Genomic DNA, 72,089 nt, shown 5'->3' on the forward strand with positions numbered 1-72,089 from the left:
CTTTGTATGCTTTGATACTGTGACTTGAGCAATTATCTCTAAGATGATAATGTGTAATCTATTAATTAGTGATTTGTTTTTTTTTTTTGTAGTTCTGTATTATTTGTACCCTTACACTGCTTTGTTTTGTTTTGTTTTTTCTCTTTTTCCTTTTAAATAAAATTTTAAAAAAAGAAAAAAGAAAACAACTTCTAACCCAGATTGATGTACCCTGCAGAACTATCTTTCAAATTTGATGGAAAAATAAGATACTTCCATGATAAAGGACAATGACCACCAAACCAAACCTACAGAGAATGCTAAAGTATATTCTAGAGAGAGATAAAGATGATCACAGTTCCAGGAACAGCAGCAGAGGAGGACTGCCAAACAAGACAGGAAACTGAATGAAAAGGAAAAATGGAGGGCCAACTAGCTTGTAACCATTAATACAGATGGCCTCAATTCAGCAATAAAAAGAAATACAGGGAGAGTAGATCAGGAAACAAGATCCCCTGATATACTATATACAAGAAACACATTTTACTGGAAAAGAAATTCATAGATGAAAATCAATGGAGAAAAAACAATTGTTTCATGTGACAGGAGACCAGAAAAAAACAAGAGTAACTTTTCCATCAACCACAGAATGGTTAGGAAACATATGGTATTTTTCATACAATGGAAGCCACAAAGTAGCTTTTTTCATACAATGGGAAGCTATAAAGTAGAATAATCTCCAGGCTCTTTTAAGTAAATGGAGGCAATTGGAGGGCATGTTCATGGGTTAAACAGTTTGAATTCATATGGATGAACCCTAGCATAAAAAACAAAACAAACGAACAAACAAAACAAAACAAAACAAAACAAAACACAGGAGGAGTTAACGGGATCCAAACAGAAAAATAGTTATTGTAAAAGTGATAGGGGAGGAAACACCTAGAACAGAAAGATGGTAACTAATGTTAATATCTTATTGTCTTGTCTGGAACTCTTATATTGTTTTCATAATTTTGTTAGGTTTGGCTTTGTTCTGTCTTTTTGTTAGATTTTATTTTGTCTGATGGCATGGACAGGTATTTTGAAGAAAACAAGACATTATGATAGCCATTTCTGATTTGCTATCATCTTGTTTTGAAGTCTTATCATGCTTTTATTCTTTTGTTTAGATTTGGTTCTATTCTGTTGCATTTTATCTGATTTTGTTATATATGATAGTATGGACAACTTTTTTGAGAAAAATGAGATATTATATAACCATTGCTCATTTCCTATTATCTGGTTTTGAAGTCCTGTAATGCTTTCATTCTTCTGATTGGTTTTATACTATTTTATTATGTTGAACGTTATCGTATGAAAAGGTATGGTCAGCTATTTCGAAGAAAACAAGACATGGTAGCCACTATTGATATCCTATTATCTGGTTTTGAAGTCCTATGTTGCTTACATTGTTCTGTTCTGATTTGCTTTGTTGTGTTCTGTTTTGTTCTGTTCTATTCCCTTTAAAATAAAAAAAATTTAAAAAAATACAGCAGAATATGAGTCACAAAATTAGGATGTTCGCTAAGACCACTTGTCTTGGTTACTTTTTTCTCATTGCTGGGACAAAATATCTGAGACCCAAAATGAAGGAAAGAAAGGTTTATTCAGCTCACTGTTGTGGAGGTTTCAGTCCATAATCAGCTGGCTTCAAAGCAGGTGGCATGGCACTGGGGCAACACTTCCAGGCAGCAGCCAGAGCAAAAAGAAAGAAAACAAGCCTCTTCTCCTGGCTTTATTATACACAGCCCTCCCCCATCCCACCCGAACCCCTGGGCAGGTGTATCACTCAAAAAATCTCCTTGCCCTCCTTTGGACCGGATGAGGATATTTTAAAGTAAGAACCCTGGTTCCCTGCTGAGTCTCTCAGTTAAATTTCTCAATCTGACACAATGTATCAACCATAATAACACTCAATTCAGAGGAGTGTCATTCTGCAGCTCAGGCTGCAGTCTGAGTCCCCCAAGCTTTAAGCACATGAAGAAAGGTAGAAATGTATTCTTCCTACCTCTGTTTCTGCTTTTAAAGGATTCTGTCTGTGGACATCTACCCACACGTTTTCCAGTTTGGTCTGCTACAAGGGTGTACATCCTGAAAAGCTGCTAAAATAGCACAACTGATGATATCACAGGGAAAACACTCATTGCCACAGGAAACCCATCAGTGTTGAGACAACTCCTTTCTTTTTTGGAAACTTGTTATTGTTACTTTTAGACAAATTAAAAAGACCTATTTCATACGTCATACAAATAAGTGTACATTCATATCTGGTTGAATTTAATGTGCAACCACAGAAAATGTCCATGTTCGGAGTCTATTAGTCTTTTTCTGGTATGGAAAACAGACTTAACATCTCCATCTCCAGTGGATGCATGCTGCCTCCTGTGATGATCAAGGAATGCAGTGGTCCTCCCAAATCCACAGTACTCATCTGCTGTAGGGTGCCTGCTGCAATTTTCTGGTCCTCAGCGCCTACCCTGGCTAAGCCAGCACAGAGTGTCTCTTCAGTAATTGCTATTAAAAAAAAAAGAAGAGGAAGAAGAAAAAGAGGAAAAAGAAAAGGAGGAAGAAAAGGAAGAAGGCGAAGAAGGAGGAGGAAGAGGAGAACATACAGCCATTCAGTTCAGCAAATGCAGTATCTGTTTGACATTCAAAAACATTACTATGACAAATTTATTTTTTAAAACCTCACATTTTTTTTTTTTTCATTTTTGAGATAGGATCTCGTTATGTAGTTCAGGCTGGTCTTAAATTCACTCTGAAGCCCCAACTTGCCATGAACTCACGGTGGTCCTCCTGCCTCAGCTTCCTGAATGCTAGAATTAGAGATGTGTGCCACCACATCTGGCAAAAGTCCCAAATATCTTTAGCCAATCACTACAGACCAATTACTTTACCTCTTGAAAATTTCAAAGGCTTACATGAATCCAGGTTATTAAGAACCTGATAAACAATAACTATATTCATACTCCCTATAATTGCACAGTATATGTCTTAAATTCTGAGTGAACATATTTATGACATATGTATATTTTTAATAAATTCTTGAAGCCTGACATGGTGATACATGTGTGTAATCCCAGCAATCCCAGGCTGAGGCAGGAGGAAACTCCATGAGTTCAAAGCTACCCTGAACTACATAGCGAGACCCTGCCTGAAAATTCAAAAATAAAATAAAATAAAATAATTCTAGAGATACATTCATATTGAGAAAGAAAAACCAGGGGACTATGAAATAAATACATGGATTTGAGTTTCTGCTTGCCTACATAATTACCTATGTGTCATATCTCAGTTTTCTAAATGTAATACTATCTCTCTGAAGTGTTAATTATGAGGACTAAGATAATGGCTACAAGACTATTTAGTAAACTGTAGAACCCTTAACAAAAATAGGCATTTTGGCAATACTTATACTTTTAATTTTAGAATTTTAGTACAATCTACTCTGGTTCTACAGCTGAAAGGCTGATCTTTTAAATGGTTTCTTTCTTTTCAAAAGTTTATTTGAAAAAGTAAAGAGTATGAGGAAAAACTGGCTCTGCAAAGTGAGCTTGGATCAAGTGAAAGAAAAAAAAGCAAGATAAAAGAACAGCCTGGAAAAAGCAGGATGGACTGTCATGAGCTATGATAGCCAGTTTCACTGTTTAGTTGGGAAAACTGTCTTGATTGAATAGTGATCAGAATGAAGCAGTAAGCTACCTGGTATAAGGCAGGAGAAACCAGGCAGATGGAAGCCCAGCCTGGTCACCTGGTGAGTCCTTGTCACAAAATAAAAAATAAAAAGGACTGGAGATTCAGTTCAGTGGTACAGCAATGCTGGATTCAGTCCCCAGGACTGTCCCCAACAATGGGGACACAAGGAACACAAGGAAAAGTAGATATGCAAGGAATTCTTCACCAAGTCATAAATACAGAAAATCCTTGACAACTATGTGTTTTACAAATGTAGTAAGGTGTATTAATGAAAATAAAATATGCAACAATTACTCACAAATCTCTTAATGATTTTGCTATCAGAGGATAAGTACTCAAAAGCAGTTAACACCTTGTAACAGAATATGATAGGTTTAAAAACTTCTTAATAAATTTACTGAAATTACACATTTTAGAATGTGTGCAAAATCTATGTCTATTAGGAATGCAAGAATAAACTGTCTTGTTTTTACCCTAAAGAAAAAGTAGGAAAAAAAATATTTTTGCAAGATAGATTTCACCACTAATTAGGGCTAAAATGGAAGCTCTCTATTTTATCAAAATATTTACATATTAATATCAAATGTGATTATACATAATTAGTAAAAAAAAACCGCTTTATTTCCTAGAATGTTCTTAATTTTATTGTAAAGAACTCCATTTTTTTTTTGTACAACTGGAAACTTGTGGGATTAAAGTTAAAATCATAAAAAAATGAGAAATAGTACAAAAGCAAAAGCACTGACTCTTGTTCCAATGGTAGCATAAATATGTCTGTAACAGATATTAAATCACACAACCTTCTCAGGATAATGATTAGGGAACAATATGAGGGCCTTCAGGAGGTCGGGAGTACCTGGTTCTTCTCCTCCTACTCTTCGATTTTGGACAATTTCCAGAAGCTGCTGGGCTGCTTGGTTTACACTCATATACCGAGGTGGTTCATAGATCTTCCTTCCCCTATAAATATAAAAGTAGACGCCATCATTTTTGGACATGTAATTACACAGCACACTCATGAAGCAACTGTTCCATCATGTAGAATCAAGAAATACAGCCCATATTGTTAGAAGTTTTCACATGATGCTACCCATACATCAAAACATGACTCCAGTGATAGGTAAGTTTCTTAAACCTTATTAGCATTATTCTACTTTAATATCACAGAGATGATGGCAGAAATAAAAATCCAATAATTGATAGATGTCTATATCAAAGTTAATGTTTATTTAAAATAACGCCTTACGCAAAAATAACTATTAAGTATCAAGTTGTTTAGGATAGTTAGGTTCTAGAGTGTTAGTATTTGTTTTTAATTTTTATATTTTGTGATAATTGAGATCAAACACAAGATCATATATATGCCAGGCATCTTTTATTAACATGTCTAAATTACTTAGGCCTTTTTTTCACTTCTGCTCTAAGCAAGGGCAAGCAGTAAAGACCTGAAAAGTATTGGTAGTGATTATGTTACTTCTGAATGCCACAAAAGCCTACCAATTTCACCCAATGATCATAACAATAAAAATGTAAACTTGCAAGTTATAAAACAGTTCACACTGATTACCTCAGAGACCCACACAACATTCTGTGAGTCAGTGCTATCTAATGAAATGTCCTATTTATTGGAAATTTTAAAGGTCACAACACAATTTCAAATTTTCTAGCACCACATTAAAAGCTTTCAAAACACAAAATTAATTTTACTAATATATTTTGTTTAACCCAATAGATCCAATACATTACATTTTAATATTCACTCACATAAAAATTAATAAAGGCAGCATGGCAGAGGACTCTGTCACGCTCCTCCATCATGCCAGCTGACTATGGATAGAAAGTTCTATAACTGTGAGCTAAAATAAACTTTTCCTTTCACTTGTGGGTATCAAGGATTTTGTTTCAACAAGACAGTTAAATACACAACACTGTTGTCAGTGTTGAATTTATGAAATCCACTCTATTTCCATTTTATCACATTGCTCATCATTTTAGAATGTATTTAATGTTAGCTGTTAATAAAAGCTAATTTTCAACAATCTTTAGAACGCATGTCATTTAAGTAGTATTTATTGCTTTGCTTGAAGAATTAAAATACATAGAAGCATTCTTAGAACATGAACTTACTTGATTAGATTTTCCACAGATTGCTCCTTTACTTTGATGTCTGTAAGGAATTAAAAAATAGTTCTTTGAATTTAACTAATCCCTTAAATTTCAGTTAAGAGTAAGCTAAATTTTTGGAAAACATTCTTCCCAGATTCCCAAAATGCTGATCTGAGAGTTTGCACAGTCTATGTACACTTACTACATCTAGCCATTCTGTTATGGAAATTAGAGAGGAATAGAAGCTGGTGGTTGTGTAATGGACACTAGTTAAAAGCCAACGTGAACTGGCTCTGAGATCACCCTGAAGGGATCTAACTTTCTGCTAGAAAAGAAAAGAAAAAAATTACAGAAATATTGATATATATACTACCCAACAGCTAATCATATTTGTTTTTATTACTACTAGATTGTAACTACACAAAGTCAACTAAAATCTTGCTATTAGTGGAACTTTGACTTATAAACTCGATTTATTCCCAAACGTTCGTTATAACTCAAGCTGTCAATTGCAGGCGCAGGCTCCCCTACACAGCCTCTCCCCCGTATACAGGCAGACCTCGGTGTCCTTGGAGAGACGTTGGCCCTTTTCTCTTATTAGCCTCATATAGGAAAGAATGTTGTCATTTTCCTTCCAAAACTCTTTAAGATTTAAATCTGTATCTGAGATTATCTGGAAACACAAGGCCTTATTCAGGTCATAACTCAAAACTTCAATCGTAAGTTAAAACTAAAATTCCGGTCATAAACCAAATTATTTGTGTGTCAGGCTGGTCATAACTTGAGGGTCCAGTGTAGTCCTGTTTTTATACACTTTCAGGCATCAGAATGTAAAAGCTTCAGAGGATATGTTGCATTTTGGAAAAAAAAATGCTTTCTTCTAGAAGGTAAGTTATGCCATAATTATGAATAAATATTTTGCTTATACTTTTAACAGGGGTTTCAGACCACTGACTGTATGAGACACTGTGTTGGGAACTGGACTACCATAAGGACCACCTCAGACATACCCTCTGCTCTTGTGGAGCTTACTGGTCCGTGTATTGCATATACTTGATTCTTTACACTTTTAGTCACTGATGCCCAGCTGAATAACTTTGAAAAATGTAAAAAAGCAGAATCACTGTACGTCCTCACAGGAACTCTGTATACAACAGTAAGAGTAACAGCTGCTTCCTGTTGGACATGCCAAAACAAACGATTCAGCCAAAGTTTGTTTTTTGCAAAAATAAATACAGTACAACTGAGGAGTTTCTGATAGACTTCTATAACTTTCTTAAGTGATTAAAGTTCGTCTTATAAAGGATACTAAAGTGTTATGTAGCATATATGCACACGTATATAGTTTTAAGTGTTCCTAGAACCAGTGCTGAAATATTTTTCAGTTTTCCAATATTATTGATAACTGAAACATTTCTGCTTGCTGGCACACATGGGAAAATGAAAAATGAATACCTGTTCTACCCTCCAATATAATTAATGGTGTATGTCAACTGTTAGATTTCCTTTTAATGATATTTCTAAGATATTTAAAAGTTCAATATATTAGTTCATTCACAATGAGTTCTAAAATATTATTTTGATAGTAAGATCTTTCATATTTTCAATTTTTTTTTTTACTTTTTTAATGATATTGTTTATAGAATGTGATTTTTTTCCCCCAGTAGTGGGGATTGAACCAGAGACTTTCACATGCTCGGGCATTTTTTTTTTTTTTGAGACAGATTGTCACAGAGTTGAGCAGGCTGGTCTCAAACTTTGAATCCTCTTGCCTTAACCTCCCAGAGCGCCAATATTACAGGTATGTACCATCACACATAACTAGGACTCTGATCTTTAAAATGAAAGGAGTTGGGAGAATTTTTCCAGCCAAGTACTTTTAGTTGAATGTAAGACTGCATTCGTGAACTAGTCTTAAACTAGAAAAGTTTTAGTACTTTGTCCTTGAATTTCCACAGGCCATAATTTTTCTCTATGCCCACCTGCGAGACAGCAAGTTTCTACTCATCTTAGTACCAGGTCATAGCATAACATAAAGTATCCAGTAGACACCTCGTATCCCTGAATAAAGTTATCACATGACTTTCCTACCACCCACTTACCAGCTCATCTCAAACGATCTACCCTTTAAGTGACATTAAATTGCGATTCCTTCATAAAGTCTTTTGTTGACTTACCTGCTTTTTATTGATGGAAAGTTATACAACTAATGATATCTTTTACTATGAATCTCTAGATACATTACATATATTGGTCTTATCTCTCAAACAAAGCTTGGGTTCTCTGTGGTTTCCTACCATGATTTACAGTTTACTCTCAACTCATCCACAGGGGGTTTGGCCCACAGCAAGCATTCAATAAATATTTACTAATTTAAATGATGAGAAATCCAGATGATTAAGTGAGGACATCTATGGTTGGAAGGCTTGGAATCACGACATCCTATACTTTATACCTTGTTCCTGCTTTTGTTAATGGAGCAAGGTTATTGTTTAACCTTGTTTGTCTCTTCTCAGGAAAGCTAAGTAAAAAGAGACAGCTCTTAGAGAACTCAAAAGCTGAAGCTCTGATTTGTTCTTCCTGTCTCTCTATACAACAAAACTTAATTGTTCCTTAAGCTTCCATGTGCATAATGCATTAGTTCAAAACTAGATTTCAAAACTTCCTTGGTATTTCAAAAGAACATATTTCCACATTGGGCATTGAGTAGCCACTCCATAAATATCTGAAAACTGATTTCTGCTTGCCTTTTCAAAGCTTTCCAAAAGATAAATACTGCTTGCTCTGCATCTTGTTTTAATAGATACATAAGAGGTTATCAAATAACCCACTTTTTCTACTCTTCTTTCCTTGTTCTGTTTTAAAAACTCTCACTCAGCCTTGTTATAAAATACATCTATTCTACTAAATGAGCTCCAATAGGTTTCTATACTTCTGCCATTAACACAGTCCCTTTAACAGCTGACCCTCCCACATCACTCTACTTTGAGCTTCAATCTACTGTTGGCTTTAATTGGATCTAAGCTTGTACTAACAAAATAGATGTAACTGACGGCATGGGCCACCCCAATTAATGAGCGCTTTATAGTGTTCTTGTTAGTAAGGGCTATAAAAAGACCAGACTCTCTTCACAGGGAAAATCCAAGGACAAAACTATAAAACTAATTAATTAATTACTAGTGAGACAGTAAACTCCACAATAAATTAACAAAACATGTGCTAGCTAATTGTGTTATATAGGAATAAACCAAAAATGAAGAAAATGTTAAAAAACTTCATAGTCTGAACCAGATCTAGAATTAATTTTCAACATGAACAGACTAAAAGGAATGTATTATTCTTTCTATAATTAAATAAACTAGCAACTAGCAAGTGTTAAAGATTTTTTTTGTGTCAATGTATAACAAGACCAAGTATGAGAAAATTTTAAAAACTTTAACCAATGAATGTTCATGTTTATGGAAGAGCTATACTACCAGACTTACAGACTCCTGGAAGAAAGAAATCACAAGCAAAGTCCCTGCTCAGATGAAGTGAGAAGTCAACCAGGCTAATAAAAATGTGGCAGTTTATCTTGACTGTCAACTGAAAGACACAAGGAGATCAGTGAAGCACACTAATTTCCTGGGTGGCATCTAAGTGTTATCTGGAGAATATAGCTGGTCCCTGGCCCTTTCCTCTTCGGCTCTGTCTAATCTGCTCTACTTCTTGCCTGGCATGCCCTGCTGTGGAGCTTATCATGAACTAAACCTCTGAAATAATTATCCAAAATAAAACTCTTTTTTTTCTTTAAGTTGCGGATATCAGGTGTTTTATCCCAGTGTAGGAAAACTGACCAATATACAAGTTAACTCAGGTGAATGCTAAGACTACGAAACAAAAAATAGGGTAATGGGAAAGAGAGTCACTGAGGTAATAGGGGCTTTGGTATGTAAGATTAGATAAATTTTCACACTAGATAAGTTGGAAAACTTATGCAAAGGAACAGATAATGGGTATTTTAGGTTCTGAGCACCATAAAGTCTCTGTTACAAATATTCTTCACTGCCACAGACAATACATGAATGAATGTGGCCATGTTCCAACAAAATCTTCTTTACAAAACAAAGAGCAGGCCAGAACTGACACACGGGCATTAGATGGCTGAATTGTGTGTTGGATGATAATTTCTAATTTCTATCCAATGAGAAATGTCAAACATTAGTAAAGTCTGTTCATCAACCAATTGGAGGTTAAATTTCTGACACTAGTATTTCCTTCTAAAACATATGCTATTAGAATAGGGACCAAAAATGTGAATCAGTACAATTTCAAGGCCTCTGCTGGAGGGCATTGCCTTTGTCTTTTTGATTCAGAACCATTATCTTGCTATACAGAGACAGCTCTTTCCACATTAAGTAGGAAATAGGATTTGGAGGATAAGATGCAGTGAAAAGAGCTGCAAATAACATGTTATCTATATTCTATCAGTTCTGTCACCAATTAGGGGGGAATTACTTGGCACTTTCCCATTTCCAAATTCATTGGTTTCACAGAAGAAAAGGATTTCTAGAGTTTCTTTCAGCTGTATCATTCTATAATTCTGACACCATTAATAGTGCAATATTAGAAAAACATCCTAGAACAGTGATAGTGATCCGTTTAGAGCTCTCAGTGATAACAAACAGCCCAATGCAGCATGTATGTCATACCTTTGGCACCACAGTCCTAGAAAATGTAACATGGAGGAAAGTGAGAATAAGTGCTCAGTACAAGTCTGCTAAATTGCAGGAAAGCACAGATGAGTAACACAGAATGTTGGTGAGAATCTACAGGTCACAAAGGGAAGCAGCATGATCTATGGTATGAGTATAGAAATAGACATGTCGTACTTAGAGCAAGCCTCCCCCTGAATAAGGAAAGATGTGACATGCAAATCCTATCTTAATGTGAAATTAAAGAACAGAAAATGTCTGACAATTCCAATGCAACTTTCAGGAAACTCCAAAATTCTTACCTAATAAGCATAAAGTATGCAGGCCATTTTGTCTGTTCTTTTCAATTTTGTCAAAGAAACTCTCTGGTCTCCAACTGTCTGTCCAAAAAACAATAGAAACTGTCTCTCCAAAATTATACAGCTAGAAAAAAATGAAAACATTAATGACAAACAATTTATTACTATTTCTTAGATACAGAATTTAAACTCGTATTTACAACTGTAAAGTCACTTGAAAAGGCCACAGATCCAGTCTGCCACAGAAAAAACAACTTCACAGGAGCGGGTGTCTTTATGATACCCCTTCTAGTAGTTAAGTTTATAGTGGTTCTGCATTCAGTATGGGAATACAGAACCAGTATAGGAATACAGAACCAATTTATAATAACCAATTTATAATTTAGCTTCACAGGACTAAAATTATTGGGATACATAGTATGGAGAAGAAAAAATATTACACTCAGATGTTTCACAAGATTAATGTTACTATTCTCATTTTATAGATAAGTTCACCATGGAAAAATCAGCTGACTATCTAATGTCACACAGCTAATGAGAAATAAAAAAAGAAACAATTATCTTAGGTTTGAGAGAATGTTCTTTTCCATTATATTATCTCAATAAATTTCACAAATTACAAACTCCAACCACTGCTCAAAATCTATACCTTCTTAATTTACAAGACTCTAGTAATTCTCACATGCTAAAGGTCAAGGTAAAGTGTTGGGTAGGGACCGGGCTATGTGAGAGTTCAGTAGGTGACCACAGTGCTCTGATGACAAGGTAACGGGGCCAAGTGCATGGGGTCTCACTCCCTATTTTAGGACAATAACTATGAACCTTAGAGATAAGACAGTTCGCTTAACTGGCAAAATATACTGTTGGAAGTATTTTTATTCTAACTTCTCAAAATCCTGCTCATTTTCCCACCCTTACCTTGGTGTTTCCTTTCATTTTTCTTCACAACCCCCTCTCCCTCTGCCCCAATATGCCCGAAACTCAGTAAATACCAGCTGTGCAGAGAAGTCTTTGTCTTAGCCCAAGAGAGTCCTGATCTTCCTGCCCCCCCCCCACCACATTACTTTCTTCTTTTATTTAAGCCTTGACTCTGTACTCCTTTTAGGAGATCAGGGCCTCTGGCCAAGTCCTCAGTAGATAAGGGGATTTTCCCAAATCTTTTCCTTTCTGCCCCCAGGGCCACCTTACTTCACCATCACCATAATCAAGAAGGTTGCTTCTCTGCTCTAGGCTGGCTGCACCAGGTCACTTAAATGAGTTCAACTCTAAATCTAATGTGGACAATCATGTTTTTCTTTCTTTAAATTCTGGCTTTGCAACTTGTTTGTTGTGTGACATTAGTCCTAGTCTATAAGAGCTGATCTAAAAATATACTGTGCTTAATAAAATGATTGAAGACATGTTGCCATTAATCTCAAGACATTCCCCCTCCTTTAGAACACAATTATCCTATCATTTTTGACACTTTTTGAAGCAGTTCTAGAAGTCCTCTTTCATATCTGTATGAAACATGATAAAAAATGCAGTGAATGTTGCTGCCATGTGCTGCAGATGAAAAAGCAGGCTTGTAAAAATATTACAGCATGTCTTCATTAAGCTCATTCAGTGGCTCTGGCAGTGTGTGACTTCTGCACTTCCCTAAGATCAAACTGACTAGGGAACAGTTTGAACAGTTCAGAACATTAAGGCAGCCACGAAGAGCACAACTAAAGACACCCACAAAAGATTTCCAGAACTGCTTCACAATGTGACAAAAATGATGGGCCAAGTATGTTCGAAGCAAGAAGAACTATTTTGAGGGGTATTAATGGCAATGTGTCTTTTACTGTATAAATGTTTAAAGTTCAAACAATCAGTGCATTTTATGATCACATCTTATATGTCCCTAAAGTAGAAACAGTCGATAAAATACTGTTCTTCTGATACCTAAAGGTTGTAAGAATCAAATTACATTGAAAAGTCAAATGTGATATGAAATCCTAATTGTAGTTCACATCTAAGCAATGTGCAAGGCAGACTTATTTTCAAAAACAAGGTACAAATAATATTAGACTTTAATGCTTGGGTTAGGGATGTGCTCAGTAGAACAGTGTCTACCTTGCATAGGTGAGCCTCTGGGTTTCACCCCCCAGTGCCACAAAATGAATGAATGAATAAATAAACAAAATTTTTAATTCAATTTAAGCAATATTTGAAAGAGTTTATAATACACCTGGGAAATACTAGACAATGAAAAACAAACATAGTCCTCTGTCACAAATTAAACATGTGCCTGAAATAGCTATAAGACTTTAGGAAGTCACTCAGCTTTTTAAGCTTTATGCTCTTAATTTGCTTTTTTTTTTTTTTGTCTTTTTCCTTTTTATCGGTACCAGGGATCGAACTCACGACTGCCTGCTTGCAAGGCAGGCGCTTATGCCACTGAGCTAAATCCCCAGCCCCTATGCTCTTAATTTGAAAATGAAGAAACTGGTCAGAGGCAGAGACAAGACATCCTTCGTTTCTAGTAAGCAGCCTAAGTAAGATTAGTTTCAGAGTCTGCTGCAAGAGGTGATGGGGAAGCAGATAGAAGGAAACAAGAGAAGGTGTGGCATGCAGTACTCTTCCTCCCACATCCCCTGAGAAACCTGACATGCCTCAGGTTTTGTGCCTTGAAGTCTTGAAAACTACAATGATACTTCTAATGGTATCTCTGAATTCAAAGAGAAGGTTCATTGCTTTCCACACAGGCTACAGCCTCCACCTCACCTATCAATTGGGTTTATTCCCATATCTGTAAAGCTATCCTAAATACAGTATTCACCTAGAAAAGCTGTGTATTCAGTAGCCATTCTGTTCACAGAGCAGTGGACAAGATCCATGTAACTCCGGGTACTCAAAATTATGTATCTTCTTGCCACATGTAACAAGACTTTTTTATGAAAAATGTTATTTTGCATTACAGTATGGAATCATCTACTAGCAGGTTCCATGCTAGACATCAGTTTAAAGTAGCAAGTCAGAGCTCTAACCCTTACCCCGGACATCTTAACCAGCAGGCAAAGGGCCTGGAATTGTAGCACTGGTTCTTACCAGCTGGCTGATCATAGATAGGTCAATAACGTCCCAAATCTTGGGAAGAATTCACCTGCAAAATGAATACAATAACTATAAACCTAACAACATTGATTTTTAAGGGTTACATAACAAAAACTATGTAGAGTGCTTCTTAGTGCTTTACATATTGTAAAGCCTCAGTAAATGACAGCTATTTGATGATATAATAGTGATTTTAATAATGATGATATAAAGATGTTCTAAAATGCTGTGCCCTGATATAACTCAACTGCTTCCTTTACTAGAGCTAAAAATATCACCACATCAGAAATGATTTAATTCTGATGTGCCTAACTACATAGATGCTTTAAAAAAAAGGGGTGGCCAGAGATTTAGCTCAGTGGTGCAAGTGCTTGCCCACCAAGTGCAAGGTCGTGAGTACCATCCCTGTCACCAAAAACACATAAAAAAAAAAAAATAAAAAAGCATTTTTATCCTCTCTGATTAAATTCTGAAATATTACATTATTTTAAAAACACTATTAGAAAACAGGCTGGTCCAGGGGGCTGGGGATTTAGCTCAGTGGCATAAGCACCTGCCTTGCAAGGTTCAATCCTGGTACCAATAAAAAGGAAAAAGACAAAACAAAAAAAAAAAAAAAAAAAAAAGAAAAGAAAAGAAAACAGGCTGGTCCAATGGCAGTGGGTTTTCAGGACTTATTAACATTAGTGTCACTAAAGTTGGTATACCACCCCCCCCCACTGCTAAATTTGACTGGCTTTAAAAAAAAAAACTATTAAAATTATATATGCAATTACACATAAACACTTTAAATTGTGATGTAAGTCACATGGAAGCACTAACTGAAGCACTCTGTGAAAAAGCACCTTTTGAATTATTTAATTTAGGAAATTAAGGAAAATCTCACATAAGCACTGCTTTCTAGGGCTCTGACTTATAAACTGTAACCACTTCTGTGAGTATGGTACGAACTGCTTCAATGAGTTCTAGAACATTATGCCAACAGTTTCATCCTTTACATGTCAGTGCAGAACTTCAAGGAACAGAAGGACCAGTTCCTTGTGTTTCACAATCAAAATGCTTACCAGTAATCTATAAAAAGAAACTAGAGGAAAACTGTACAGTAATGAGAATTGAGATTGCAGAAGCCTAAATATTGAGGTGTCCTCTAATGTAAGCCTTTCTGATACAACTATTTCTCTAAAACATTATTGTTGGAAATTTAAAGACCATAAAATCAGCTGTTTCCCAAGAAACAATAGGTAGAGACAGGCCTTTTTAAATTTTAACTTGAAGTAACTTATAAAGTAGTTTATCTAACTTCACATTTAGCTTAAGTATTATCTAGTAAAGAAAAAAAACCAATAAAGCAAAAAACTCCCAACTCAAAATCATACATTCATTACAAATAAAGACATTAACCAGTTAGAGTGAGAAAGTACACAAGAAAAACTAATACTAATTGTAAATAATAATTATTAAATTATGAGAGTCAGCATTGCCTTCACTAAAGGACCATCTTACGGTGACTTCTGAAAAGACAACATTATGACCTTGATCTTAATTAAAGGACAGTTAAGATTTACAAAGAAGTTGTGCATAGGGGAAGAATAAGAAAATATAAACTAAGTAAGAGAATGGCACTAAGCAATTATCTAGAAATAGCAAATACACCTGACTTGCCGCTCATGTGCGCTTCTAACTCCTGACACTTTTCTCAGTGCCAGTCCCTGCTAACCGCAGGTATAACAGAAGCTGACAACGCATTTCATCCCTGCTATCTTGCTTGCCTCCTTGATAGACCTTGATAGCTTAATAGTCTCCTAACATCTCCCTCCACTAATATTTCCTTTCTTTCAGATGCTTTCTAAGTCTCTATTTTATAATTAGGCTTTAACGCTTTTGTTATTTGTGTTACAAATAAAAATATTTTCTATGGTTTTTAAACTTAAAATCTGTTAAATTAAGATATACGTGGAAAAATTAGAAAACTTTAACTTTTAAAGAAATCTAGTAGGTTTACATATATTTCACACACACACATTTTTTTTCATTTTGAGACAAGGTTTTATTATGCAGTTCAGGCTGGCCTTGAACTCACTTTGTAGCCCAGGCCAGTCTCCAAGTCCCAGAGATCCTCCTGCCTCAGCCTCCCAGCTGCTGGGATTACAGGTGTGCACCACCATGCTTGGCAATATGTATATTTTAAATCAATTACATCCCTGAGGGATGAGGAAAAACCAAGCCAGCAGAATTGGCAAAACATGCACCACAAAACCAAACAACTGAGAGTAACTAATTTTCTCCTCTATATAGAATATGGGTCTTTGTTTTATTGTTGCTTTTATCCCCACATAAATTCTGCTTAATACAAATGTAACACTGACTTTTGGTGACACAAAGAAAAGACTATGAGTATGGCTATACACGAAGAATCTAGGCTTAAAGTTGAGTATCACTGTGTACCTAGAACAACTACAAAACTTAGTTCTTATATATAAATGAGTGAATTATATGAAAAAATTATAATTTGAAACATAATTCCAAAGAAAGGTCTGATGAGGAGGAGGATGAAAATAAACAATTCAACTTAGGACACATATGTTACATGGTGACTATATGCCCAGCACTGTGATAAGTGCAAGGGATGATATAAAAATGCATAAACCAAACAGTTTCTATAAACATAAAAGCACACATGAAACTATACATTATATACAGGCAGGCACTTACCACAGTTGTCTGAGTAGAAAAATGGTACAATCAGATATATAATTTAAAAAGAAAACTATGACCTGGAAAAGGATGTTGCTACCAGTGCTGTTAAAATAATGATCTGAGCAGTAGTAAGTGGAAATGGAAAGAAAGGAAAAACATTTTCAGTATGCCAATAACTTAGCAGGTAGTCAAAGACAGTTCTTACAAGAAAACAGTTTAACAGAAAACAGCTTAGGTACAGTCTTCTAAGAATATAGAACCATATAGATCTGTGATGTCTTTATTGCCAGGTTAGTATTCTTTGTATTAACCCAGGATAACAAAGAAACCAAGTGATGCTTTTGGAAACTAACAGTAAGAACCACTTTATGGTTTGTGTCTAGATGCCCCCTCAAAGCCTCATGTGGTCCCTGATGCGGCCTTTCAGAGGTTGCTGGATATCAAGTGTGTGATGTTGGGATTGACTCACGGTGCAATGCTCACATTGAAGGTGTCCCACATTAGGTGTGACTGCAGCCGGCCCTCAGGGTTGGGCCCCTGGATAGGCCATAAGGAACAGAAAGAGGTTCACTGTTTGTTGCTTGCTGCTTTTGCCCGCTTCTTCCTGCCATGAACTGTTTCTCCTATGTGATGCTCTTTGCCATGCCACTCTGCCTTTGAGCCAGCAGACTGTGGATTGAAACCTCTCCAAACTGTGAGGCAAAATACAGCTTTTCTCCTTTAACTTTGGATGGCAGGTATTTTGTCTCAGAAACAAGAAAACTAAGACAAACCACCATAAGGTCAAAATTGATGATTGTTACAAAGAGTGCTATGTTATGAGAAAAAAAAAGGAAATGAGTTGCTAGTTTTTGAAAGTAATATACATTTTCCAAAAGCAGATGTGCACTATATAAACCAAAGAACATATGGCAATACTCAAGGTCACTCGTACAATTGCCAGAGAAAGTGGAAGTATTTCATAATGACGATAAAGTTAAAAAAAAAAAAGAAAGAAAAAGTTATACAACCTTTAGCACAGAAGGCAACCACAACTGCTAAAAAGTTTTTATCCAGAAATCACTGCTACCCAGTTTAACAGACTAATTTATCTGTCCTCTAAAATACCTCAAAACCACTTCAGTTAGTACATGTTTGCGAAGAATCAGTATACTCTATCACACAAATGATTAATAAAAATAATAAATGTAGAGGGGTGGTATGCAGCCCAGTGGTAGAGCATCTGCCTACTGTGTGGGGCTCTAAATTCAATCCCCCCATGGGCTCGGGGGGATAGAGGAAAAGGAAGAAGGGAGAGAGAGGAAGGAAGACTTGAAAACAGATAATACTGTACAAAGCAATTACTTCAAAATCTGCAATTTTCCACAAGTCCAAGTTATTGACTTGAATAAAAAGACTGAAAGAAAATATACCAAAACACTGAAGGCAGGTTCTAGGACAGTGGTGGTGACCCTATGGCATGCGTGTCACAGCAGGCTGTTTGTAACACTGAATGCTCTAAAGTAGTCACCATCATGGCTCTAGGTCATGGACTGGCTGCTTTTTATTTTCTTCGTACTACTTTTTCTAGTTTTGATGTGTATGTAAGTTATTTTTAGTGAGAAAAAATTGTCATTTTTAAAGTTTCCTCCTTCTTCCCTCCCTCCCTCCCCTCTCTCTCTCATTTCTTTTTTTCTTTCCTTCCTTCTTCCTTCTTTCTGAGTACTGAGAATTAAACCTAGGGCCTTCACACTGAGCCACAACTCCAAGAGGTTTTTTTCCTTTCAATTTTGATTTTGAGCGAGGGTCTTGGGAAGACCCTAAATTGCCCATGCTGGGCTTGAACTTGTAATTCCCCTGCCTCAGCCTCCCAGTATGTGCCAGAATATCCAGCTTAAAACACTTTCCAAATCCAGAACAATGCTAAATGGAAGTAATTCCAATTCTGCATGAGTGAGTTGCTAAGTGCTTCTACAAAATGTTAGTCAAAGATTCAATAAAAGGACTTTATTCTTCCTTTGTTTGCATATTGAGAAAAATCCATGATATATTAAGATAGATTATTGATTTACTCAGCAATTTATTTTTTAAGACAGGGTCATGCTGTGCAATACAGATGGTTTTAAACTCACTACATAACCCAGGCTAGCCTCAAATGCATAGCAATCCTCTCTGGTCAGTCTCCCAAGTGTTGGGATTACAGGCATGTGCCATCATGGCCAACTCACTAATTTTCATGATATGAATATCTAAACACAACAAACTTCCTTGGCTTTCAGTAAGTAAATCCTTTCATTAGGCTAATATTCAAAATACAGAACACTGATGCTATAAATACTGCTACTGAGGAATTTTGTATCAGCTGATTTTATAATATATATGCTTACAAGTAATGTATGAGTTCAGGCTTACACAACTGCAGCCATCTTGAGTAGCCACTGCCATGACTGCTGCTGAGTAACCTGGTTGGTTTTTCCTATATAGGTTTTCAAGATACTACAGACAAACAAAACCATGAGTGGCATATGAAACTTTACCACCAGACTCTGGTGCCAAGAATGTAGCTGATTCTTTAATATTAACTTTACCCAAACCAGTTGTATTACAGTTTGGATAAAGTCCTTTTTATCATGACCACCATATAAGCATCTATCTTCTGACCCAAATCATAGGGATCCACCTGGTTTTGCCAGTGCCCAAGATCACACATTTGCCATTAATTCAGCCAATAAATTATACTTTGTGCTATCCTGTAACTTTCTGCCTCTTTTTCTTTATCTCTTGGCACCCTGGTGCGTGTCTTCACCATTTTTCCATTGCTACAATAAAATACCCAACATCTACAATTTAAAAGAGAAGTTTATTTTGGCTTATGGTTTTGGCCGATGGGCTGTTGGCTCCAAGACAGAAAGAGGCAAAGGGCACAGCAGCCGAAAGGATGTTCAATCCACAGTGGCCTTCTAACAGGAAGCAGAGAAGGGAGGAGCTGGAAAGGAAGATACACCCTTTAGATTATGCCCCCAGTAACCTACCACTAACACGGCCCCACCTACTAACACAAGTCAGCTATGAACTTATCAGTGAACTAATCCAGTGATGTGTGCAGCAACCTCGATCCAAGCACCTTCCAGGCTTCAGATCAAAACCATAACAGGGTAAGTTCTTATACACCAGGACCAGACTGTTCTGGAGTAAACAATGTTAATTGTGGAAAATCATAAATTTACCAATGAAAATTTGAATGCCTCACTTATCTTTGTCAAGTTAACTTTTGCCAAAAGCTGGGCAATAGGTGAGCATTTTGGATTTCAAATTTATAGGATATTTGAACTTACACAGTTTAGTAATTTTCATGCTTTTTACTGTCAAATCTCTTTTCTCAATGGACTTAAGTAAAATATCATTTCAACAGAATTAAGGATAATGATGGGTTCTTCAAGGACTCACAACTTCAGTGTTATGTAACTGCATATCTGCATATGTAACTGATTATCTGCATCATCATATATCATGGCACAGTTAGAAAACCAGAGATCTTAGCTAATCTCCCTCCCTATCTACACTCCACTCCCTCATAACTAACACATTCATGATGGGGCTGTAATCCATGTCTTGCTGTTGGGAGGCTTGAACCAACAGTGGTACATACATGACTCTTATACTGTGTGGTTTTAATTAATTTTGTTAGTAAAAAGACTGATAAAAATGATCAAATCCACTTGTACCACTAGTGGTACAGGGCCTGATGGGACCATCATGCCCGTATCACTGGGGATTCATGCTGGTATTAAGGAACCTATTAACCAGAGAAATTAGATGACTCTCAAGGTATTGCTTGGTCAAAAATAAAACCTTTAATTCTGTAGTGAAATTCTAAACCTCTTTCATTGTAATTTTTCCCTGACCATTGTACTCAATTTGTAGTCACTGTTTATCCAACATATATATGAGTTACATAGGTCTTATGTTAATTAGTATAGCTACTCAAGGTTTCTTTTTTTTGTCTTTTTCCTTTTTATTGGTACCGGAGATCGAACTCATGACTGCCTGCTTGCAAGGCAGGAGCTTATGCCACTAAGCTAAATCCCCAGCTCCCGATACTCAAGGTTTCTGTGATTTGTATCCATGGGTATTCATGTATGTGTATATGTACGCACATGTGTATGTGCATGTATAACAGTTTTCAGATTCCCCAAGTGTTTCTATGACTCATTCCATTACGGTGCCTTTCTCTCTGTTGGAAACACTATGGTCTTTTGCACGTGTTGAAAATTTCTCATAACTCATTTTTAAACACTTTATTAAGTTAAACATCATATTGTTCACCTGTTTCAAGTGTATAAGCTTCATCTTTATAACTTTACTAAGCTGTGTCAACAATCACCGTACTTAGTTATAAAAAAACATTTGCATCACTCCAAGTCCACTGGCACTTAACATTTCTGATGTACAGCACTAGGTAACCATTTATTATGTTCTGTCTGTATAGATTTGCTAACTTTTCACAAGAAAAAGGAGAGATTCAGGGAAACATCCATGTACTTCAGACTGTAGTTATAAAATAAACCTAATCAAACTCTTCTATATAATCACATCTATGATTAATCACAGTCCTGTAAGAACAAGAAGACTGGGTTCTCGGTGACCGAAGACAACTATGATGAACATCAAGTTAATAAACCAACCAAAATGAGAATGCAACTGAACAATTGAAACACAATAGTTCAGACCCACAGAAAAGTCTTTAGAGGAAAAATCCATAACTGTGATAGTAGAGATTTCAGGTAAAGGCCTAATAGTATTCAGAGTCCATCTGTTTTTCTAGGATTACCAGGAAGACAAAAATGGCTGTCTGCATCTCTCCAAATCTCAATCCACTTAAAAGAAACTCCTCTTACAGGTCCACGTCTTTGATTTTTTTACAATATAATCTCTCTGCTGGGGATTTTAGCTTAGTGGTGTAAGAGCCTGCCTGGCAAGCTCAGGTTATGAGTTCAATCCCTGGTACCAAAAAGAAAACATACAATATAATCTCTCTATGCAAAAAAGCCACCATTTTCTCTCCTCAAAATGACTGCAATAGCTTCCTGTTTATTTCCTCAGTTTCAGTCTTGCTTGGCAGCAATTCAACTTACATACACCAGTCACAAAATCTTTTAAAAACAGTTACCAAGACAAATATTTCTACTGCTTAAAACTCTGCAATGGCAATCTATGTCACTTAGAATAAAAGCTGAACTCCTAATATTAGAGTAAATACTCTATTTATCCAGTTGACACTGACCTATCCAACTTCTTCCCTTCACTCTTTGGTCTCGTTAGCAAGTCCAGTTCATCTCCACCACAGGCCTTTGTACTATTCCCTCTGACTGGAATATGCAAGTTCCTTCTCAGTACTTACATAACCTTAGACATCACCTTCTTAAAGTATCTTCACCCCTGATTGTGACAGTGATTTAAGTCACTTTATTAGCCTTCTATCACGAAGACAAAAACACCTGACAAAAATATCTTAAAAGAAGAAAGGCTCATTTTGGCTGTCAGTTTCAGTGGGTTCGGTCTGTGGTCTACAGGCTCGAAGGCCAAAGTGGATATGGTGAAAGGGTGTGGAGGGAGGAAACCTGCTCAGGTCATGGTGGTCAGGAAGCACAGGGGAAGAAGGAAAGACTTCAAGACAAGGATGAAACATTGCAGATCATACTCTCAGTGACCCATCTCCAAACAGGCTCTACTTCCTAAAAGCACATTTACTATTAAACCCATCCATGAATCTACTGATGAGCAAGTACTTAATGATCCAATCACCATTTAAACGTGAGATTTCTGGGGGGACATTATAGGTCTCAACCATGATAATCTCTAGTGTATCAGACTACTTGAATTTCTTATGCCTTTGGGTTTTGTTTTTGTTTTTGGTTGCTGATATTGCCTCTTCCTCTGATCAAATACAAGCTCCTTAAGAATATGGTTCTTATTGGTTGAATTTATCAAACATCCAAATGTACTTAATAAGCAAACAAGAAGTAGGTACTTCTTGTACATCCAAATGTACTTAATAAGCAAACAAATAGTATTCACTGGATGAATCAATCACCATTTTCCTTAAAGATATCTAATTTGGAAGCCTCTAATAATACTTTACATTTCACAAGGAATTTTTTCATTAGGAATATTGGGTTTGTGGTAGGGAATTTTATTTTATGGCATGCTTATGAATGGAATATATAAACTGTACCAACTCTATGTATCTTTATATAGATATAACTATATATACCAACTATATCTGTATATAGATATACCTATCTATATCTATATATGGGGGGAGACAGGAGAGAGAGATGTTAAATAGTTATCCAACTACTAACCAATATTAAAACCAACAAGAATCTTCTGCTGGCTAATACACTACAAAGTTAATCATTAATATGGAATGGTTGATTCTGAATTCTTCATGTTGTTCCTTTAAAAATAACAAAAACAAGCTGGGCATTGTGTTTCCCATCTATAATCCCATCACTAAAGAGACTGCGGCAGTGGATCACTGTGAGTTTGAGGCTAGCCTGAGCTACTTAATGAATTCAAGGCTGACATGAGTTACAGACCAAGACCCTGTCTCAGAACAAAGAAATTAACAAAGATAGTTCAAAAGGGTTGTTAAGTTTAAAAACTTATACTAAAGTTAGGAATTGCATACTGCTACCCTTTAATGTGAGGCAAAGATGATGGAAAGTATGTATTGTTCAGGTCTATCTCAAGATTCAAAGTGGTATCTCTGTTCAACACTTTGCCTATTTCTGAAAGCACAAATAATCTCTTTTAAAAAGAGATGGCTACTTCCCTTTTTAAAACATTAAGCAGGCAACATGACTAGGTAATGTTTCCATTCTACATTTGGCAAATCTATTTCTGGGAACTAAAATATATTCTTTCAATCCTATTGTGCTAAAACAAAGATAATACAGTTCTAAGTTTTTATTTGTTTAGGTTCTCAATTCAAAGCACCTGTATCAACAGCTACAGTATCCCTGAGCATGTTAGAAATATAAATGTTCAAATGAGTGTGGCAGTGCACACCTACAATGCCACCACTTAAGAGCCTGGGCCAAGAGATTCAAGGCCAGGACTGCACAGTGAGATCTTGCCTCAAAATAAAGAAATCAGTAAATAAATAAATAAAAATAATGTCTCAGAACCCATCTTAACCCTACTATATCAAAAAATCTGAGGATAAAGGTTACTTAGTTGAGATTTTGATGAATATAAAGCCTGAAAACCTCTCAATCAGGTTTCCTTTCATAAACACTAATCCAAATAGTAATAATAAGAAGGCTGGCTATTATAAGGAAGGGAACTTTGCCTAAGTTTTTGTATTATGCAATAATCTATAGATTTATTTTAAAATGTGCCATGCATACACAGTTGACTTCTGTATCCAGGGTTCCAATTTCATGTGTTTTATACAAGGGATTTGAGCATCTACAGATTATCAATACAGGTCTTGCAGCCAAGTCACATACCTATTCAGAGACAACTGTAATGATTTTTAATGTCCTTTATACTAACAAACTGTACAAAAAGAATCAATAATTAGTTTTCTTGGGATATGAATAATTTGGTTAGTGTAAGAAATATACCTTCATAAACATTTCATTAGTACATAAAACAGATCTTAGAAGTCACTTCCTGTTTTTCACACAAGTAGTAAATCATTTCACATCTAGATTAGATAATAAAACCAAGGTGAGAGGAAAATAGTTTGTGGCTGCATGGAGGATTTCCATATACAATGGTGAGAAATTTAAAATACTATAAAAATACTTTATTTAACATGGATATGATCATAGGGTTCTTTTATGGAAACTGCCAAATCTCATAGTAAATTCCTTCTTAAACATCATCATTCTTTTTAAATATCAGAACAACTACTTTTCTATCAGTACAGAAGATCAGAAGTAGGACAACAACATACAGAGTTAGTTCTAGCTAATCTAATACCATAGTTTTACATGGGTTGTTGTATATTTATCTGCTTGTTGGGAAAAGCAAAAATAACTTTAAATGAAAATATTTATGGTAGTTTAAAGCAAAATATGCCGGAGAAAGGGCTAGTTTGCTTACAAGGCATAAAATTAAAACCAAGATTATAAAAAGGTTTAATTAATTTAAGCTGCATATGTTTTGTATTACATAATTTATTATTCTAGGGTTTTTTTTTTTTTTCCTTTTCTTTTAGCAATAATCAATCCTTAAAAAGTAGCATTGTCTAAAAGGAAGAGTACTGGAGAAGGAATCAAGAATTTTAACACTATTTTTGCACTACCTCCTGAATGACTTTGGGAGCACTTTTGTCTTTCCCCAGCACTCTTTGTAAACTAACATTTTAGGGTCCTAAAGGAACATTCACCTGATCTTTTTAAAAGATCTGTAAACCATCAGAAAATTACTTAAATTGGCAGTAATTGTTTAAGTGTGCATTTTTTTAAAAAAAGGGCAAAATTCCATAGACTTTTCTACCTAGCACTGATGTATGATGCTAACACATTTGTGTCTATAAATATAGTGTGTGTGTGTGTGTGTGTGTATTTTGAGACAATTCTTGCTGAGTAATTTCTACACAGCCCAGGCTGGCCTTGAACTCATGGCAATCCTCCAACCTCAGCCTTTTGAGTGCCAGGATAATACATGTATAACACCATGCCTGATCATAGAGACAAGAAATGTGGCTCAGTGGTAGAACACTTGCCTCACAGCTCAAGGCAATGGCTTCAATCCTCAATATAACACCATGACTGGTCATGAAGATCTATCCTTAAATTATGCATTTTAGGAAAATACACTGGGAAATATCTTACTTTTCAGACTCTAAAATACACATTATTTTTCCAACACAACTAATGAAACATATCTGAAATAGGAACATGTCTTAATAGTCAGTGAAGTCTTATAAACCACTGTTGGTCATGCTGTTACAGATTATTAAATGTGAACATTACAACACAAATATTAAGTTTGAAAATTGAGTATTAGCAGCTTAGAATAAAATCTTAGAAATAGCTGAGGAGCAACCTAACTCTTATGAACCAACATTATTGAAGTTAAAAATAACTTTACAACATCAACAACTGTAAAGCTGGTTTAAAAGCCTAATACCACCGATTTTTTATACTTTCACTGAATCCTTTAAGAAATGTAGCATTGGAAATAGGATGAGCCCTTTCCATGAACCAGTGGTAACTGTGGTTGGGAGAAGAAATAGAAAGTGCTTTTCCTGTGAGCCTGCTGGTACATGAGATAGGAAACAAGAAGAGTGGAGTTCTCCTCATCCAATAAGCAGCTGGCTGAGTTAGAATATCATAGACTGAGTTGATGGTAACTGAGGTACAAAAATGACTTAATGCTTATATTGTTTGATTGACTTTGCAGGCCTAAAGCCAGCAGTCTAAGCTTCTATTTAGAGCACAACAATATAGCAAGTATAGGGATTTTCTTCTGTCTTGTTTTTGAAATACAATAGTGTTCTATTGTCTTTTGCTACATTTGTTTTGATTGGTTTTATTCTGTTCTATTTTGTTTGATTTTATTATGTCTGATGGTATGGGCAGCAATTTTGAAGATAACAAGAGGCAGTATGGTAGCCACTATTGATTTCCTATTATCCTGTATTGAAGTCCTGTATTACTTTCACTGTTTTGTTTTGATTGGTCTTAATCTGTTTCATTTTGTTTGGTTTTATTCTCTTTTAAAAAATGAAGAATCACAATGTTGTCTATGCTACAGAAAAGTACTGTTTGGAAAAAGATGGGTCTCAAGAATGCTATTAAGTCATTTGAAAGAATATTAAAAGGCATAGGAGTATTTACCCAATACAGTTAGTTTATACTAAAGTTTCCTTTCTATGTACAAGTTGGATACAAAATTAAAACTCTTCTCAAGGTAAACATAAATGGCCCATTCCAAGAAAAGGAAGAAAATATCCAAGGTATAGAAAGCTTTGACATAAAAATTTCAGTACATATTATATAGTATACTATCAAATATTAGTATATTTTATAATTCATGAAATACAATTAAAATCTGTAGCAATTTGTAAAAAACTAAGTTTTGCTTAATTCCATTTAAAAAGTCCTCCCTTTGTAACATTACCTGTAAACCACAGCAGCCTACAGCATTCATTATGGAGGCATTGTGAATAACTCGATAAGGAATTCCCAGCTTTGTCGCTCTCAGAATAAGATCACTGTGTGTTGTAGCCCTGCAGTGAGAAATCAGGTTGGATTTAAACATGGTACTAATCCATAAACCAACAAAGTTACCCTATTTTACAAGTCAAGTCAGTCAACTTCTTTTCCTTAAATTATGCTAGGAGTCTGCCTAAGGTTTTTAACTCAGCTTGTATGCTTATTATTTGTGTTTGTTTATTTAGTTATTTGGTGCTAGGGATCAAGTCTAGGATCTTGCCCATACTGGACAACCATTCTCTTGCTGAACCGTACTCCCACTCTTTACTGGGGTTGTTAGCAACCTCAACCTACACGTGTCCTTCACAAGGCTGAACTGCAATTAAAACACAGCTACATACATACTTTTTTGTTGGCCTGTTAATACCTGTAAAACACATCTGTCAACTATAAACTCTGCACTCATCAATTTAACACTTGACCAGTGATTCTTGCACTCCTTGTCTCAGAGACCCCTGAAATTCATTTGCTTAATTTCTAATTGTATATATTTATATTATGTGGTATTTCAATATGGGTATACAACATATAATGATCAAAGAAAATGGCACATCTCTTACCTCTGAAATTTATAATTTATGTTGGAAATATTTAAAAATCCCTTTACTATGTATTTTTAAACGTCCAATATTGTCAAAAATATCTGTTCTACTGTGCTATAGAACATTATAAGTAATTTCTTCTCCTCAGCTGCACCCCTTTATCCTTATCCATTCTCACTCTATATCCCTCCCCTATACCCTCCCAGGCTCTTGTAATCACTATTCTATTCTGTACTTCTCTGAGATCAACTTTTAGCTTCCATTTAAGTGACACCCTTTAAATTCTTAAAATTACTGCTTTAGAGTTTTATATTATGACACAAATAGACCCAATTTTTAAAATTTCTATCCTATTTTGAAGGCTTTGCTTTTGCATATTGAAATATAAGGCAAAACACACAGAACGTTTTTATAGGCTAATAGTCTTTCAGTTTTTATATTAGAATTCTGTCTGATACAATTCCAATCTGAATTTACCTCTGTCTAGCAGTCATTTTATTTGTATTTGTTTTCAGTTTGGATACTGTATATAATTAGCACGTGTATATAAACATTCTATTATCTTTTGCTGCTTCTTTTATTACCTTTCCTTTCTTGACATAAATTTCACAACTATAATTAGGTAGGTTGGAGTACAAAGAGAATATACCTAAATTATGAATACAGTGAGATATAACTCTGTAATGCTTAAAGGTCCATCAGTAAAGGCTTTTTCTCTCTTGATAAAATTTCTACAATTAAACACTAATGCTGATATAACATATCTGAACTTATGGGATGCAGTGAAAGCACTCCTATGAGAGAATTAAATGGAAGCAAATTCTCATATGAGAAAAAACAGAGGAAGCTCAAGTAAATAACCTAATGCTGAACCTCAAAGTTCTACAAAGAAGAGCAACTTAAACCCAAAGCTCATAAAAGGAAATTATGAAAATCCAAGCAGAAATGAATGTAATTGACACTAAGAAAGCAATACAAAGAATCAATGAATCAATCGGAGTAGAGATTTTTTGAAAGATTAAATAAAACACACACATGGTCATTAGAGAAATGTAAATTAAAACCACACTGAGATTCCATCTCACTCCTGAAAGAATGGCCAGGATCAAGAAAACCAACAACAATAAATGCTGGAGAGGCTGTGGGGAAAAAGGAACTCTCCTACACTGTTGGTGGGAGTGTAGACTGGTACAACCTTTGCGGAGGTCAGTCTGGAGATTTCTCAAAAAGCTGGGATTGGAAGTCCCATTTGTTCCAGCTATTCCATTTCTAGACGTATTCCCAGAAGAACTGAAAGCATCATACCACAGTGATATATGTGCACCTATGTTTATAGCAGCATAATTTGTAATCGTCAGATCTTGGAAACAACCCAAGTGTCCATCAACTGAGGAATGGATAAAAAGTTGTGGTATTTCTATACAATGGAGTACTAACTCAGCTATAAAGAAGGATCACATTGAGATATTTATCAATAAATGGGTGCAGCTTGAGACCATATTCATAAGTGAAATAAATCAATCTCGCATGTGTGAATACCGAATAGTTTTCCTAATGTAAGAAATGATTCAAATATATAAAAGTATGTGGTAATCATGATTCCCCATTATGTGGCCTTGAAGCCTTACAAAGTTTTCACTTATTAATTGGAATGGCTTTATTCTGGGCTGCTTGATATTATGGCCTGTGATGAACAGCTATCTCGAACAAGTCATCATAATAGCTAGTGCTGTTTTACTATCATCTTGTCTTGAAGCCCCACCAGACTATAGCTCTTCTGTCTCCATTGGTTTTATCATGATGTATCTTGCTGGATTTTATTATATGTGACAGTATAAACAAAAATTGTTATAGGCAAAGAGATAATATAGAAACCATTGCTCGTTTTCTTTTAGCTGGTTCTAAATACCCTACAATGCTTTCATCCACTTGAATGGTTTTACACAGACTTGATATGTTTGATGCTATAGTATATGACATTATATTCAAATATTTCAAGGAAAAAGACACTATGGTAACTACTATTAAGTCGGATTATTTGGTGGTGAAGCACTAGGTTGCTGAAACTGTCATGCTTTGACCTGCATTGTTATGTTGTTATGTCCTCTTTTATCTCAATCTCTCCCTTATTCATTAAAAAAATTATTTAGTTATTTTTTTATGATTTTTTAATTAAGGGGAAAAAATCAAAAAAATTAGCAGGATATATTATAGTAATTTTTTTTTTATTTCCTATTAACTTCACTTGAAGTCCTGTAATACTCCCACTATCTTGTTTTGACTGATTAGACTCTGTTCCGATCTGTATGATAGTATCAAGTTTGAGGGTATAGGCAACTACTTTGAAGGCAATAAGATTCACTATGATGCCCATTCTGGTTTGACTATTATTTCCTTTGGAAGTCCTGTAATGTTTACAAGGTTTAGATTTTATTGGTCTTGTTCTCTACTGTTTTGTTCAACTTTGTAATAACTAATGAGATAGACAATTCTTTTTAAGGAAGCAAGAGGCATTATGGTAATGATTGTTGATAACCTTGTACTCTGTTTTTACATCATGTACTATGTCTGTCCTTGGTTTTGACTGACAGCTTTGTTTTGCCATATTTGACTTTATTCTCTTCCAAAAAAAAAAAATAATAAGAACTATGGAGTAATAAAACCCAAAATGCATAAATTTTGTTGTAAAAAAGAGAGGGAAAAAAATCACTCTAAAGGTTACAACTGCAAGTGTGTTTAGTGATGTTAAATAGATGATCATATTAATGTTTTTGGTTGGATCATTGAACACAACTGTTTGCAGTCTCACTGTTTGAATGTCCACTTTGTATGCTTTGATCCTGTGACTTGAGCAACTATCTCTAAGATGATAATGTGTAATCTATTAACTGGTGATTTCTAACTGTTTTTTTTTTTTTTGTAGTTCTGTATTGCTTGTACCCTTACACTGTTTTGTTTCTTCTCTTTTTCCTTTTAAATAATTAAAAAAAAAACCCCACAAACACAAATCCTTAGCCAATCTTATCAAAAGAAGCCAAGAAAAGACAGAAATCCATTCAATCAGGAATGAAAAGGGCGAAATCACAATAGATACTACAGAAATCCAGATCATTTGTACCTACTTTACTCCAGAAAGATCGAAAATTCAGAAGAAATGGAAAGATTCCTCCACATGAAATCAACTATGAAAGCTTATTCAAGATATAAAAACTCTGAATAAACCAGTATCAGTCAATAAAATTGAAGAAATACTATAATAAAAAAAAGAAAAAAAATAACAATAAAGAAAAAGCTTAGATCCAGGTAGAATCACTGCTGAATTCCTGGTTCGTTTTTGTTTTTCCTTTCCCATTCACACTGCCCGCTCTCCCCAGTTTTTGTCTGAGACAGGATCTCCCTATGCAGTCCAGGCTAACCTTGTGCTCACTTTGTAGCCCAAGCTGCTCTTGAACTTGCAATGATTCTCCTGCCTGAACCTCCTGACCCCTTTCCTCTTTTTAAATCCTCTTCTTGTTCACAAAGCTCAGTTTTTATTTTATCCTTCTTTTCTCATTTTTCTTTCCCTTTCTTCCTCACTATTTCCCCTTTCCTTTTGAACAGTTCTTCCTATATTGGAATATCTATTGTGTATTTATGTTCTCATCTACATTTCAGTTTCTCATACCAGAGGGATATGCACTATTTACCTATGTGCAGACAAATGTTTATTTTTTTCAGAATTTCTTAACAGAATAAGAAATTAACAATGAGTAATATATTGCATACTATTATCATCAAAGCAGTTGCTCAGATTACAAAATATAGGCAATGCAAAACAAACTTGATCAAACAATACAAGCAAACTGTTCTTCAGTGAACTAAATTAGTAGTATAACTATCTTAGCTAATTTTTTTTTGTGTGTGTGTGTGTGTGACAGAGACAAAGTGAGCACAAGGTTATGCATCTCAAATGCCCATTTTTTGATTCAGTCTTTTAAAGGGGGGGGCTGATTTTTTTCAGTTCTTTATATGTTCTAGATAGAAGCTCTTTGTTTGAGGAAAAATTGGCTAAAATATTTTCCCAATCTATGGGTTTCTTTTCATTCTGTTGGTGGTTTCTTTTGATGTGCAAAAATTTTATTTTATTTTTTTTTGTCTTTTTCATTTGTATCGGTACCGGGGATCGAACTCACGAGCGCTTGCTTTGCAAGGCAGGTGCTTATGCCGCTGAGCTAAATCCCCAGCCCCTGATGTGCAAAAATTTTATAATAAAATGAGACACCAGTTTTTGATTCTTTGAAGCACTTCCCATGCAGTTTGGGTTTTTTTTCCATGAACTCTCTGCCTACTTCAAAATTTCTACCTACTTTCTCTTCCTGTAGAGTTAGTGTTTCTATTTTAATATGTAGATCTTTGATCCATTTTGACTTTAGTTTAATACATGGTAATAAACATGGGTCTAGTTTGTCTTAAGCCTGAGGAAAGTTAAGTTTTTCCAGTACCATTTATTAAAAAGGTTATCTTTCTTCCAGTGAACATATTTGGCCCCTCTGTCAAAGATTAGGTGACTGTCTTTATAGTTATGTCTGGATACAGTAAGCTAGTCCACTGATCCTCAGATCTGGCTGTTTTGTTTTGTTGAAGTACCATGCTGATTTTATCACAATAGCTTTATAGTATAATTTCAAATCAGGGGTTGTGACACCTGCCGTCTTGCTTTTGTTGCCCAGGATTGCCTTTGCTATTCTAGGTCTTTTCTGTTTCCAAATGAATTTCAGGATTGTTTCTCTAGATCTGAGAGGTATGCTGTGATATTTTGATCAGGATTGCAGTAAATCTGTATAGCAGTTTTGGAAGTATGTCCTTTTTCCTACTGTTGGTTTTACCTATCATGAACAAGTGGTAACTTTCCATTTTCTAATATTCTCTTCAATGTTTTTCAGAGTACTGTAATTTTCAATGTATATATCTTTTACTTCCTGTTAGATTGATTCCTATTTCTTTCTTCTTTTTTTTTTTTTTTGCAAGCTATTGTGAGGGGTGTCATTTCCCTAATTTCTCTCTCAGTGAGTTTGCTGTTTGACACATGTTTAAATACCATACTTTTTCTTCTGGTGTGAGAAACTGAAAATGCAAATAAGGACCAAAATGTATAATAGCTACTGCCAAATGGGAATAGTCAACAAGAAAGGGAATAAGGAGTGGGGAGAAGGAATGAAGGAAAAGGTAGAATGGAAAGAAAGACTGGGAATACTGTTTTTATAAATGGGGAGGGAAAAAGTGTTGAAGGGAGGGGAGAGGAATGGAGAAAAAGGATACGCTATGTACAGTTACATATTCCCTGCAGTGAATGTGATCATTATGTATAACAAGTGTGTACAAATTTTAAAAATATAAATTTTAAAAAAGTTCATGTAGCTGCTACACTGGTCTGCAATTTTTTAAAGCACATAATTCTTTAAAAATCTTTTTAAAAAGTGTATGATTTGGCTCTAGCATGGCAGTTATAAATAGTAGCTGGAGAAAAAGTAGATACTTAAACATATAAGGCCGCAAAGTCACTGAAGATTTTTATGCAGGTAATAGGACACCTAGGGAGGCTGGGGATTTAGCTTAGCGGCATAAGCGCCTGCCTTGCAAGCAGGCAGTCGTGAGTTCGATCCCCGGTACCAATAAAAAGGAAAAAGACAAAAAAAAAAAAAAATTAAAAATAGTACACCTCGGATTTTTAATTTACAACGGAATCTTCCCTTCTTCCTTCTGTCCAGAACTCAAGTTCCATCCCACTGAACCCTATTCATATCTAAGTCAAGTATTAAGCTTTCCATAAAGCTGTCTCTTACTAAATTGCAAATATCACTCCTTTAAATTCACATACATTCTTTGATCTTCATTGTACATTTAACTCCTCAGCAGTGCATAAAAGTTGGCCACTCTTTTTAAAAGTCTCTTCTTGATTGTGTTTTGTAAATATTTTTATCTTTATTCTGGACTTTTAGGAAATAGATCGAAGTGATGTGAAGGCAGGAAGAGAGGGGAGGGAGTTAAATTTCCATTTTTTGCCTTTCCATTCCAGTTAATGTCCATAGGCTATCCTTTTTTACAAGACTGGTACTTTAAATATACTGAAATAATGCATAAATATTATACAAACAGATTACATTAGATTCATCTAAAGGGTACAGTGTAGTTTTGTTTTTAGCAACCACTAATGTTAGACTATTTTTATTATCAGCCTCTTCCTCCCAAAAAAATTATTGGTAGTCATACCTCAGTCACATCCATCCTTTTTAGATTTAAGCAACCATTTATCTACTTTCTATCTCTTTAGACTGTCCTATTTTGGATATTCTATGTAATCATACAACATGGGGCTAATTTTATTTAGCACACTGTTTCAAGACATGCCCATGTATTAGTGGTTTATTCTTTTTATTGCCAAATAATATTCCATTATATGCATATATCATATTTGATATATGATTCATTGACTGATAGACTGAATTATTTCTAATTGGGAGCTTTTGTGAATAATGCTGTTACAAACATTTGTATACATGTTTTTATGTGGCAGCTATATTTTAATTTCTCCTAAATATATGCTTAGGAATGGAATTACTGATCACATGGCAATGTTTAATCTTTTTAGAAATTGCCAGTTTTCCCAATGTTGCCGTACCAGTTTATGTTCTCAGTGGCAATGTAAGAGTTCCAATTTCCTCATAATCTTGCCAATATTTATTTGTGTTTTCTGTTACAGTCTAGTGGGTTTGATAAAGGTATAGTTATATCTTACTTTGGTTTTTATTTGCATTTCTATAATGGCTTATGATGTATGTTTCATGTGTTTATTTGCCACAGTGCTTACGTATATTTCCTTTAGAGAAATGTCTATTCAAATCCTTTGCCTATGTTTAAATTGGGTTGCCTATCATTGGCTGTTAAGTATTCTGTATGTATTCTATGTACAACTCACCTATCAGAAAAAAAAATAGTCTCTCAGCTTCTGTGACAACATACTCATTTTTCTTTTCCTCCAACTGTGGCTAGACTATCACATGCTAGAGTTCTATGGCTTGACCCTAGGTCCTCTTCTTTTTCTACTCTTCTAAGGTGATTCTATCCCATTTTTTTGTATTTAAATACTATTTACATACTAATAACTTCAAAAGCCATACCTTCACGATGACCCCTTCAATGAACTTCAGCAGCAGCAGCAGATGCCTGGCTGGCATCTCAAATTTAAGATGTTTTCCAGAACAAATTATTTCCCTCAATCTCGTCTGCTACTGCTTTTTATCATTTCAAGAAGTGGCACCATCAACCACTCAGTTATTAAGCTAGAATCCTGGAAATCAGGTTTATTTTTATCCTTTTGTTTCTATCTGATCCATCCTAGTATACTTCTGTCCAAGTACATCCCAGGCTCTTCTATTCTCTTTTCCATCAGATACACTGTTGTCTCTCTAAAATCTAGTCATCCAAGCGTTTGAAGTGATCCTTCAGAAATGTCAATTAGATTGTGATTTTTTCTTGTTAAACTCTTCAGAGGGTCACTATTCTATTTCAAATAAAAATTACTCCAAATGTTTATATGATCCAGCTCATGCCTATCTCTAACATCTTTTCACATTCCTTTCTCCCCCTCACTCACTAAGCAGCTGCTCTGAATTCCCTTGGACACAGTCTGTTTCTTCTGCTTAGAATGTTCCTCCATCTTCCTATCCCATTTCATTCTTCACACTGATTGGCTGATTAATTTGCAATAGTAGGCATAAAAGGGTCTACACACTGAGTTACATCTCCAATCCTTGTTTATTTTTTACTTTGAGACAGAATACTGCCACGTCGCTAAGTTACTCAGGAGGGCTCAAATGTGATTCTTCTATCACCATCTTCCAGAGCACTGAGATTACAGACAGAGACATTACTTGTACAGTTCCAGTTCTGTGACTAGGCCTTTAATGAGGTGGTTGCTAAATGAGGAATATAGTATGTATAGAGTATGTACATTACAAAATTCACAACAAAGAAATGATCAAAGGAAATTCCAACTTAATGACTTTGCTTTTATTTGTACAATTCTTACATGCAGTACAGTAATATACTGTAATATACAGTAGAATGTATAACTACAGTACTGTATAAACAAGGTGTATTGTACCAAAACAGATATTAAGGTTCTATAAATAAAACATACAGAACTGTAAAAAAAAAAAAAAAGGTTCAAGTTCAACTGGCAGGTCATAAGTCTGAACAGTGCACCTCTTATAAGTCCAAACAGGAATCAGTAAATGACAAATATCTACATACATTGCCACACTTTGTTTAAATATCACCTCCATAGGAAGGCTCTTTCCTATGACTCTGTGTAAATTACTTTTGTTGCATTATTTCCTTTTTTTAACTCTTTATAAGCCTACCTATATTAAAATTCATTTTTTTCTTTGACTATTAGTGGCTTATTAGTGGCTTCCCCACTAATAAAAAAATTGTAAACCAATGTCTTATTATTGAGTGTGCAAGAGTTTCTGTCACAAGGTAAGCATATGAAAATTATCTGTGGAATGGTAAATATCAGTTCAAAATATGTCTGATCTTTCTTTCTTTGTTGAAACATCACAACATTCTTTGATTAATACTAACTACTACTAACTATATGTCAAGTAGTATCAAAGAACCTAGGGACATAAAAATGTGAAAGTTATGTGAAAGTTAACCTACAAATCTAAAAGAAGAATAGATGTATACAGCTGTTTAAAAAAATGTATTCAGATAGTATATGAAAAACACTATGAATGATGTATGTCACCAATTACATGGAGATGTAACTGCAAGTTAAAGTAATAAAGAACTACAGCATGGGCATCTAGGTTCTGAAAGATACATACATCTCTGACAGTCATTCAGGTCACAGGGCTTTAGGCCTGAATAGAGATATGAAGGTGAGAAAGCATGACAATTAGGAAAGAGCAAATTGGCCGGCATGTATCTGTGGGCTTCAGTAAAACATTGGCAGGACAGAGGCAGAAGGGCAGGTTAGGCAGTGTTTTTCATATCTAGCTAAGGATGGCGCTAATAAAATTCTTATATCAGCCTAGGCAGGATTTCCAAATTGTTCTTTTACAAATATGAATTTAACCATAGTATGGTCAATGAATTTAGAGTTAATACATGGATCAAACAAAAGATGTAGGGTATATAAAGCTGGATTAGGTAGAATAGTGGCAGCCAACGTAGAAAGGAATGAAAAGATTTTAAAAATGTGGCAAAACAAAAATCAACAGGAGTATTTCTCAATTTTTTGTTCTAAATTGTCATAGAGCAAGAGTTTCAGAAAATGCAGTACAATTGAAGTATTAGAAAAATAAGATATAAAATTAAATAATACATAATATAAGCTCTATATATTTACTATTAATAGCATAAAATTTACTTTTTAAATGGCTATAAATGTTCTGAAATGCTTACTCTCAATTTCTATACTTATTTCATCATGAACAGTGGGTTGGCTATAGTCTGTAAATTTCACTTTGAATATCATCTTTAATATCATGAAAAGCATCAATAAATGGATGCTCTAAAGGTCAAAAGCAATGCTGAGATTGCCTACTTCGGTAACCATAAGAACTGCAGTACCATCAAATTAGGGAGTTTGAAGGGGGAAGTTTCCTTATAGAAAAATTGGGTTTTATGCAGAAAAAGTCAGTGTGATAAGAAAATTTTACAAGACTTAGAACACATTCTCAATAGGATCTTTTCCTTCTTTGTTTTATTTTGCTCTCCTGTAGAAAAAAATAAATAAAGGAACTACTAATTTTCATGAAGCCTCAAGTTCACATAAAATGGAAAGTTAAAACAAATTATTTAAGTATTTTAAGATGTGTGATTATCCAAAGTCACTTGCAGAAGGGTATAATTATGATTTAGAATCTCTGGCCCTTTATATTCATATAAATTACTTTTTTTTCACAGACGCATATGCATGGAACTCTACTGTTTTGAGAAATGTCCTTCTGGTGGCCCCATAGTGATTTGACTGTCCTTATGTTCCTTAAATCTGTGACATAAATCTTGGGTCATCAGCTGTAGACAAAGGACTCTTCCATTTAACTTGACATTTGAGATTTATGATGCTTGCCTAGACAAGTAGAAGCCCATCTTCTTTGTAATGAGGAAAAACAGAGCTCCCAATGGATATAAGAAATTTAAATCAGTGGCATGATAAATGATAAATTCTAGACAAGTAAAGTGACAGCAGTATTGGCAATATTAGATGGTTAAAAAAGAAAACCTAGCCTGGAACAAAGAAAGTTAACGATGCTTTCAATTCTCTGCAGCAAATGACAGGCATGACAATCATAATGGAATGACTTATATAATAATCATACACTAACTAAGACAGTTGATCCCTACATAATCTTAAAAAAAAAAACAGGCCAAAGACACTGGATAGTGTAGTGATATGCATGGCAGTATTTTTATCAAGATTTTCTTCATTCATCTAAAAAATAATGAAAGTTTGAACTACAAAATTTTAGAGTTTAGGTAAACATAAGTCCCTTATTAGGACCTGGAAGATAAATTTTAAAGGCAATAGTTATTATTGCTGGTTAAAATGTAAGTAACTCAAAACATCTGCTTACACTTACCCCAATGGGTCACCAACCACAAGGAATGCAACTTCATTGATATCAGCGTCTTTTAAAATATTATCTGCCTCTTGTTCCACTTCTTCTCTATCAGCGAGAATCAATTTTCTGCCATAAAACTCTTCCTACAGATTTGAGAACAGCATCAAAATGAGAGACAGCAGGTGACCATTTCCACACACACACATACACACACACACACACACACACACACACACACACACACACACACACAAATCTTTGTCTGGAGCTAGTGCAACTTTCTGGCAATCATCCAAACCCAGATCATTCAATACAACTCATCAATGAGATAGCTCTATATCATGTTGCAATTAAACTCTGTCTTTGGGGTTATCTTAATATCCCTGGAGGAAGCAGACCTCTTAACATCTGAGGCTTTTTACATTTTAAATTCACCTCTAACTTTGGCTCATAATAGATCAGACAGAGCATTACAGAATACACACAGAATATGTATGCATGAGCCCTACTTCAGAAACATAGTAATAAAGAATAAATATACATATTAAAAAATAATGAGAAACACACACATGGCAGTTAGAGAAACATCTGTGGTATTCTGGCTAAACTAAAGGCAATATCAATGAGAAATAACAGAAAAGTATGACTTAGCTATTTACAGAACCAGGCTACATTTTTACATAATTACAGGAAAGATAAATTTAAGATTATATTCCCTTGTTTCTGCTACAAGACGGCTGCACGGGAAAAAACTGAATTCTACATACGCAAGAAGTTTTCATACAAAGTACTTTGTACATAATCTCCCCAACGTTTACTCTAGAAAACAAACCCAGCAGAGTCAGCTAGTAAGCTGGTAGTCATATGGTATTGGTTATGGGGTAGTAATCAAGATCATGAAATGGAGTAATAGGCCATTCAAATGAAATAAAAGTAGATGCATACATAAATAATACTGTCTTACATACTGAGAAAGTGGAACTATTAAGATATAAGGCTTGCTGTGAAATAGTATCTGATATTAAAAAATATTTGTCAAACAAATAAATGAACAAATGATTAAACATCTATAAACACTAGTTCTGTGATACTTATTTCCCAATACTTAACCAAAATCTCTTCCTCAAATGTGAAAAAAAATTCTTTCCTATAGAAAAGTTTCCAAATACAATGTTTTAACAGATGAAAAAAGTTCTTAATTTTCACTTTCACTGTGTATTTTCTTAAAAATTAATTTTTACATGGTTTACTTTGACCTTATGAACCAGGTTAATAGGGGCAGAATATTTTATATACCTAAGAGAACACATACAGGAAAACCAAAGGAAACAATGGCTTTTACTGTACTTCTAACATTTCTTATTTGTTGGGTTGGTTTGTTTATTTTTTGAACTGGCACTGCTGCTGGGCTAAATCTCCAGACCTGTTTCTTTGTTTTTGAGACAGGGTCTCAACAGTTTGTTCAGGCTATCCTTAAGCTCACTAGGAAGACCAGGCTGACCACAAAGTTGTGGTGACCCTCCTGCCTCAGCCTCATGAGTACTGGGGTTACAAGTGTGTACCTCCAAGCCCAACAACTTCTAACATTTCTTAAAGATGAAGCAATCACATGCCACAAGTTTGAAGCTAGCAATAATCCTAACCTGTATTTTATAAATGACCTGACCAAAAAAATAAAACAAAAAAAATCTACTTTTAAGATTTGGATTATATAATTTCATATTTAACTCACCACTTATCTCAACCTAAGTGTCATGGTTTATGTCTGTGGCCCCCAGGCCTCATGAGTCTGCACTGTGTATTTGTGACTGGTTCATTGTCTAGTGCTTGGATTGATGGTGTCAGTGTTCCACTCACATAGAGGTGGAGCCAGGATGTGATGTAATGGCAGGAAGAAGGTGTGTCTTGCTTTTTGCTAGTTCCTGTTTGCTGTTTGCAGCTGCCATGAAAGGCGGCCTAGCCATGCCCGTTTGCCTGGGAGCTAACTGAGTGTGGACTGAAATCTCCAAAAACTGTAAGAAATAAACTTTTCCTTTCCCAACTTGGGCTTCAGGTATTTTGTCTCAGCGACGAGTAAAAAGTGACTAAGATGCTAAGAAACAATTCATGGTCTAAGTCAGGTAACACACATTGACACATAATATTGTATATAATCAAATGGCTGATTTTTTTGAAAAATGTTTTAAAAAGGGAAAAGAGAGAAAATTCAGTAAGACTGGTGTTATATTATCTACTTGCTTAGTCATTCATTCATTCTCTCACTATAGAAGTATTTCTTACACACATTCTCCATGCCAAACTCTATGCTTCATGCTGAGAGTCAGTGGTATTAAGATATATTTTGCTCCCATTCTAAGAGAGGGAGAATTAACTACCATACCATATCATTGGTGTCATGAAGTATTCCTGCCAAGTAATGGGTCAGGGAAGAAAAAAAAAGCAGTATTATTTAATATAATCATTTTAAAGTATGATTATATATTATCCAATGATTTACCCAATGATTGAGCCAGTTTTTGTATAATTGCAGCCCTAATCTTCTCTACTCATGGAAGTAAAGTAAAAGTAAATTTTCATTCTTGTTTTAAATTGGCAGTTGGGTGGAACATGTTAAATTTATGTGCAGGTATTTGTGGAAGGATATATAAGAAATTAGTAGTGAAGGCCTCCAGAAAAGACCCCTGATAGAAATCCTTTGTGGTATGTATCTCTGTACTTTATATTTCATATCATTTAGTGAATTACTTAACCAATAAAAATAAAAGTAGAGATTCAAAGTAGTATAGAGAAGATGTGAGAACAAAAAAATACTTTTAAATAGTACATTTACATAAGAAACAGAAAAGTTTACCAAGAGAGACTAGAAAAAATGGAAACAGAAATAAATTAAGAGAAAATTTTACAAAAGCCAGTTTCAACATGTGGTCAACTTAACAAAATAGGTAAAACAGAATTTAAAACTCTCTGAAGTTCCTGGCTAGGAAAGAACTGTTTAAAAATAAGAGAAATATTTCTGGAAATGGAAATCAGCCTTCAGGAATAAGAGACATGAATAGACATGGAGTCAATAAAAGCATAGTTTTTCAAGAAGCTTTGGATTAAAAAGGGAGATACACTAATAACTATGGAGAAAACAGGTTTAAAGAAGAGACTTTTCAAATAGTCAATGTATGAATATAGTTTGAGGATTAGAGGATGCTAACACAAGTTTCACATAAAGAAGAAAGAAGAGTTTTTAAAAACACACCTAAAAGAATTACTTCTTGAACAAGAAAAAAGCCTCATCTTATAAGTCATTTTCTAAGATTGGACAGAAGATAAACTCACATGCATTGCAAAGCCAGATGAGAACTTAATAAAAATCATAACTGCTTCCTTTCTCTTACTGTAAAGTCCTTTATTGTCCTTTCCTCTGTCTCTCAATCTTAAATCATATCAGATGAACAGGAAAAGTAAAAAAGAGTTTGTGTCTAGGTGGCTCAAGTTAGGAAGCAAAATAAAGGAAAAGCCACACAAAGAGAAAAAGAAGCTATTTTAGTGAAACTCAATGTCAAATTCAGCAAATTTTTGTGCTTTCCTCCTTCATGGTCTGTTCACAATTATTTTTCCATTAGGACAGAATGCTCTTTTCTCCCTTACCAAATGTTGTCTACAATGACATTTGTACTAATACATTTATGTTGGGGTTGCTCTATGGTCAGGCACCATTCTTTTTTTTAAGACAAAACAAAGGATAAAAACAATACAGAATTTCAAAAAAAATAGGAAATCAACACTAGTTAACATATAGTATATTGTTATCTTAAAAGTTGATCACATTACAAGATTTAGGTATAAAAATGATCAAGTTATGAAAACACAAATTGTTCTTTTTGACGAACTTACAGAGACTAGTAGTATACTTGTCTATCTTGTATATACATACACATATACATATGTATACCTATATGCATATATCTTCCCTAACTTTTTCTCTTTTCCCCTATTCCAGTTGTTTCTTGAGCACTTTCTTTCCCTTCCCTTTCCACAATATCTATTGCACAATTTGGATCTTATGACTCTCAGGTTTTTTTTTAAAAATACTAGGGAGACAATATACATATTAGTCTGATTTATTTCACTTCTGAATATGGTCTCAAGTTGCATCCATTTACTTATAAAAGCCTCAAGTTCATCCTTTTTGATAGCTGAGTAATACTCCATTGTATAAAAATACCACATCTTTTTTATCCCTTCCTCAATTGATGGGCATTTAGATCATTTCCAAGATTCAGCTATTACAAATTATCGTGCTATAAACATGGATACACACATATCACTGTGGCATGTTTTTAATTCTGGGAAAATATCCAGAAGGGGAATAACTGGGTCAAATGGGACCTCCAATCCTAGTTTTTTGAGAAATGCCAACACTGATTTCCACAGTGGTTACAGCAGTCTACATTCCCACCAACAATGGAAAAGGGTTCCTTTCTCCTCATAGCCCCGTCAACATTTGTCATTGGTGGATTTCTTGATGACAGCGTTTCTTTCTGAAATAAGATGGAATCTCAGTGTTGTCTTAATTTGCATTTCTTGAATGATCAGTGATATTGAACATTTCTTCATGTATTTATTTGCATTTGCATTTCTTCATCTGAGAAATGTCTGTTCATCTCAGATGCCCATTTTTGGACTGCGTCTTTGAATTTGGAGGATGATGAGGCACTATTCTAAGAACTTTGTGTATATGAATTTTTAGCCAATCTTCATGTCCATCTGAGGCACTATTTAAACACCCATCTCTCATATAACTCAATGGTAATTAATAACCCAGTAATTATTTGATATTTGGGATAGTTTCCACTGCTTAGTTGACAATAGATGGACTGCTGTTTCGAATAAATTCATGCTGGTTCTTTTCAGACCTATTATTTCATAATTTCTCTCTTCCATTACTGTTCTATATTGTTACTTAAATCTTCCATTACTATTTAAGTTTTCCTAGATATAATGCAGATGAATCATGAATTACTTGTGAACAAAGACCATACTTTATGCTTTTTTGTGCAATGTATATAAATATATAATTAAGTAAATATATAAAATCATAATGTATCCACAGAAAGTACATAAAAAATTTAAGTTGAGCATATTAAAACTAAGGTTTTCCTAGATTTACTATCTTTAATTAACTTTTGTGTAGAAGATATACAAGTAGTATTATCTGTTTGACAATTTGAAAACAGCTTTCAATGTGAGAGCAAATAAATATCACATTTCTGTAGTAATACCTATATCTTCCTATTATAAAATATATTTATTGATAAAAGAAGGCACATCTTCACTGCAGAAAATAGAATTTTCCAGCTTTTTCATTACTGTGTAATAGTTACCTGTAAAGAACAGACTATACATGGAGTAATGTAAGCATATACCAATTTTTGAAACTCAGTTTGTTTTAAAGAAGAAATGTAGAAATGAAGAAAGTGGTTGAAGAAAAAGTGACTTTGAGATTTTACCAGGCAAACAAGGCATAAATATATTTATATCTTACTTCAGCCCAGAACTAATTCACTAGATATATACAGCTGATGCCGTGTATAACAAGTTGCTTAGGGTAAATCATAAACTGAGGATCTAGAGGAGAATATGGAGAACACACCAAAAAATTTGTGATACAGTGAGATCCCAGATAGATCACTTTGCTTGAATCCTATGTCCTTTCTAGGTATGTTCTAAAGTTATATGAGCTATGCTTTGTGTAATTAATATCTATCCCTAAGAATGCAGAAACACAGTACACTATAAAGTCCAAAGTGGCAGATCTCACTCTGCACTGCTTTGGTTCACACACTATACCCCCTCACCACTCATATGATCGTGGGCAAGCTTCTTAACTCCTCTTTATAAATGCATAGTAAATACACATAAAGCATCCAAAGTAGTATAAATAATTCTTCTTATTGTGGATGAATTAATTCTTATATCTTAACAAAGTACACCTAACCACCTATAGGTGAGATTTGGCCCAGTCCCAGATCTCGACTCTGTACATACCAACTCCACATTAAAAAAAAAAAAAAAAAAAAAAAAAAAATTCAAAACTGATAGCACCAAAACATTTAGGTAACATAAATTTTACAAAACAATTTTACATACATCTTAAAAACCTATGTCACTGTCCAACTAATTATTTTCATTAGCCAAATGAAGAAACTGATGCTCAGAAGTTTAGAAAAGTGTCCTTGACAGCTACCTTTTCTAAACATTTTTCTGCCAACCACAGTGAGAATCCATAAGGTGAAGATTTTTGAACCTCTTTTACACAGAAAGAAACTAAAGAACTTGTCTAAGAACATGTAACAGAACAAACACAAACTAGATCCAAACTTTCAGCTGTGTCATGCTGGGATACTTTATTTATAAAATTCCTATTTTAGCCACATATGGTGGTCCACACCTGCAAATCCTAGCACTTGGGAGACTGAGGTAGGATTACTGTGAATTTGAGGCCTGCGTGAGATACATACAGTTCAAGACCAGACTAAATTACAGAGTGAGATCCTTTCGCAAAAAACAAACAAATTCCCTTAGAAAGTTTTAAATTTATTCTAGTTTTCCTTGATCACCTTTTAGAACAACCTATTTCCATTATCTTGAGGTTATTATGGTTCCATTCAAGTATAAAAATGGGGCCAACAAACCAAAGTTGATCATAAGACACAAATTTTATTTCAATGCATGGCTATTTCAAGTAGTAGTCCTTAATTTACTCAAGATGTTAAAATAACTCTGAGACCTTCAGAATTCTCTGGGCTGTGAATCTGAGAGGACTGAAACCTGAAATTTTGTAAATCACTCTTTTGTTTGGAAGACAGATTAATGTGACCGATGATTCTGAAGATCTACTGGCTTCTCTCCATCAATCTTTTGATTTTAACCTATATTCTCCTTGGAATTTAATAATGAACCTGAAACTAACCCTTCCTCTAAAGCCTTTAATGAGCCTATGAAATCCTCTGGTTACTTAGTCCCAGACTCACTCAATACTTGTAAGCCTTATTGGGAGTTGTCTACTTAAAGGTAAGATCTCTTTGGATATGTTATAGACGGAAGGCAATCAGCATTCCCTCTGGAAATACTTCAAAGGGGAAAGCTTTCAGGCTTGGTTTCTGAATACATAACCAACTCATTAAGACTGGGTCAGCGATTCATTAGCACTCAAATCAAGAAGGACTTCTTGGCTATCACATGAAATAAGGGATTTTGATAACCATTCCTCTTAGGAGTGTAACACAGGATTCCTTTTTTGTTTACTGGAAAATGCAACAAAATTAGACTTGTAAAGTAGGACAAATCACTCTTTCATTTCCCAAGTCACTTGGTCGGTGTATGATTTCCCTTCTCGTACTTCTTAGATCTTTAATGAACAGGGGATACGTTTTAAAGGTTTTAGAAAGCAGACCTGAAAAGTTTTATTTAGTTTAGTGCACGAAAATCAGATATGAGTAGTTTTCTTCCCAAAAGCCTGGGGAACCTCAATCACCTACCAGGGCTTCTTTTCCCACAGTCAGAACTGAGGTGTAGGCTTCCAGATACACACGACTGCAGCGTCTTACAACTTCCAGGCCCTTGACTGTGATGTCCTTGGCATCTCCCAGACCCAAGCCGATCAGATAAAGCATTTCGAATTCCAAGGACAAGGAGACTGGAGAACGAAGTGAACAAGAAAATGTCAGCTACACAAGGACTCCTAAGCCTAGATGCTCCTGCAGACCGACACCACAAGAGTGGTTTGAGGACCCTTATGTTACGCTTCTCGAGTACCGACTGGTTTTTAAGCAACCCCACGAAGCAGCTGGCCCAATTACCCGATAACAGAATTATAGCTGGTTCCCTGTTCTCCCCAAAGGGCCAACCGCAGCCTTCAAGCAGAGCCCAGCCAAGACACGAAGCCCGCCGCCGACCTCACCTACGGTGATGCCGCAAAATCCCGCGCTTTACGGCCTTTTACGACTCAGCGAGGGCGTGAGCGAGCCGCTTCCCTGAAGTGGCTGTCTGGAGCCCTGCTTCCTTGACAATGAATGACTGGCAGCCTGTTGGGGCTGCAAGGCGTAGGGTCGTGGGTCTGGGGAGTCAGTGGGATGCCCCAGGACGGCCTCTGGTAAAGGTCCTATGCTTTAACGTGCCTTTCCTGGTCCTGGGTAAGTCCCCTAGCTCTTTTGACTCGGAGGAGCGGGACCGCAAGGAGCCGCGTTTAGCGCCACCCGGCTCTCCAGCGGGTGATAGGTGAGAGGGGCTTTCCTATTTTGCTCCGGGCTCACCCACGTTCGCAGAATCCTGTCCTCTTCTGCTATAGCTGAAGCAGCCTCTGATGAATACGTAGTCAGATTGGTCAACTCCATGGCGAATGCGGTTCTGATTTCCCAGTGGGGCAGTGACTCCGGGTTTATCGCGCAGACCTTATGCTGGGATGCCCCCAAAGATCCTCTGTAGTCGTCATCGGTTTCGGAAATTCCAGACCCTCCTGTTCCTAGGGAAATGACATTTGAGAGTGCTCAGGGTTTTCACGTGTCTCTCAAATGGGGAATTCTTATCAAGTTGTTTGTTGAATGTAATTCCGGTATCAGAAAGGTTTTGGCTGAAAAATGCTCTTTTTGAATCCACTGGTGACGTCACCCAAGTTAAAAAAAAAAAAAGTTTTTATGACTTACAATGTCTTGGTAGGCAATGTTGACCTGATTTTCCTGGTTCATTTTCCACAGTGCCATGTGTTCTATGTGTCTTTGCTCAAATCTAGTTTCTTAGGTCCTGATTCTTTTTTTTTTTTTTTTTTTTTTTTTTTTTTTTTTTTTTTTTTTTGTGGGAGAGAGAGTTCCATCTCTCTATTGCATTTTTCATTTTGTACACTCTTGATGCAAATTTTCTATGTACTTATTTACTGATTTATTCTTCACACTATATTGGGGATGATGGGATGCAGGGGCAGGTGAGGGCACATTTGCAATCCCAGTTACTGAGGAAGCTGAAACAGGAGGATACCAAGTTTAGGCCAGTCTGAACAACTTAGCAAGATCTTGTCTCAAAAAATAAAAAGAACTGCAGATGTAACTTAATGGTAGGGAACTCCTGGGTTCAATACCCGGTTGAGTGAGTGATGGGTTAAACTTTACACAGATAAGAATTTTAAAAAGTGTTCAACATCATTAAACATAAAGGAAATAAAAAATTAAACCAGAGCGAGATACCACTGTATACATACTATAAAAACAAAACCCCAGAAAAATTGGCTGTCTAGTCTCATAGATTCAAGTTATCTATAATACTTTATTTCAGGTTTCAACCTCCTATGCAGGCCTCTTCTCTTAGCCTTTTATATTAACTTTTCATTGGAATTCTTCACCCAGAGGCATATCAAATTCAATACATCCAAAGCGGAATCCATCAGCTTTTTTCCATATTAGCATTTCTCTCTGTATTTTCTACTTGAAGTGTGAAGAAAGAGTGTCACCAATAGATTTACCAAATCCAGGCCCTTAGGAGTCATCTCCATAACCAGTTTTGTCATGTCTGCTTTTCTTTCTCAATAAAGACCTTGTCTCCTGTCTTGGTTACTTTTCTCTCTCCTTGTTGAGACAGAATACCTGATGCCTGAAATTAGGGAAGGGAAAGTTTATTTCTTACAGGTTGGAGGTTTCAGTCTGTACTCTCCTGGCTCCAAGCTGCAAAGTGCCATGGCAGCCACAGTAACCAGCAAGCACTAACAGCAAAAGAGAGAGTCACACCTTTTCCCCACTGTTACACTGTATACTGGCCCCACCCCTGGGTGGATGTAGTAGTCACACCACCAATCCAAGTGCTACACAACAAACCAATCAGAAATGCTAGATTTAGGCGTCCATGATTTCATGAGACTTGGGGGGCCACTGACATAACCCATGACACCTACTATCACTGCCTTGGTTCAGGTCCTCATTCTGACACTGCTTTAGCTGGTTATCATGTATCCTTCACGTTCATCATTTTCCCAGTGGCCACAGAGTTCTATACCACCTGAAAATGTCACTGCCTTTCTAAAATCTTTTTGAAGCCAAGAGAAAATCCAGTTCCCTTAACATATCTCAAATATCACCAAGGGTATAGTTACTGCCTACCTTTCTAGTCTTGTCTCTCCATCTAAGGAGCTTTATTTCCAACTGTACTGATTGCCTGTAGTGCTGTGCCCACAATGTACTGCTTTGCATCTCTGTGCTGCCATTTAGGCATAGAATACCATCCTTCATTCTCTCTCAACAAGGTGACCACTACTCAGCCTTTAGCCCAGAAAGTCTTCCCAAGATCTCCAACACCTAAATTGTTAGGTGTCTTCCCTTTATTGTACTAATGATCTGTCTGAATATCAGTTGATGTCCTTCTGTATTTCCTTTTTACTTAAGCCATCGAGTTAATGAAGTTAAGGACTGTGTCTTATATTCTTTTTCCTAAGACAACATCGTGATTGGCACATAGTACATATTTAATGAGTGTTTGTTTATATATCATATGTACTAGGAATTGAGTTATGAATTTTCTTCCTTATGAAATACAATGCAAAATGTGTTCAAAATGATTACCAAAAATTAATTCATCAATAGATATTAAACATAAACTCATGCGACTTTTAAGGAAGCAATTCGTGTCGAAAGCCTCAAACACATGTCAGATGTACTTCATGTGCACACTTGAACAGGTAAATGATAGGCCAAAATTTTGTTTCTGTGTTTTCAAACTTTCTATGAGTAATTTGAGGTAAAGTCACAGTGAAAAGACATTGCCAAAAAGAGTAAGTAATCCAAAGAAAGGTGTGCTTTATTTCCTTTGGAAAAATAAGTGTGTCCTGGAAAATATTTTTTGTATAGGCAAAGAATCAAAATACTATTTTTAGACATAGAAGAAATTTCAGTTTTTGATCTTCAGAATTCAACTGAAAGGGTCTGGGGATTTAGCTCAGTGCCTAAAGCACTTGAGAGTTTGATCCCTGGTACAAAAACAAAACAAAACAAAAAAACGGGAAGTACTCGCATATGCTATAGAATTCATAACAAACCTATTTTTCTTTTTTTTTTTAATTTAAGGAGAAAAAGAAAAAACAGAAAAAGGGTACAAGTAATACAAAATTTAAAAAATAAACAGTAAGAAGTCACTAGTTAATAGATTACATATTCTCATCTTAGAAATAGTTGTTCAAGTTACAAAATTGAAGCATATAAAGTGGACTTTCAAATAGTGAGAGTGCAAACAGTTTTGTTCAGTGATCCAAAAAAGCTCAGTAATGTGGTTATCTATCTTATACACTTAAACATATATGCAGTTATAACCTTTAGAGCACTTTCTTTTCTTTTTTTGTACAATGACAATTACACATTTTGGGTTTTATTACTCCCACAGTTCTTAATACTTTTTTTGAAGTGAGTAAAACCAAATGTGACATATCAAAACAGAGTCAGTCAAATCAAAAGAATGGACATAATAGATAATGTAAAAACAAAATCTAAGGTGATCAACAATGGTTACCATACTGCCTCTTGCTATTTTAAGATGAATATCCAGTTATAATAAAATTGAACAAAACAGTAAAGAATAAAACCAAAGCACTGGAGACAGGACTTTAAAAGAAGATAATAGACAACCGGGATGAGCGTCATAATGAATCTTACTGTCTTCACAGTTTTGCCTATACTTTAAACTTGGTACTATCAAGCAAAGCAGAATAGGGGAAAATCAGAACAAGATGGTGAGGGCAATACAGGATTTCAAATCAAGTTAATAGAAAATCAAAAGTTACTATAATGCATCCTGGTATTTTTTATTTATTTTTCCCTTAATTAAAAAGATAAAAAGAAAAAAGTAAATAATTTTTAAAAAGGGGGGGATTGAGATAAAAGAGGGCATAACAACAGAACAGTGCAGGTCAAAACATAACCATTTAAGCAGAATAGACAAACCTATTTTTCTACCTGCCTTCTTTCCTCACTGTGATTGTAAAGTTTTGGGACTTTGCTAGAGGTGGATAGATAAAAATAAAGGGATTTTGACTTCTCCCCTCAGTTCAACAAATACAAGCAGCAAGGGTTTGCCTAGTATTTTTAAATTTTTTTTTCAGAGCTCTTCTGTGGGGTTTGGATGTTTTTCCTTTTGAAACAGGTTTCAAATATAATTTTTAGGAAAACTTCCAAATGAAGGAAAATTGAAACACTTATAGTAAATTTCCATATAGCCACTTCCTAGGGTCTGCAGTTGTTAACAGTCTGCTGTATTTGCCTTCTTAATCTCCCCAAAAATCAGCCATTGTCTTTCTTAAAGCATTTCCAAAGGAGTTTCAGGCATCAGTATATGTGATTATATTTTGCTTTCTAGGTAAAAGGTTTATGCAGCAAATAACAGATTAAATCATACCATTTCTTCACCTTACAAAGGATAAGCTGAAAAAAATGTTTAAGACAGTTACTAATTGGTTATAATACACTGTAGCATTATTTTAATGATAATGAAAGCAATCATAGTATTTATTTAAAATACTATAGCAAATTTGAAGACTCGTGTAGCAGGAGAGAGGGATGGTTATAGAGTATAGTAAATCCAGAATAAACATCAAATGAAAAAAATCCTTTTTCATTTAAAGAATAATAAGAATGAAAGGGGCTTGAAGAGTTTTCTACTCTATATTCCTGCTTTGAGGTAGCACCACGCCAAATAATGCCTGAAAGTGAGTATTCATGCATTTTCTGAAGAAGTTTAAGATGTTTTTATAATCTTTGTCAATAACTCATTTTTAGTACCCTTACTATCAGAAGTTTTTCCTTAATTTACCTTTAGGCAGTATTCATAAACTGAGAGAATTGTAAGAAGTTAAAACAGTTTTTCTACTTGATTGTCATAAACACATATGCTACATTCGTTTTAAGGTAATAGCATAGTTGAGATGCTGCATTGCATTGTGAACCAGTTGTAATTACCTTACATCTAAAAACTCATCTTTCAACTTTCCTATTTGAGGTTGTTGTCTATTGAAAAGAAGCCATCAGGGGAACTGGCTAAACTCCATCTGACCTTATTGTGAATAGAGAATATTATTTTACTCTAAAGCTGGCCTTTTAACCTACATGTTCCCAGAGATTGCCTTTGTTAGATTGTTGATTAATTTTCTTAGAGTCTAGAGACTTTGAATTGACTGTCATTATTTGCTAACAATTCATGAATAAGTAGTAATTTAATTCTTTTTAAAAATATTTTTATTTAGAATATTGCTGCTTTAAGAGAAACTATGTTTACTAATGTTAAAAAATTTGAAATTATTTTATTGTACATTCATTTACTTAGAAAAAACTCTTCTGTTCAGTCATCTTTTTTACTTATCTACATTTTATGTTATTTGGCAATGTAAAATGAATAAATAAAAAGTTTAGACCTACTTTCTCTATAAACATTACACAAAATTTTACTGTTGTCATTAACCCTAGCTTGGTAGGTTTTAGATAACCATGTAGAAGTTATCTAAAACCCTGTATGTAAAGCTCCTTTGTGTGTGTGTGTAAACTATTTTTGTTTGTTTCAAGACATTTTATTCTTGGTCTTTCCTTCAAATTTTATTGCTAAATAAAATCAGGTATACACAGTTTCACTCTTTTGTTCATAATACATGTCCGGTGAAATTGTATCTAGAGAGAAACATTTAAATTTGCCAGGTTTGATGGAAGAGGAAAATGACCTTTTCAAAGTGGCCAGCCAGGTTGTGTAGCTATGGTTTTACTTTTTAAAATCTTTGCCCAACATTCTCCTCTTCAGTGAATCCTATCTTATGTCAGACCGCAACCAACATTTTTGATCATTTATTTTGCACTCATTTCCCCTCATAGGGAGGCCTCTTATGACTATAGTAATTTTTCCCATGATAAATCTAGATACTATCAACCAAAATTAAATCTCTGTCTATATCAAGTTACAGAATTTCGCAAGCATATTTCCTTTGAATGGATTTGGTTTGCATTTCTAAATCCTTGGCAGGCATTTTATATGAGTCATTCTAACCTTGCTTCCTTGTGTTTTACTTTGGTTCTATTCACATAGACTACATTAAGCCTGCTTAGCTGTGCTGGTGGCCCAGTGAGTAGTTGGCAATTTCTTGAACTGTTGATCCCCTGCTGTGTTCCTGCTTGATGGTCTTCCTTGGACAACCTGCATTATTGAGATTCTTGTCTCTGTGTTTATAGTCGTCAGTTTGTTTAATTATATGCTCTCCTCTACTTTAGATCTTGCTTCTGGTTAATTTGTCTCAACTTTCATTACCACTCATTGCTTAGTGTCATTGCCTGTAACATACTATTTCTCCATACATCAATCTTATCCTTTAAATTCTCTTTTAGTTGCTTGTTTTTTTGTTTTCGTTTTTGTTTTTTGAGACAGAGACTTACTTTGCAGTACAGGCTGAACTTGAACTCACTGTGTATCACTCATTGGCCTTAAACTCAGTGTTTCTCAGTGGCAAAATAAATTGAGATGTGATTTTATAATGTACGTGATTGATAGCTTTCTGTTGCTATGATAAAATACCTGAATCAACTTATAAGGAGGCAAAATTTATTTTGCCTCATGATTTCAGAGGTATCAGCCCATGGTTGCTTGGCTATGTTGCTTTGGGCCTACATTGCTTTTGGGCCAGTACGTTGTAAGAAGCACGTGGCGGGGAGCACTGTTCACCTCATGAAAACAAAGAGGAAAGAACCAGGTTCCCTTTATCCCTTTCAAAGACATATCACCAGTGATCTAATTTTCTTCCAGTAGGCCCTGCCGTGTCTTAAGGTTCAACCATGCAAATGCACTGTAGTCTGGCAACCAACTATTTGGCATATGAGCCTTTAGGGGGCATTAAAGATCCAAACCATAACAATGACCATGAATGTGTTGCAGGGTAGAAGGTTTAATTAAAACCTGATGGAAATCCAAACTGAAGTGTGCTTCTTTTAGAAATTTGCATCAAATATCAAGAAAATGAACATAAATTCCTAGGTAAGTTAATAATGTTCTGTGTTAGCTTTTGTAATGTTTGAAGTTATAGTTCTTTCTAGGTCTATCACCATCTTTGATGATTATAAACATAAATTTCTTGAAATTTCAAGAAGACTGAACGAATTCTTCTTTCCACCTACAACCAGCTAGACAATGAAATAGGGAGAGTGGAGACTATTATTTCTGTGAATCATTTTAAATACTTTATACTTCCCAATAAGACTTCTCAGAACTATGGTTACTTATTTTGGTAAATCACCCTTTTTTCCCAAGTACTGGGAATTGAACTGAGGTTCTTTGCAGTGGGCTACATCCTTAGCCCTTTTTAAAAATTTATTTTTCTGATTTTGTGACACGGTCAGATTGGGCTTTAGCTTGTAATCCTCTTACACGAGCCTTCCAGAATGCTGGGACTACAAATAGCACCATCACATTTGGCTGGATCATAGAAATTTCTGACAGATTCTTGAACATACATGTTTTCCATTATACGTGGAGATTTAGCTTAGTTCTTGCCACAATTCACTTGCAGCCCTATGATACATTTTTGGCCTGAATTGTGCCCTTTTCAAGTATTTTATTCTGCTGTGTATTTTCAGAGATAACGAGAAGCCTAAGTCACTGTCTATACAATTTACAGCTGAGGAAGACAGCTTAAATAGTTGTGCCATAAGGATGACACAGTATGTGTACTAATAAGTGCTATAATAGAAGTTCAAGCAGTATGTGAGAGAACTGGAGTAGGGGAGATTAATTAAAGTGGATATTGCCCTGTGGTGTGATCTAATTCTATTCTCTTTATAATATCTAGGCACTTCATGATATGTCTTTCCAGATGCTTGGTGGTTTAAAAGACTAGTCACCAGATAACCTGTTTGTGTCATGGTTTCAATTGATTGTATTGGTTGGATGTTGTCCAGGGAACCTAGCTTGTTGCAGAAGGGACAGCACTGCAGATGGCCTTCATCCTTACAAACATGTTAATTGGATTTTTGAGGATTTTTGAGGATTTTTGAGGATTCCCACACCACCTATTTCTTAGACTAATTTTTTTTTCTGGAATACAAAAATCAGCCATTTTGTCTATTTATATTGGGATTTAAGGAGAGGTAAGTAATATGTATTCCTGATTATGATGTCCTTTCTTTCAGATATCAATCTGATAATTTCTTAATGAACATAAAATCCATACAGGTAGGTGAGTATAACATAAGGAGAGACATAGGAAATAGCTGTCTTCCATATAACATAGTAGTTAATGGAATTCTTTTGAACCTTGTAACCTTAAGTTTCTTTTGTCAAGCCTGTTTTTCTTGACTGATTTTTTTTTTCACTTTCTTTTTGACTATTAAAAGCACTATTTAAGCTATTGTCCAGTTGTTCCTAAGGGCTTGGAAGAGTTCAGCCTCATTAATTACATTTTGCGTGAATATTTTGACTGACTCTTATTCATCCTAAATTTATGCTTTCATAGTAATCTGTCTTTTAAAGTATAATAAAAGGAGCATAACACTGGGTCCAGCAAACCCATCCCTTACTTACCTACTATAAATTTTTAACTTAGCATAATAGTAGCTGTCTGTGCATTTCAGTACCTTTTCCCTGAGGGATACAGCAACCAATCTGTGTTTACTCATTCAGTATGACAAGTGGCAGGGTGTTTGCACATATACAAAAGTAGCAAAATGAGATTTTTATCTATCTTAACTGGTTTTGCATATGTTTACCTGAGCATCACAGAGGTCCATTAGACCCACACCACTCCAAAATTTGTTAAAATTTTTTTCTTTTGTTTTTTTTTTTTTATGGTGAAAGTAGCCCAGTTCAGTACAATGGCACATGAAAAATCAGAATTTAAAGTTTTGGAAATTAATCATCAGATTAATCATACCTGGAGATGAAGATGATTTGTTATGGTAAAATGCATGCTTTTATAACAGAAGGTTGGTGTAGGTGGATGATGATGATGATGATAATGACTGTCACTGACCTGTGAACCAAAGTTCCTATGACAGTGAAATGGAATTAACTGATATAGACATAGGGAATGCAGACCTCTTTGACTCAGATTAGGAAAAAAACAGCAATGTGAGTATATATTTGACTAGTTGAAAAGTTGCATGCATATGCAACCAAATGAAAAAAATCCAATGTTAGAACTAGGTCCAAAAATATAATGAGGGTTTTGGCAAGTGTGAAGCTTACTAGACAGAATGCTGGCACTGCCATTCAGTGTTGTAAATTTTAACCAACAGAATGATACAGGATGCTGCGAAATACAAGTGAAACATTCTATGTGCATCAGTAATGATATTAAAAATGTATTATTATGATACCTCACTGAAAGTATACATAGATCAGCTGTACTTAGCAGAGGTTTCTCACTGTAATTGAGGGAATATAAAAGACTTATGGAAAAGTAATGGGTCAAAATATGGCATAAAAATTTATACTCTGTAGATGTGAATACTTATTATGCTTTCATTTTGACATTTATTCTGGAACTCAGCCATAAGGTCCTTACTAGTATAGTAATAAACAGAACGATGTTCTAAAGAGACTTGTTGCTCCCATCTTCAGACTAACTGGAATGTGACATTTGACAATTGGTTTACCAGTTTGCAATTGATGTTACATTTGCTAACAGAGCACAGGTTGACCAGTGCAGGAACTGTACACAGGACTAACGCAGAAATTCTACATGAAATGTTACAATTTCAAGACAGAGAATTGATGGTACAATCTTTGGATTTCAGAAAGGTATAACATTAACCTTTTATATAGCAGAGAAAAGCAAACTGGTACCGCTGATGTCAACATTTGATCATGATGGGAACACTTGACCAAACAGAAGCCTGAGATGGAAACTTCTTACAACAAAACCAAAGGTGGAGTAGATATTGTTGATCAATTATACAGCAACTATGTTATCACTCAAAACTTAAGACATTAGCTAATGGCTATATTTTACTCAATCCTAAACATGCATGGCATAGTTTGATAGTTTACAAATAAAAGTAAGAAGTGCAAAATACTCTATAGGCCCACTTGGTGGGCCCAAGGGAAATTTTATAGGGTGAGGTTCCAGTGGTAGAGAATGCGTGTTGCAAAGCATCAGCAACCACAGCAGGCAACATGGAACAGAGCAGAGCACAAGAGCCTAAGAACAACTTGTATCTTTATTGTACAATTTTTATACAGGTTGTTATCTCATTATTTGCATGCATACATAGTGCCATACCCAGCACATGTGTGTTTACCTATGTTAAGTCCTGGGTACGTAACTGTATCCCACTGCGTGCTTGCACTCCACAAGCAGGGTCACATCCTCAGCTGTTCTTAGATGGCCCTGAGCTTTGAAGCAGTCTGAATGGTTCCCCACTATAAAGAAGAACTTTTCTTAAAGGATTGGGACTGCAGCTAATAAGAGATCTTTTACAGCAGGGAAAACAAAATGTTTCTTCCCAGGAAACTATGAAAAAAACTGTGGAGCACACTGGTGAGGTGACAGGTGAACAGGCAGGTGCAGCATCACAAAGACCTACTCAACAACAGGAAAACAAAAAGATGTCAACTGTGCCCTACAAGAAAGAACAGGAAAACAAAGCATACATGCTGTCAGTGTAAGTGATACTTATGTATGGACTGTGCAGTTGTCATGTGTGAAGAGTCCCTTGGGTGTGACAGTTGAAGCAAAAATTATTTCTGTGGTAGACTCTTGTTTGTGTTTACACTATAGTTCACATAGATTTTTATTTTTGATGTTACCTTTTAGGTTTTATAAGCAAGCACACTGTTGATGTGGAAATGTTAATGTCCTAAGCACTCATGTTTTATTGATACCTTATTTTGATAAGTGCATGTTGTACAGTATAGTAGGAAACTCCAGACAAAACAGAAAGAGAAGTGACAAGACTGCCACATAGGAGAAGGGAAAACTAAGTGCATGTGCTGTCAGTGGTAGCTAGACATGTTCATGGAACAGAGTTGTCATGGACAGAGAAGTTGGCATGTATGTCTTGGATGACAAGTGAAGCAAAACTTGTTTGTACAGTGCTATTGGTTTTTTTATGTAGTTCATATAAGAATTTATTGCTGATGTTATATTTTAGGTTTTGTAAGCAAGTATACAGCTAGTATGAAAATGTTTGTCTTTCTAAAGGCACAATACATACTAAGAATTTAACACTTTATATTATTATACTTTCTGTTGCTATTAACTACACAATGTGTAATATAATGAGACCCTCCTGACAAAATAGTGAGACTGCTGAGATGGCAAGTATGTTCTACAAAAAGGCCAGGAAACCAAAACACATGCTGTCAGTGTAAGCAATACGTGTACATGAAACATGCTGGTGTCATGTGTGCAGACTGCTTTAGGTGTGATAATTGAAGTAAACAGGTTTTTTTTGTAAAGTGCTTGTGGTAGATTAACTTATGGTCAACTTACGACACCCTGCTGAACTAAATCAGCCTGGTGCAGTGTGTGGATGGCCCATCTGAGGGTTGTTGCCAACAGCATAAAAAAGAGAACTGAAGGGGAAGACAGTGTGCTGTTGATTCTCTTGGAAAAGCTTGGCACACTGGCTTTCCTGATATGAGTTCAGCTATTATCATCAGAGGAGCTCAGTCCTCACTGTCTCTGAATGTGGCTGCAGTTCTCTTTGGGGGAGCTCTGGGCTTTACTTTGAGCATCACTTTCTGGCTCAAGTGCAGATCTCTCAGCCTGCCAGCACGGATCCTTCATTCCACTTTCTAGCTTCTTGTACTGGCCTTTGGGCCTTTCCCCTGCAGATCCTTGATACAGACTTGGATAAGACATTGTCATGGGCTCCAGGCCACCAGCTGGACCTCTGGAGGACATTGCCATGGGCTCTAGGTCTTCAGTTGGACTTGAGAAGACATTGCTGTGGGGCCCAGGCCCTTAGCTGGATTATTTGGGCCTCTAATGTGTGGACAGATCTCCCCCACTTTTTTGCATTTAACTCTTTGGGTAAATATTATAAAATAATCCTAGAAGTTATGTGTCCAGTAATAAATCTTTTCCCTTGTAAAACATAACTACAACAGTGCTATTGGTATTTTCAGTGTGGTTCATATAAACATTTGTGTTGTTTTTAGACTTTGTATACCAAAAAACAATGTTGAAAATTTTGTTATAAATGGATTTTATCAGATTGCAATAAAGACCATCTATTCCAGTTTTCTGTAGGGTTTTTATCATGAATAGGTGCTGGTGTGTTGAAGATTTTGATGCTTTTTAAATAAATATTCAGTGCACTAAAAATTCATTTCTTTATTGTTGTGATTTTTTTCCTGTAAGAACTTAATGTGTAATAAATATAATAAAACTCAAAATTAAAATTAATAATTTATCAACAGACGTATTCTGTCAAACCTGTGTTTCTGCCTCTTTATGACAATATTAACATTATGCTTTGTTAAATTCTGATGTTTATAATTAAGGTTTCTTTTGTTCTTTTTATGGTATTGCTAAATAAATGAAGTTTGATTAATAATGATATAAAAAGATTCTAGTTATTGCCTGGGTCCCATTCAAAACTTTGTTTCATATTAGCTTGTTTGGAACCACAGTGGCACTGCTATAAAACTTTAATTACGCAAAGAGTCACCTTGAGAGCTCTGTTAATTCCCCTTCTCAGTCCTGCGGTCTCTCTTTCCACTACTCTTCATGCCTATTGCTCACGCTTTAATTCTGACCTTTGCCATTTCTGACCTATGCTCTGAATTAACCTGTAACACTTCTCCCTATCTACAGGATAGGTCTAAACCATCCTTTGACTTCAGTAGTGTTTTGTCTAAAAAGAAATTTTATTTTCTCCTTAAATAAATAATATAAATACCCTTTTTACTTAGATGTTGTCATTCTTCCCAATCAATTCTCCATTTTCTTTCAGTACACCTTTTACTTTAGCCATGCTGAATTTATTTCTCCAATCAGCTGTTTCCTGCCATCACCATTTAGCACATATGGCTCCACTCTTTGGAGAACCTTCTGCCAAGTAGATTCCCATTTTCAAGGGTCATTTTAAATATTCTTTGGTCCAGGAAACTTTCCTTATCTCTCAAACATAAAGTAGTGTCTGATCAGTGGTCCCGCCTCTGTATCTAGTAGCATATGCTCTCTCACACTAATTAATTTCTTGCAGGTCCACCAATGGAGCTTGTATGCCAGGAGGATATGCAGTGTTCTCTTTATTTTTGCAGCTTACATATGTAGGATATAATAATAATATTTCTTTGGAATGAATGAAAGAGTAGACAGTTTCTGAATTTAATTTTCTAGTTTGCAGGCAACTTTGAATATCCATTGTGTGTAATAATTTGCCATTCAGAAAGGCAGGAATTTCAGTCAGGTATGGTTACTGCAGGGATGAGTCACCCTGTGAAGAGTCTAGCCAGCAGTTTAATACCATTTCAGAGTGGCTTCTCTTTCTTGAAAAACTGCCAGTCTTTTAGTTTTAGGTGAATTCATTCAGTTTTTGTGACCTGTTTATAGAAAAGTGTTTTTAGAGAAAAAGACATAGTGATTACTAGGTTAAAGTGTTGTGAGTAAACCTCTGCAGAGCGAACATACATATTTTAATAGTTAATAGTAAAAGAAATATAAAAATGTTTCTTTAATTGTGAAATGTATGTATTTCACAATACATACCTCTATAGAGAATGCACATAAATTTTTGCTTCTCTTATTCAATTATTGTGGCTGAATAACATTTCCATTGCCACTGAATTCTGTATCCCTGTAAACAGTCAAATTTGAAATGATAATTTTAATTGTTCTGTTTGTAGTACATTATCTCATTGTTCTATTTTGTTTTGCTTTTTAATTAGAACTCATTATACCTCAATTTATTAAATATAGGTCACTTTGATGTTTTTTAAATTTCTTCTCGAGTCTGTTCTGTTTTCATAGGCACTTAGCTTCATTTGGTATCCTCATCCCCAATAGTTTTTCCCTTTTGCATATTTGAATGCCCACGTCTTATACACAGTCACAACAATCTTCCCTATAACTATTCTTTTTCTGGCATTTTGTAACGGTTTTCCTCCTTTGCACCACAAATTATTCTAAAAAATGCTCAGTGAACATTTCAAATTCTTCATTCCTATTATATGCTAAATCAGTTTTATCTGATTTCCACTCACACTATAATAAAACTAATTTACAAATGTGTCTAATGATTTTCATGCTTTTAAACAGGGGACATTCTACTAATGGATCTCTTCCTATGGCTTTTGACTCCTTTGAACAACCCAATCATGGTTTGTGCTTTCACTTGTAATTTCTTTTCTGAACTGCCATCCTCTATGTTTATCTGTATGTCTGCTGTAATTGGATGGACCATAACACTTCAATATGTGCAGAACTGAACTTTCCTTCCTACCTTACATGCTTTTCTTCCTGATTTCTTTGTTAGTGAAGTTAAGCACCAACTAAAACAATAATGTCCCCCTCGTCCACCCTTATCCTTTCAAATTCAAAGAAATCCAATTCAGTTTTACCTTTTTAGTGTCTCAACATTAGAAATAAAATATGTTAGGTTTCATTACATACACATGGTTGAATCACTGACCAGACAGCTGAATGCAATTTCTATACACCCTCCCCTCCTTTTGTGGTCAGGCCAATATCCCATGACTTAAAATCTCAGCCCTCTGTAACATATTGGTCTTTTAAACTTACAACCTGAAACATGGCAGTATAAGATGTATTTAGAAAACTTAAAGAGTTAACACCATTGATTCTCAAAAGACATAATAAGAACAACAAAAACAAACAAAAAACGAGACCAATACCTCTAGTGAACATGGGTGCAAAAATTCTCAACAAAATACTAGGAAATGAATTTAATAGTGTATCAAAAAGATCATCCATCATGGTCAAGCTGGTTTCATCCCAGAGGTACAAGGATAACTGAGCACACACAAGTCCAAAAATATAATAGATTACATTAACAGAATGAATAATAAAAATCACTTTATTATCTTTATATTCAATGCAGGAAAAGCATGCAACAAAATTCAACATCTCCTGATAAAAAACCCTGAGCAAATTAGGTGTAATAAAATCATGCCTCAACGTGAAGGCTTTGTATGACAAACTTAAGCCAACATATTGAATGACGTAAAGTTGAAAATATTTCTTGTACTATCAGAAACAAGAGAAGTGTGTATAGTCTCTCTACTTATGTTCAATATAGTACTAGAAGTAGCTGGAGCAATTGGATAATAAAAATAAAAAAAACATAAATAGGAAAGGAGGAACTGAAATCATCCCTCTTTGCAAATGATGTGAGTTTGTAAACAGAAACCTATGATCTCCACCAATAATAGAACTGATAAACTCAGTAGAAAAGCAGTATAAAAAATTTAGTAGCTTATTGATATGTCAACAGTTTTCTGAGAGAAACGGGAAAGCAATCCATTTACACTAGCTACAAAAAGTAAAATATTTATGACTAAATAAAGGAAATGAATAACCTCCATGATGAAAATTACATAATTTTGATGATGGATTGAAGACACACACACACAAAAGTAAAGATTTCTCATGTTCCTAGATGGATTGAAAGAATATTGATAAAGTGCCCCTGCTGCAAAAAAAAAAAAAAAAAAGAAAAAGTTTACAATCTCAATTTAATCCCTAGCAAAATACCAATGACATTCTTCACAAAGCTAGGAAAAACATCCTAAAATTCATATGGAAACACAAAAGTTCCTCATAGCCAAAGCAGTCTTGAGAAAAAACCAACAAAACTAGAGACATCACAGTACCTGATTCCAAAACATACTACAGAGCCATAGTAACCCCAACAATATGATTCTGGCGTAAGAGGCATATAGGCCAATGGAACTGAATAGAGCACAGAAACAGAGGAACCAAGAAAAAAAAAATCACTGGAGAAAGAACAGCCTCTTCAACAAATGATGCTGGGAAAATGATATCCATATACAGATTAAAATCTGATCCCTATCTCTTACTCTGTGGAAAAGTCAACTCAAAATGAATCAAAGACCTATAAGAAAGACCTGAAACTGAAACTCTAGAAGAAAATATAGGGATAACACTTCAAAACAATGGTATAGGTAATGATTTTCTGGATAGAACCCCCAAAACACAGGAAATTGATAGAATTTTCAGCGTGGAAGGGAACCATCTGATAGGATTTTGGCGTGGCTAAAAAGGGAGATATGAAATAGAAGAGACCTTTATTTTAAGAATGTGGGGAGAGACTCTATGACCCTCCCAGGGTCTGGCATTATCTCCACCAGACACGTGGTGTGGGGGCATGTGGCTTAGGTTTGGAGTGGTGCCTAAGGGGCATTAGTAATGCACAGGTAGCCCATTGGTATTCATTTCCGCGCCACAGGTAAATTGCCTAGGGGCGGGAAAGGTGACCTCAGGATAGGGCCTCTTGGTTCTGCCTCCAAGGCTTTACCAGCTACAGTGTCCCATCTGGGGCAAAATCCTTTCAGAAATGAGCAAGAAATTTGGTAATATTAAACTAAAAAAACTACACCAAAAAGGAAACAATCAACAGAGTTAACAGAAAATGCACACAACTGGAGAAAATATTTGTCAATTATTCAAATGACAAAAAGTTATCCAGAATATACAGCAATTCAAAATGCAATTATAAAATGGGACAATGATCTGAACAGATACTTCTCAAATAAAGAAATATAAATAGCCAACAAATACATGACAAAAGGCTCAATATCATTAGCTATCAGAGAAATTCGAATCAAAACTACATAGAGATAACATCTCACCTAAACTAGAATGGCTATAGTTAAAAATATTAACAAATTCATGATGAAGAAGATAAAGGAATTCTTATACATTGTTGGTGGGAATGTAAACTAGTATAGCAACTATGGAGAACAGTTCTCAAATATCTAAAAGTAGCTTTATCATATAGATGATCCAAATATCTTACTTCTGGATATTTAGCCCAAGGACATAAAATCAGCATAGCAAAGAGACACCTGCACACTTATGTTTATTATGGTACTATTCACAACAGCTAATACTGTATATGGAGTCAGCCTAATTGCCCATCAGCAGATGAACATAAAAAATATGTAGTTTTATGCACAATGAAGTATTTTCAGCCATAATGAATGAAATTCTGTCATCTGCAGCAAAGTAGATTGAACCAGAGATTAATATGTTAAGTGAAAAAAAGCAGACCCAGAAAGACAAGTACTACGTGAGCTGTTTCATATGTGGAAGCTAGAAAATGGCAATGTGAAAGTAGTAGTGATCATTAGAGATTGGAAAGCATATGTGGTGTGTGGGTGTAATAAATAGCCAGGTAGATTTGATTGACTCGATACCTATATATGGAAATACCACACTGAATTCCATTATTCTGTACAAGCATTAGCTGTCATTATTTTTTCAAAAAAATTGAAATATCTTTAGTCCATCATAAGTGTTGTACCCCAAAAAACAAGCCCCCAAAATGATGTCCAAAAAATGGGGCAAGACGTGTTTTTTAAAAGAAAAAGGAGCACTTTTTATTTATCCTGGCACCAACGGCACAGTGCAGTTGGAGTTTGCAAGGCTGTGTAACTGGCTTAAAATTTTGACAGACTTTTAAGTACAATTAAGAAGACCTTTGTTTTCCTTTGCTTGAGGACAGAGAAGATTGCTAGGAATTTACAGTCCTTTGTTAGCTAATTTCAGCACTTAATTTTAGGTAACATCTGTCCTTGGCAGAGGGGAACAATGGTTAACATATCAATCAGGTCACCCAGGAAGATGGCACATACAGAACAGTATGTGGGGCGGTGGGGGGGGGCACTACAGTTATTTTCGGTTCCCCAGGGTGTCCAGTTGTAGAAAATAGTTGTGTTTGCAAAAGGGAATTAACAGGTAATTTGGTCATATAACTTGGGCATTGGCAAACATAACACAGGATGAAGAAGCTCTTTTTGTTAGTGTACAGCAATAAGTAAGCAGTCTCTTACCATGGGGAAATTTCAGTAGTTTAGAGACCATCTCCCATAAATCAAGGACAAAATACAGTTAATTTTTTTTTAATTAATGGAGATTGAACCCAGAGCCTTCACACTGAGCTATGCCCTCACTTCTTTTTAATTTTTTTATTTGAGAAAATTTTACTAAGTTGCTAAATTGTCAAGGATAGGCTTGAATTTATAATCTCCTACCTCAGCCTCTCAGTGCTGGGATTAGGTGTGTGCCACTATCCTTGGCTGACGGCTACCTTGTTTATTGTACAATCAACAGCTTTAGATCAACTAAAATAAAACATGAAGATTTAAATTATGTTGATAGTCCAGAATCTTTGTTTGTTGTCTCTTTTAAACATTTGAGAGCATTCAAGAAAGTACGGAGAATTTATAATTTGGGCACAGAAGTCTGAATGACATTTAAAATTAATTAATAGCATAAATTTTGATTTGGAAAAGTCTATGGAGGTTGTCCACAACATAGTGCTTTTAAACAGTGTGATTAGAGGCTTTCTGTTTCTAACAGATTGGTAAAATACTCTGAATAATCTAACTTAAAATGAAAACAGATGCTGGATAGTATGTATAACTACTGACAAGTAGTTTGAGACACTGAGACACAAAAAGCAAAATGAATACCAAAACCTAGAAATGTAAAGTTCCTTTTGTCCTAAGAGTTTGTACAAATCTCTTTACCTTTAACTCAGTTCCATAGCTCATGTCACTGAGAGTAGACTGAACTATAAACTAGAACCTAACAAAGGATCTCATAAGAGATCTCTGTTGTACAGAAATCTAGACCTAAATGGCAATACCACTAGCATAAGAGTGAACTGCAAGTAAAGGGGGACAGTAAGGACTATTTAAAAACAACAACAACAACAGCAAAAACCTGAACTCTCTCTAGGTCACATCGTCCCTGAGGCCAACAGCGCCATTTGCCTGTTTTTTAACAAACCACACACTAAGAATAGTTTTTACATTCTTAAATAGTTTAAAAAATCGGAACAAAAGTTCATGACACATGAACATTACATACAAAAGCTAAATTTCTATTCATCTTTCTAAATAAAGTATTATGGAATATAATGGCATTCATTTACGTATTGCCTGCTGCCACCTTCAAACAGCTACAGTTTAGCTGAGTGCTGCAAAAGACAAAACCTAAAGTATTTACTACCTAACGCTTTACAGAAAAAGGTGACATTTTAGGTTTAGGAGTTATCATGGTTACAAATCTTTCAAGCTTTGTTCAGGTTCATATCTATAACCCATATGTTACTGTATGTTCCTTTGCTTAAATAATAAACAGTGACTGTTCTGTGGTTGTAAAGTTATTTCAATTTATCTACCCTCTGTGACAGTTTTGACTTTATACTTATGCTTAAATTGTAAAAATAGTGCAAATTCTGAGATGTGATTATCTGCTTGTTGAGTTTGAAATTTGTGCCTAAAATAAGTTACTGAATTTTAATACTTTTATACTTGAAAAAATTATTTTCTATTAGCTTATTTTTTAAAGCTAAAGGACAAATTTTAGAAATTTATTTCAGGGATTACAAAAAAGCACTAATCCTAAAAGAAAAAATTGATAAATTGGATTTCATCAAAATTAAAAGCTGCTTAAAATTGTTAATATTAAAAAGCAGAAGTCAATAGCACATGGAGAGAATAAAACCCTCATACCCAAATAAATAATCCAACTGCTAAAAATTGAAACATACAAATCTAAGCAGTAATTTGAATAACACTTCACCAGAGTATATTTATTCATGTCTAGCAAGCACAGGAAAATGTAATCAGCATCATTACTTTAGAAAAATGCAGTTCAAGGTTACAACAAGATACTACTTTATACTTATCCGAATGGCTAAAATTAAAAATTATCACCAAATACTAGAAATAATAAGGATCACCTAGACCTCTCATACATTACTGGTGTAAAGTGATACAGTATAAAATTATGTCAGTGAAACATATCTGGTGACCTTAGCCATTTAACTTCTAGAATTTATTTAGAGAAATGTATACATAAGTCCATTAAAAAATCTTACACAGTATTATTTGTATCAGTTTTATTCACAATATTCTCAAAGTGGAAACAATCTAAATGTCCATTGTCAAAGAACAAAATTACAACACATTCAGTTTATAGCTTTTATCTTAATTGGCTTTATTTGTGACTCTGGAATTGAAAAGATTCATTGAGATAAAATAAACATTTCTGTGGGAGACAACTCTAGTGACTCCATTTGAATGCAAAACAATTACTGTGACTTTGATTATTTGGAGACTCATTTTTTTATACTGATATATAAAAAGCTGGCTAGGGTATTTCCTTTCTTCAGTTGGCTCTAAGCATTGCAAATAAGGCTAACCGAGGTGCTAATATGTAATCTCTAAAACAACAACAAACAGTCCTGTTTCCTCGCATAGTGTTCTTCATATAGGATATACAGGACATGATGAGCGAAGGAGAGGTCAGAGCCAATTTGCTGGGAATATCAACTGGGTATGAGCCTTAAGATAAAGAGTATTTGACTCCCCAGGGCACACGAGTTTACATATCAGAAAGCAAAGTGACAGCCTCCCAAAACAGTTCCATTGCTACCTTAATTGGATTATGTAAATTGAACCTTCTGCATATCTTTATCTCTGCAATATTCAGAGATGCCATTCTTGCACCTGGGTAGCCAGCTCAAGTTATTCATGTAATTTCCACCATCCTCACTGTTACTCATCCCTCAGCCCACCCCCCTTCTTCACAAGATAAATTCTGGGAGAGGGCTATGTCCTCACGAGGATTGGGTTTAGAATCCCTTGACTGCTCTTAACTTGGAATATGTCTTAGTGTCTTACTCTCACGGTGATTTGCGTTGGTGGTGGTAAACTGGAATTAACTTTCTGGGATTCCAATAACATCTCAATGGGATTACAAATATAACTTTTTAGATTGTGAGGAAAACTAGAAGGGGGGTTACAATACTTAGATGACTAAACTCAGTATTTGGGATTACAATAATTTTCATGAACAGGAAAGATTGGTTTCATAAACAGAAAGGAGCTGAATAAAGCAGAGCCAAGAAAAAAGGGGACTGACTGGCTATTTCAAAGTTACTTTTCGTTTGAAATGGAGACAGAGCAAAGTAAAATAACTTCAGGTTGTTTTTTTGGTAAGAATTAAAGAGGGAGCTTTACTCACACCATTTGAAACTAACCTACCTGGGGAATCTAATTGTTATTCTTCCTTCATGAATTCTCAGGAGGTTTGCTAATATCTTAGTTTGAGATTATTGTACTTTAGCCTGGGTAACTCCATTTTGATTTTTGATTTTGGTCTATTGGATACCATCCAAAACAATGTCTTTCTATAATTTTCTTTAACTCAAAAGGAGAATGGATTTTTAAAATTATAGCTACACAATGAAGTACAAGAAGCAATTTAAAAATGAACTAGTGATACACATTGAAAGATGACTGTCATTGACCAAAAGAGGCCAGACAAAAAAAATACACACTGTTTTAAACCCACTTATTTGAAGCTAATCTGATGGTGGAATAGTTGATTGCCTATAGGGCATGAGGCTTTCCTAGGAAGTTTTTCTAGAATGTCCTACAATGATAATTGTGACTGGTTGCTGGTTATATGGTTATAACATTTTTCTAGAGCTACCCAGTTTTTACAGTTGAGATTTGTGAATTCTACAGTATAAATTTGCTATCTCAGTATATACAGAATTACAATCAAGGCATTCCTAAAATTAATCCAACACATTTGTTGCTCAATGATTTGGTTATTAAATTTTACATATGTTGTGTTTTTTCAAAATGATGTGATTATAATCTAAAATTTTCCAAGTGGAAAGAAATCTACTTATATAAAAATAACTCAACCATATACCTTGCAATTTACTTTCATCATAAATTTCTATAATCAAATAAGTAATAAAAAGTAAATAAAATAGAACTATCAAGTCAAAATTAGAATCACAGTCTTGGTAAGAGCCTGTTATAATACTGTTAAGAGTCTTATGTTCATTATTTTAGTTAACGCTTAAAGTACTCATAATCCTAATAAATAGGTTTAAGTTCCATTTAAAAATTAGTATTTTGAGGTTTAGAAAGGTTAAGAACACAGTCAAGAGCACAAAGCTAGTAAGAGGTAGAACCCAGTTTTGTTTCTTTTTACTTTAGAATTTAAGCTCTTTCCACAGTACTTTTGTTTCAGAGATCAGTACAGAAGAGATGAAAAGGCAGCTCAAGATTTATAGGGTGGGATACAATAAGGCCCCTGGATTAATCGCTCCAGTGAGGCCGAGGGCCTTGACTACTTGGCTGCCCCTTCAAATGTCTTTCCCACAGCCAACACAGGCTTCCAAGTCATCCCTGTGCTTCATTTGCTTCATTCGGATATTAGGACAGTGAGGCACTGGCCCGCTGGTCGGTTCTGTCATGTCTATCAGTGTCATCCATCAACACTGAAAAAGAGAGATGAACCCAGGAGAAGAGTGAGGTGAAGAGCAGCAAAAGAAAAAAAAAGAAGAGAAGTAAAAGACAAAAAAGAAAGTAAACTGAAAGGCAATTGAAACACACTAAAACAGATATATTTTCCTAGAAAAATTAATTTTAAAATTTGTTCCAATAGAAAGCAAAGGAAAGATGTCGGTCAGGTACTACCTGTGAGACAGAATTGATATTTGTATAAGAAATAGAGAAAACTGTGGCTTGTTGTTATTGTAGTAAAAGGAGTATGAACTAATTAAATGTTTTGAATGCTTAGACTACTATGAAATATATGAAAAAAGAATTAGCACGCCTATTTCTCAGAGTAAAGCTTAATTCCCCCTGGTTAAAGCATCTTGACTTTATTTCTAGCTCTATTCATTGGTCTCAGACATTCTTTCAGTCTCAGTGTTATCTATTAAATGAGAGGTTTAGATAAAATGTTCTAATAATACTTTTATAGTAATCACTAGCATTTCTGATTGGGTCCCATATACATTGGTACTTTAGTTCATGAACTTAATTTATTCCACAGTTCTATAAATGATGATCATGTTAATGTTCATTCAGGAAGATGGCCACAGTTATGTTCATTGCCCAATGCACTTTGCAAACAAAAACAAAATTTTATCAAATGCTTCTGTTTGTGAACCAAATTGTTGACAGACAAAAGTGTCTAGGACCCATGATAGATGGTGTATATTGACACATATTTACTCACTAGTAGTAAAACACAATGTTTCGTTCCGAAACTTGACCCTGATTAGATTAGACATCAAAGCTTTTGGCCACTATATTATCATGACTTTTTATTTTAAAGAGAAAAAATCTGAAAAATCAAGAAGCAAACAATTAGTAAACAACAACAAAAGCAAAATGACAAGAACAAGAACAAAAAATGGTAATATAGGGTACCAAGACAAGGTGATAGAAATTTAACAATGGTTGTTATATTGCATATTGTTATCCTCAAAGTAATTACTCAGGCTACTAGATTCAAGCATATCATGCCTCCTTATGGATGTGACCACCAAACACGCTGAGAATTAGATGTGAATCCTTGAATGTCAAAGACTTTGACTAGTAATTGTTCTCTTATCTCCAAAATCAAGCAAATGTATGTTGATATTGGAGAATTGCCTGGCTAAACCTGAGTGAAAGGAACAAAATAAAATAATAATTTTCTAAATTTCATTCTGGTGAACACACTCATTTTACCCTCTTTCCACCATGTTTAAAATGATGGTTTGCACAGATACACGTAAGTTTTTTTTTTTTTTTAAACCACAGGCCCAAGGCTAAAAAATGATCACTTCTGCTTCATAAAAAATCTTACAGCTTTCTTCTGAGCCCAGGTGTTTAATGTGGGCAAACTGATTACTAATAGTAAGAGGTCAAGGTTAAGAGTGACTGTTCAGAGCCAGGAGAGGCTGATGCAGGTGATGATGATGGGTGGAGGTGGGGAAAACAGCTCGTGCTGCCAGCCAGTGGAGAAAAGATTTCAGGTACCTCCTATGGAAGCCAAGCCTTCATCTCTGTGATGGTGACTCTTAAGACCCTTACAGTTATGACGAAGTGCATTAGCTCTTCCTGCATTAACTCTTCATTTTTCTTCTTGTTAAAGTGTCCTCTCACTATTCACAGGTATTTGCTTTGTCCTTGATTGTACTTCTGGATAGAATTTATTTTATTTCACCTTGAAAAAAATTTTCTCTTCCCTTTTCCAAGTCATTTTATTTTATTTAGTTCTTTGCTTTTATATGAGTTACAGAAAATAGAACGCTGCCCCTTTACCAAAGTAGTTGCACAAACTGGATCTGCAGAATTATTTATTATAATTTTCATCAGCAACAAAACCTATGCTTAATAATGGTTATAAATTAAGCAAAGGTACTCTATCCTAATCCTAGTTTTAAAAAAATACATCAAAATATTTTTATCTTAATTTTTAGATATCATGACTTTTTTCTGAATTCTGGAAGAAGGTCCTTGGTTACCCATAAAATGGTCTAAATAATTTATGCATATATTGTAGTTAAGAAGAAACACATAAAATTATTTTCTCACTAAAAAGCTATTAATATTATATATCTGTTATCCATTAATTTACCTGTTATTACAACTAATAATCACTGAGTTCCTGTTTCGAGCCAGGCCCCACTGTGCTTGGGGGATACAGTGAATGAATATAAGTCTCTGACCTTAAAAGGGGACCTGCCAAGAGTGAGGTAGTACAGTGCAGACTGTATAAGTAAACACCAGTTTCAGGGGATTATGATAAAAGACCTGGACCATCATTTCACAGGTGAGGAGCTGTAAGTTTATCATAAGTGAAACAAACTGGGAAAAGAAGTAAGGGAGATTAGGAAAGAAGACATGGCTGGATATTAGGGAACCTTGTACATTAATAACAACAAAAAGATGTATCAAATTTCTACCAATTGTAAAATTCATGTATTTTAGATGTCATTTTTATTCCTGATACTACTTCTTCTGGACTTCATTAAAGACAGATGAATGTGTCCCTTGATAAACAACCTCTTTAATTTCTATGTCATTATCATGGTGAAATAATTCTACACACCTATTTGTACTAAGTGCACACATGCTTTTATTATTAAATGTGTTTGTCCTCAGTCACCCAAACTTAACAAAACTAGGCATAGTTGATTTTTTCAATACAAAGAAGGTACTTAAATTATAACTGCTATTTTAAAGTGAAAATATTTAATGAAGAATATATTTTCTTCTTACAAAACAGTAAAACCTTTCTGTTAATGCTCTTACAGCTCCTAAAAACATTAACAGTGTTTCTATTATAATGTCTAATTTGTCATCTGTGACATGAAGCTAATGGCATGTAAATAGCGTGACCACACCTGTTACTGGGCTAGCCCCTTGGCGAAGTTTCAGCCTTGGGGAAGACCCTGTTGAAGGAAGGGAAACAGTTTTTGGAACACTCGATTATTGCTGTAACAGAAACATATTGTAATCATCTTTTTACTTCCTCAACTTGCTTTCATTTTCAACCTACTGCAACGTACCCCATTTCCCTAAACACCACCAAAACAGACTTTTCTAGGTCATAATTAACTACTAACCATTTTTAGGGTCTTATTTTATGTTGCCCCTTATGGTGCTTGACACTGTGACTCATCTGTTATCTATATTTTTGGCATCTGCGAACCATACTTGTTAATATTTGCATACTTTGTTTTCCCGGTGAATGTTGGCTCTGTCTTTGTTCCTGTGATGGTGATTTTTATGTGTCAGTGTGGGTAGGTTATAACCTCCAGTTGTTTAATCAAACGCTAATGTAGGTGACGCTGTGAAGACATTTTGTAGATGTAGTTAATATCTGTAATCAGTAGACTTGGGGAATAATGTATGTGGTAGGCTTCAAGTGATCAGCCAGAAGGCAGTAAAAACCAAAAACTGGTTTCGTAGCAAAGACATTTTGTCTCAAGACCTTAGCCTTGACTCCTGCTCAAATTTCTAAATTTCTAGTCTACTCATGGCTCAATTTAAAAATTTCAAACTTCCCTGCCCTATAAGATTCCAGGATTCTAGTCCCTATAGAATTGTGAGCTAG

The 72,089-nt window shown here is 35.1% G+C and overlaps 1 protein-coding gene and 1 long non-coding RNA gene across 5 annotated transcripts; one reads left to right on the forward strand and one right to left on the reverse strand.

Moving 5' to 3' along the window:
- Window positions 1-1,605: 1,605 nt before the first annotated feature.
- On the reverse strand, window positions 1,606-46,580 carry Dph5 (diphthamide biosynthesis 5). Of its 3 annotated transcripts, none has more exons than XM_013143143.3 (8): window positions 46,267-46,580; window positions 45,493-45,650; window positions 37,979-38,103; window positions 26,711-26,819; window positions 10,817-10,937; window positions 5,842-5,881; window positions 4,571-4,674; window positions 1,606-2,532 (listed from the first exon to the last, which is right to left on the reverse strand). In XM_013143143.3, the coding sequence occupies exons 2-8, from the start codon at window positions 45,625-45,627 to the stop codon at window positions 2,336-2,338; spliced, it is 831 nt and encodes a 276-aa protein (XP_012998597.1). In that variant the 5' UTR covers window positions 45,628-45,650; window positions 46,267-46,580; the 3' UTR covers window positions 1,606-2,335. The 3 variants fall into 3 exon arrangements, with proteins under 3 accessions (XP_012998597.1, XP_003479015.2, XP_005007884.1); XM_003478967.5 differs by lacking the exon at window positions 46,267-46,580 and adding an exon at window positions 45,915-46,024; XM_005007827.4 differs by lacking the exon at window positions 46,267-46,580 and adding an exon at window positions 45,814-45,927.
- On the forward strand, window positions 46,096-58,051 carry LOC134477336 (uncharacterized). Of its 2 annotated transcripts, XR_010049322.1 has the most exons (3): window positions 46,096-46,231; window positions 52,889-52,987; window positions 53,799-58,051. It is a non-coding gene; the product is annotated as an uncharacterized LOC134477336 (long non-coding RNA). The 2 variants fall into 2 exon arrangements; XR_010049321.1 differs by having other exon boundaries at window positions 52,889-58,051.
- Window positions 58,052-72,089: the final 14,038 nt, after the last annotated feature.

This window comes from Cavia porcellus, unplaced genomic scaffold (genome assembly GCF_034190915.1).
Source record: "Cavia porcellus strain 051 isolate PalLab524CR breed Dunkin Hartley unplaced genomic scaffold, mCavPor4.1 scaffold_1, whole genome shotgun sequence".
In the NCBI taxonomy this organism is placed as follows: domain Eukaryota; kingdom Metazoa; phylum Chordata; class Mammalia; order Rodentia; family Caviidae; genus Cavia; species Cavia porcellus.

Coding starts and splice junctions, on each gene's coding strand:
- Dph5 (XM_013143143.3), bottom strand. CDS start 45,627: ATGCTTTATCTGATCGGCTTGGGTCTGGGAGATGCCAAGGACATCACA. Junction 10,938..26,710: donor TAGGCTGCTGTGGTTTACAG/GTAATGTTACAA, acceptor ATTTTTTTCTAG/CTGTATAATTTTGGAGAGAC. Junction 4,675..5,841: donor TCTGTGGAAAATCTAATCAA/GTAAGTTCATGT, acceptor TTATATTTATAG/GGGAAGGAAGATCTATGAAC.